The sequence below is a fragment of the Camellia sinensis genome, chromosome 15 (genome assembly GCF_055761805.1).
Source record: "Camellia sinensis isolate YWXY chromosome 15, ASM5576180v1, whole genome shotgun sequence".
NCBI classification, from domain to species: Eukaryota; Viridiplantae; Streptophyta; class Magnoliopsida; order Ericales; family Theaceae; genus Camellia; species Camellia sinensis.
In genome coordinates, this window is record NC_138975.1 from 88,680,006 (window position 1) to 88,752,094 (window position 72,089).

The following is a 72,089-nucleotide window of genomic DNA, read 5'->3' on the forward strand; positions in this document are numbered from 1 at the left end:
TTGTGCAGTGAGCAACCCGTTGCTGTTCTTCATCAGAAATCTCTCCACAAATAGTAATCAAGACTCTCCGATTGCTCGGATTGTCAGCACTTTCAATATCTTCAATGGCTTGCCAGCTTTCTGGGTCAAAAGCTCTCAGAAACGCCCTCATTCTGACTTCCAATAAGTAATTACTCCCATCAAAGGTGGGAGCATGATGTAGATTCTGACCACGAGCAAAATTCCACTAGCTTCGGAAGAGGTTGTGTGAAAGTGGACCAAAATGCCATGAAAGCACTATCATCGTCTCCACCAGATTCAGCTTCTTCGTGTTCTTGCTCCGACCCGCTTTCATCATCCCAAGTCACTGTGTAGACTTTCTTTCGATTCTTTTTCGAAGGACATTCAAGGGCAATATGGCCAAACCCTTGACACTCATAACACTTGACCCCTTGCCCCTTTACTATCTTTTTTTTAGTTTTTGGAGCAAGTTTTGGTGGAAAAGTTTTGGGTTTATCATTACTCTTATCTTTTGAAATAGGGTCTCTGAAATTAGGCTTCTTTTTCTTTAAATTTTTTTTGAACTGTTTAGTAAACATAGCTGTCATCTCAGACTCTAAATCAAACTCAGTCTCAGGAGTTTTTACAGTCTCATGAGCACTAGTGAAAGCCACACTATCTTTTTGTTTTTTCTTAGAAATCTGGTGGGCTTCACAAGTCTGTAGGTTTCCAACCAACTGATCAAGTTTGAGGGTATCAACATTCTGAGCCTCCTCAATGGCTGTCACTTTTTATTGGAACCTCTTGGGTAATGACCTCAAAATTTTACCAACAACTTTAGCTTCAGTGATTTTTTCACTGAGTGTGAAACAGGAATTCACGATGTCACTAAGTTTAGGATAGAAATCATCAAACGTCTCATCATCACACATAAAAAGGGTTTCAAAGACAGATGTGAGACGTTGAAGTTTTGACCTTTTAATAGAAGTAGTACCTTCGTGAATCATTTCAAGAATGTCCAAAGCCTCTTTTGCTACCTCACACGTGCAGATACGACAAAACTCTTCAGGTGTGACGGAGCAAAAAAAGGAATTGAGAGCCTTACCGTTCCAACTCGAGTTTTGATAATCAGTTGTGTCCCATTTATCAAGGGGTTTAGGAATATCAATACCATCAATGGTGACAATAGGTTCACTCCACCCATAGATCACACTGTGCCAAACTTTCTCATCGATGGATTTTAAAAATGTTCTCATACGAGCTTTTCAATAAGAATAGTTTGTACCATCAAGTAAAGGAGGTCTATGGGTCAAGTTACCTTCATGAATTGAATCCATATCACCAATCACACAAAATCACACTCCTATAGTTTTGATAAAAACAAAGAATGACCTGCTCTGATACCAAGTGAAAATCCTAAGTGATTCGTGATTAGATCAAGATTTAATTCCTCCAATTCCCAATTATTCAAAACACACAATCTAAATCAACAAGAACTTATGAAAGTGGTTTAGACAGTTGTTTTCGAAAAACAATAAATCGTCACAAACGATTTTTACGTAGAAAAACCACAATTGAAGCACCTCCAATTGTGATAAAAAAACAACGGGCGAAACGCCACTTAATCAATCCACTATTGAAGAAAGAAAGATTACAAAGATAACCACCAAATTACTAAACGCATCAAATTTGTCTTTTAACCTTCTGTAACTCTTTCACCACAGCCTTCGTCTCAGAATTGATCAATATGAAGTTGAATCCACAACTTCTGATGTCGAATCAACGACCACGCATAATATCAAACTCCTTTGATGCTCCATGCTTGAATCTTCGGATTCCACCGAAGAAGAACACTCTTAAATATGAAGAAACAAACTCCTTGATGTATGTAACTCAGATCATAGGTTAAAAACCTACTCAAAACTATCAAGGAAAACCAGAAAACTCCTCTCAAAGAAAACCTTAGAAAACCTTAAAGTAGATCTCCAAAAACCCAATCCTAGTTTAGGACTAAAACAAGTATTTAAAGAAAACTGGAACAGCGAAGCTCGCTCTAGCGAAGACTCTCTCGCTTGAGCGAGGAACTAATCTCGCATGTTTTTCCATAAGTGGCTTCGCTCAAGCCACACAACCTACGCTCGAGCATACATTCACCTCTCTCAAGTTTTTGCCAGACGCAGCCTTCGCTCGAGCGAGCAAGACAAAACAGCAAGGAAAATTACAACTCAATAACTCAAGTTTGTCCGCGAGATTGACAAGACTAAGGGACCTAACAAGCCGTTATCCTCATTATTATGTCTTAATTAGGGCTTTAGAATGCCTAAGATGCAATGAGGATAGCAAAATGTAACTCAAAACACTTAGCCAAATTTTTAAAAATAGGGTAGTCTGCTCGAGCGCAACATTGGTCGCTCGAGCAGTCTACAAAGTTTGCAAAAGTACTAGCTGCATGAATTTTTCACTCGACGGTCGCTCGAGCGTAACACTAAACAAAAAGGGTCTCCACTCGAACGCAGCTTTGGTCGCTCGAGCTGTCAGCAAAAGTCTGTAAAACTTCTAGAAGCTCTCATTTTACACTTGAGCACAACTTCGGTCGCTAGAGCAGAAGGTGAAAAATAAGGGTGGCCGCTCAAGCACAGATTCTGTCATTCGAGCCAACCCCCAAACTCTACAAAAGTACTAGGAGCTCGCGTTCTCCGCTCAAGCGCATACTCGATCGCTCGAGCGAATGGTGCAAATTCTGGAATTTCTAGATTGTTGATACAAGTTCAAAACGCAAATTCAAACCAACAAAACACATCCTTTTGGGCCCAAAACTTGAGAAAACATATGTAAACTTGTAAAACATTGTGAATTCAAAATCAATTTGCAAAATCAAAGCCCAAAAGCATGCCATTAGAACAAAACTAAACTTGAAATGTTGAAAACATAACATGCAAGTATTTTCTTGAGTTCAAACTCTTCAAATCTTGGTAGAATGAGATGTTTAGTACAAAGAGAAGTTAAATTCTCATAACACAACCAAAATATGAACATGCGTGTAGGAAAACTTTGAAATCAACTTCCAAAACTTGATGATATGCACATGCATGCATTATATAATCTTCCTTCCTATTTCATAAGCTCCATTCTTTCATTACACAACTTAATTCTCTAGAATTCATGCATGAATGAGTCAAATTCAAAGCTTAGACATTGAATTTCATACCTAAGGTTCCCAATTCCCTGAATTCTAGTGAGTTCTTACTCAATTTCTCCAATTTCCCTTCAAATCTCTAGCAAATCCTCTTTTCCTTCTTGAATTCAATTCCCTCACTCTAATTCCCCCCTCTCTTACATTTTTGTCTCAAGAAATGATGAACAAAACAAAGCTCTAGTGTGTATAAGCCTTATATAGGCTTGATTAGTGGACTTAATTAAACTTGGCTTAACATAAATAAATTTGCATTATTTTATTCTAATTATTTGGTTCCGAATCAAATTTCAATTGGACCTACCATAATTTCCCAAAAATTTCCAATAACACATAACCCAAGTCAATTTCGTGATCAGATGCCGATAAGGCCTTCAATTCGTAGAACAAAACAGAAACAAATATTTCTACGACAGACAAATATAAATGCAAATAACATATAACGCATGCAATTAATGCAAGATTCCATCTTAATTACTTATTAGGCATTCTTAATCATGGTTTAACTGTTAATCTCAGGTCGGGGCTGTTACAGTCTCCCTCCCTTAAAGAGTTTGGTCTTTCAAACTCGAGTTACCTTCGTTTTGGAAGAATATCGGATCCAAAGGGAACAAGTTAGGGTATCTCTTCATCATATCCTCTTTGGTTTCCTACATTGCATAAGTTTCCCCATGATTTTGCCAATCAACCTTCACCAACGGAATTTCTTTGTCTCTTAGTCTTTTGATTCAGCGGTTCATAATCTGGATTGGTCATTTCTCGTACATATAATCCTCTTTTAGAAGCACATAAGTTGGCTCAATCACTTGTAATGGATCTCTCAAATAATCCCAAAGCATTGAGACATAAAAAACATTGTGCATATTCTCCATAACCGGAGGTAAGGCCACTCAGTATGTTACTGAATTGATTTTCTCTAGAATCTCATACGGGCCAATGTATCTCGAAGCCAACTTTCCTTTCACCCCAAATCATGTTTTTCCTTTCACAGAAGTTACTTTAATAAACACATGATCCCCGACTTCATATTCTCTGTCTCGTCTTCAGACATCGACATAACTCTTTTGACGATTCTGTGCAGTTTTCAATCTCTACCGAATCAGTCTCATTTTCTCTATCATTTCTCACACAAGTTCTGGTCCCAATAATGGTTAATCGCCTACTTCAGCCCAACAAATTGGAGATCGGCATTTTCTTCCGTACAAAGCTTCATAAGGAGCCATTCCAATGCTTGAATGGTAGCTATTGTTATATACAAATTTGGCCAATGGTAAGTAGGTCTCCCAATTGCCTTGGAAATCTAAGGCACACATTCTGAGCATATCCTCCAAAGTTTGTATCGATCTTTCTGATTGGCCATCTATCTGTGGGTGGTAAGCATTACTTAATCTCAGTTCAGTCCCTAAAGCTTGTTGCAAACTCTGCCAAAATCTCGACGTAAACATGCGGTCTTTCTCAAATACAATTGATACCAGTACCCTATGCAATCTCACAATATCACTCATATAGATGTTAGCCAATTTATCCACATTATAAAAAGTTTTGACAGGTAAGAAATGTGAGGATTTAGTCAAATGATCAACAATGACCCAGATTGAGTCCATACCTCGAGAGAAGTGAGGTAATCCAACAACGAAGTCCATTGTAATGTGCTCACATTTCCACTCCGGTATTGGAAGCGGCTAAAGCAATCTAACGGGTCGTTGATGTCAGCTTTTACCTACTAGCAATGCAATCACCTAGCCACAAAATCAGTAATACTTTTCTTCACTCCAGGCCACTAGAAATTCTATTTCAAGTCATAATACATCTTTGTATTCCCCGGATGCATAGCAAATTTTGAGTTGTGAGCTTCGGTCATAATACGTTTTCTCAGTTCAGAATGGTCCGGTACACAAATTCTACCCTAAAATTTCAACACATTCTTCTCCAATACAAATCCTGGCCTTGGTTTTGAGTCAATCTCATCAACAATTTTCTTCAAGAACTCATCTTCAAGTTGTTTCTCTATAATTTCTTCAATGATTGCAGGCTGGGCAGAAATGGCGGCCAGGACTCCACCCTGGTTATGCAACACAATTTCAATCTCATTCTTCTCCAATTCACATAGCAACTCTTTCTGACCGGTAAGTAAACATGACAAATTCCCAATTGACTTCCTACTCAAAGCATCTGCAATGGTATTTGCCTTTCCCAAATGATATAGAATTTGCAAGTCGTATTCTTTTATCAACTCAAGCCACCGTCTCTATCTCACGTTCAATTCCTTTTGCGTAAAGAAATATTTGAGGCTTTTATGATCAGTGTACACTTCACAAGTCATACCATATAAATAATGTCGCCAAATTCCAAGGCAAATACCATAACTGCTAATTCAAAATCATGAGTTGGATAATTCTTTTCATGTGGACGGAATTACAAAGAAGCATAGGCAATTACCTTTCTGTTTTGCATTAGCACACATCTCAAGCCTTTGTATGAAGCGTCACTGTAAATCTAAAACCCATCAATACCATTTCGTAAAGTCAAAATTGGTGCAGTCACTAATCTAGTCTTCAGTTCTTGAAAGGCTGACTCTCATAGATCATTCCAATTAAATGGTACATTTTTCTATGCCAACTGTGTTAATGGCGAAGCAAGTTTTGAAAAATCTTTCACAAATCTGCGATAGTAACCTACAAGCCCCAGAAAGCTTCTAATTTCTGACACATTGGTTAGTCTTGGCCAGTCAACAATAGATTCAATTTTCTGTGGATCAACTGATATGCCATCCCTATTAATTACATACCCCAGAAATGTCACGCTATCTAGCCAGAATTCACATTTTGAAAATTTTGCATACAATTTTCTTTCTCGCAAAGTCTGTAACACGGTTCTCAAATGATTTTCATGATTTTCCCCCTTTTTTTGAAGTAAATCAAAATATCATTAATGAATACAACAACAAATTCATCCAGAAATTGTTTAAATACTCTATTTATTAGGCCCATGAAGGCAGCGGGTGTATTTTTTACTCCAAATGGCATTACTAAGAATTCATAATGTCTGTATCTAGTTTGAAAGGCAGTTTTCTTGACATCTTCTATCTTAACTTTCTACTGATGGTACCCGGATCTAAGATCTATCTTTGAAAACACTTGGGCTCCCTGGAGTTGGTCAAATAAATCATTTATCTAGGGTAATGGATATTTATTCTTGACATTTACTCTGATTAATTCCTGATAATCTATACATAATCTCAAGGACCCATCTTTCTTTTTGATGAACAAAACTGGGGCACCCCAAGGTGAAATACTCAAATGGATAAATTTCTTATTTAACAATTGCTGAAGTTGAGTTTTCAATTCTTTCAATTCAGAGGTTGAAATTCTATATAGGGTTTTAAAAATTGGTTGTGTTCCAGGTGTTGTATCAATAGTGAATTCAGTCTCCCTATTAATTAAGTCCCCAGGCAATTCATTCAAAAACACATCAGGAAATTCACAAACAACGGGAATAGTTCCCATATTAGGACTATCTGAAGTCTCAGTCAAAACACAACACAGATGACCCCTACATCCTTTCCTAAGCAGTTTAACAGCTTTCATGGAAGAAATCAAGAATGGGGGAGGAACTACCCTATTCCCTGCAAACACAAACTCAGATAAACCAGGTGAACGAAACACAACAGATTTATTCACACAATCAATAGTTGCACAGTACTTTGTCAACTAGTCCATACCCATTATGCAGTCAAAATGATCAATACCCAATGGTAATAAATCAATATACAACGTCACATCACTAATCACAATATCACATGTCGGATAAATATAAGCACTTACCATAGAACCCCCAAATGATGTAGATACAGACAGTAAATAATTCATGGGTTCTAAAGGTCTAGTTAATTTCCGGGAAAAGGCATGCGACACAAAAGAGTGTGTAGAACCAGAATCTATCAAGACATATGCATTTTGGGCACAAATGGAAATTATACCTGACCCCATAGACTCGGTGTTCTGCACATCCCCAGGCACTAGTGCAAACACTCTCCCTTGCCTTAACGTTTCATTCCTAGTGTTACCTCTAGCATTACTTCTTGCGTTTGACCTCGATACAAAAGCAGATCCGGTTGAACTTGGTGCGGGCGATTAGCATTCTCGAACCCAAGCGGACAATCTTTCATCATGTGGCCAACCTTGTCACACCGATAACAAGAACACGATAACATACACCCTTATGATTCCTCTCAGATTCTGCACAAATAGGTGTAGATCCACTACTTAGGCTTGAGCTATTGGAGGATCCTGTGTTTTGCTTCTTATTTGTCACAAATGAACGACCCTTTTTAAAATTGAATCTGAATCTCTTACCTCTCCATTCAGTTGTTGGGGCTTTAGTTTGTCTCTTTGTGGCTAAGTTGGCTTCAGCCATTAAAGCTCTATCAAGCACATCAACGTACTTGGGCAGTTTCAATACATCGACCCGATCAAAGACATCTAGATCCAACCCTCCTTCAAATTTTTGAGCTTTCAGTAGACACCCCATTTTTGACCGACCTTAAGACTCAGACGTCACCAATTGAGCACTCGGTGATGGTGCATATTGTGCTCGTTCTGAGGTTTCAGAGTCTCGGCTGCGAGCCTTCCCTCCGAACTTCGGGGCTCTTTTCTGCTTTGCTTCAATTTGCGAACCAGGTCCTATTTTCTCCGTTTTCTCTTCCTGAAGGGAGGGAGAGGTCTCGTAGACCATCTGTCAGTGCCCGTAGGCTATGTTTCGTGGTCGTAGGCCATTTTTTCAGTTTGGAGACCAGTTTCCGATTTACAGAGCCGTCGGCCGTGTGCCTCGGTTCGGAACCGCTTAACTACCTCTGTTTGCTCCAAGTTTTGGCACACACCTTGTTTCCTCTCTTTTGAGGGACACTGTGGCCCAACAGACCACCTTCGTGGTCGCACGCCACTTCCGGTACCTAACAGCCTATTTTCGGGGCCCCAGGCCGCGTGTTTTGGCCCCCGAACCCTCGTTTTGCATCGGTTAGGGTTCATTTTTGGCATGGACCCTATTTTCATTGTTTGGGAGGTGGTACTATGGTGGGAGACCAGCAATTCTTTTGAAAATTATTTTCTCTCTCCTCCAACCGATTTTCTTGACAGAAAGCTGGTTTTCCTCACTTTTGGGCCATAATTTCTGGTCTCCCATACCACCATTGTATTGTACTCATCTGTGAAGCCACCAATAAGGGTAGGTTGACTAGCTTTTCTTCCCGACCCTTTTGAACCTTGCTAGAAAGCTGGTTTTCCTCTCCCCTGGGCCACAATTTATAGTCTCCCACCATACAGCTGTATTCTACTCATCTGGGAGGCCACCTTTCTAGTATGGCCGACCAGCATTTCACCTTGACCCTTTTGACCCCTGGTCGGCCGACCAGGGGAAGTGGTCGGCCGACCACCTTGGCTGGTCGGCCAGCCTTCTGCTTTTAGGCCTTCTTGAGTGCAACACAACTGTGCCAGCCGTGAAGCACTTGACCCTTCCTCCAAGATTTTGAGCCTTTTGTTTGTCTTCTTAAGGAAGATTTGATCCTTTTTCTTAGCTTCAAGGAGAAGCTTGACCCTTTTGTCAAGCTTCTTGAGGAAGCTTGACCCCTTTTGGTTAAGCTTCTTTGAGAAGCTTTGACCCTTTCTTGAGGCTTCTCCAAGAAGCCTTGGCTCTCTTCCTCTATAAAACAAACCTTCCCTCTCCATTTGCAAGGGTTAGAAAATTTAGCCAAGGCATATACATACTCTCCTCCATATCTCTCTCATCCAAGCTCAAATACTCCATTGTTCTTGGCCATTACACCACACCTCCTAGCACAACACCTCCACCATCCATCCAAGCACCTTGGAGATGTTTTTTAGAGGTTGAAGGCTCACCTTCTTGGTCCAAAACTTGCTGCATTGTTGTGCTACAAGGGTAAGTCATCATTTCCCCCATTTTTGTATTATTTTGCTTCATAACTTAGCCCTATTTGCAAGCATTTATGGGTTTCATCTTAAACTGAAAAGTGTCTTATTTTGAGCTCCTCTTGAAGTTTGTTTAAGGATACTTTTCTGTTTGAGGTCATCTACCTCCTTGTCTGCTCCATCCCTCTTTGTAGGCTTATTTTGCTTCCTATCTTAGCCTCACTTGCAAGCATTTTTGAGATTTTTCATAAACTGAAAAGAGTCTTATTTTGAGCTCCTCTTGAAGTTTTATTAAGAGCATTTTTCTGTTGGGGGTCATCTACCCCCTTGTATGCTTGTTTGCATCTTGTTTTGAGCCTTGCATCTAGGCCTTTGTTACATGCTTTGTTTGGGGATTTCAGTGGCTATCACACTGTTTTGAGAGCAAAAATCAGAGGGGGGTTACCCCCTCTCTCCTTGTCTTGTTTGTTGGCCCTTTTGGCCTTCCAAAGGACCCCCATTTTGCATGCTTTGAAGTCTTATTTCAGGCCATTATTTGTGAGTTTTTAGGTCTTCCTTAACTCTTTCTGGAGCCCCTTTGGCCATATTTTGTGTCTATCATGCATGTGTGGAGCAATCCTCCTCAAGGCCTTTCAAAGGGGCTTTCATTTTCATGCTTCATTGACCCATTCCAGGGCCTTTTTGGTGGGTTTTAGGACCCTCATAACCTATTTCTAGAGTTGGTTTTGCCATTTGGTGTGTCCATCATATAGGTGTGGAACAACCCCTTGCATGGCCCTTCAAAGGAGCCCATCATTTTTGCATACATTGACTGAGTTTTAGTGGTTATTTGGGCATCTTTTAGCATACCATATTGCTATTTTTGGCTGGTTTGGTGACCTCTCTTGTGTTTCATATACATGTAATGTAAACCATGCTTACTAGCCTATGTTGCACGTTGTTTTAGCCCTTCATGTTAGCACTTTTTGGCCATGCTTAGAACTAATGTGGTACATGTTTAGGACTACCTTGGCTCTGTTTTCATGCCTCATGGTCAAATAAAGCTTGCTTTGCATACTTGTGGTTCAATGCATTTGCCTAGTTTTGAGTTTCGGGGCTTATTCCGTGCATTGGGTGACATGTTTCCATAATTTGGGACCATTGAGCATCTTATTTCAGAGCTGGAAATTGCATGTTTGTATGCCATCTTTCATCCCTTGCCATGCTTTGGTAGAGTGGCATTTGATGCCTTAGGATCGGTCCCTTGCATCGTGCATGTTTGCATGTGTTTCGGTTGTCTCATTTCCATCATATGGCCACTGATGTGAGTGTGGCTGAGGTCCACTCATATTGGTGTAAGTCCATCTTGCATTATGTATGCCATTTCATTCCGTAGCATTGCGTATGCTAGCTTGCATGTTAGAGCATTGTGCATGCCATGTTACATCACGCGCATTGTGTATGTCATTTTAGTCCATAACATTGCGTATGCTAGGTTGCATGTTAGTCGCATTGTGTATGCCATCTCATTTGCATTGTGTTTGGGATAGGAGTTAGCCCAAACACAGGAAACGAGGGACGTTTCGTACTCAAAGTGACGAAACGTGTCTCAATTCCCAGTCGCCGACACTCCGGATTAACCATGATGGAGTCTAAGCCTTGTTGTGTTTATACTTGCATTCATTCCATTAAGTCATGCAATTCGACTTCTCGGCCATCATGCATCGAGATGCGTGATTGGTGGCGCGAGGATCAAGATCTACACTCCCTTGAGCTTGTGCAAGGACGGGGAGAGTGGTCTTGCACACATATGTTGAAAATACCTTGCTTTCTCTCCCTCTTGCCTTTGTTGCAGAAAAACCAGGATCCAGGGGCAGAAAGTGGTCGGCCGACCAGGTTTTCTGGCAGGCCGACCACCTTTTTTGGTTTCCACCACAAAGGGTGGTTGGCAGGTGTCTCCCAAGCCAATACCTGGTCGACAGCATTCCCAATGTGGAGTTTCTAGAGCTTTGTGCAAGTTTCTAAAATCAGTTGCATACAATGGTGAGACGAGGCATCGCGATGGAATTTCCCGACGAGGTGACTCGAGCATGCATGCATCTTTCATCATTCGGAACAGAGCTGAGGCGGTCCATGAATTTGCATACTAGTTTATTGCTTTCCTAGTTAATTTGTTAATTAATTAGGATTTTGTAATATTTAATTATTCATTCGGACTGTAATTATTTATTCAGACCCTCCGAGCGAGGGCAATGTTGTAATAAGTGTGCGTGTGTGTGATGCATGTCTTCCAACCCCACGTCTTTCTCCCTTTTATTTACAACTTATGATGGTTAGATTAGGGCATGTTTCAATTAGCATACTTATGCTTGCATGTTTGCATCATTCATCTGTCTTGCATGCATCGGGCTCGGCGCATCATACTAACTGTATCGTATTTCAATTCCAAGTTGAATATGTGTTAGCTGTAGCATCTCATATGCCATTCTTAGAATAGCTGAGCCTATTGTAGTTGCATCTTTGCATGTGTTGCATTAGGCATTTCTGTATAGTTAGGATCATGCATGGATTTCTAACATAGCTTTTGTTTTGGCTTGGAGTACTCGGTAAGTTTTATGCTTTAGCATCCTTGCATGCGTGTGAGTGACTGCCATGATAGCATGCTTACCATGAGGTTATTTGCTTATGTGATATACCTGCCTGAATACCTGTGGGTGAAGGTTGGATTATCTGAATTGGAATAATGCATTGACTGTGAGTTTTAAGCCCACTAGATAGTGGAAAAACCATGTTTCCTAAGCCCACTCGAGGGTGGCAAAATTTGCATTTTTAGCCTACTTGCGAGTGGCAAACTGTTTTCAAAAACCAAACATGAAATGTTTTGTTCCAATTCAGGCGATCCAGTCTACACTTATATGCTGTGCGCATCACATAGTAAATCTAGGCTAATAACCAGAATAAGAACGCATAATGTTTTCAAAACGAGATATCATGGCTAGTAGAGGCCGATCTTTGATCGGGCGAGCGAGGGTGTTCACGAAGTGACCTTCCCCAATCGTACCCAAGTTCCCGAGCCGAGGCAACTTTGGTGATGACGGACACGTGGCCTTAGGCAAACGAGTCAGGGTTTCCTAAATTTCCCAAAATAAAATATTTAGGTGGCGACTCTATATCTAGCAAAGCAGTCCATGTTTGGCACTTCTTTCAAAAAAAATATGTTTTCAAAAATGATTTGTCAGATTTGGACTCTTTGATGATCTATCGGTCTTGCATTGCACTCTGCGAGATTAGATACAAGACCGTGACATTGAGTCCAAACTGTAGTAAGCCCCAAATGAACAGAACGGGATTTCCCTCCCGGGACTTTCGGGGACGTCTACAATTTCTGGCGACTCTACTGGGGACTTAGAGAACTTTACTCGAACTCATGATATCTTGTTTTGACTACACTTATGTGTTTCTTTGCATTGCATGTGCATTGGTGTGCCTAGGACACCGTGTTTGTTGTATGCTATTCCTGAACGGTTTGCCGAAGGCTCGCTTCGAGAAGCGTGCCATAAGGCTGACCAGTTGCAGGCTCTACCACGACGGGAACATAAACCCCGGTTTTACCGGGGCACCCTCTTTGACCATTCGATCTAGTGCATATCGGAATCCATAGTGAACATTCCAAACTAGGACAGGTTGCTTACCCGATCATAGGTTGTTTGAAACCGCTGAGTGGGTAGTGAAACCCTAGCTCCTGACAAAATAGGGCAGGAAAACCCTACCCCAATATAAGGGTTTTTGGCTCTCATTTGCTTGCTATGTGCTGTCAGAGTGTGTCTCTGTAGGGCTGCGTATATCAGTTTGCAAGTCTGGGTATCAGGCCTGAGGGCATCAGTATGTGGGAAATCAGTTTGACCTGAGGGTATCAGTTTACAGGCAGAATCTTGTACAGAATTCAGTAGAGAGCACAGTTATTCGACTGCTCATATCTTTTTTGGTGAAATCAAGTTGAGATGATGCATGTTTTCTCTTTTGCTAGGTAGTCTTGGAACCGTAGCTTCAGAAGGCTCCAATATCCCCCTAGGTTCATCAGACTTGTGCTGATAGACTTTGTCAGGTCAGAGATTCAGTTCAAGGGAAATCGGTGTTCCTTTGCCAGAGGTAGGGTAAAAGGGCCAGTCAGGCACAGATCATCAGTTCAACAGTCTTCGGATCAACAGTCATTATCCATCTCACCTGTGTGCAGTTGGGTTGAGATATCTATTTTTACCACAGAGACAGATATACTGATAGATCAAATAAATCAGGGCAGTATGTCAGGGGGCAATATGTCAGGGATGGAAAACATGGTGCGCCAGCTCCAAGAGAGCATGAAAGCTATGCAGGAGGACGCTGTTCGTCAAGCAGAATTTGCCAAACAGCAGGCCGTTGTCATGGCCCAACAGGTAGAGCTAATTACCCGGCTGCAGCAGCAAACCGGAGCGTCTGCTTCGCACCAAGCCCCTCCACCACCAAGGGTTCCGACACCCGGGGAAACACCAAATGTCCAGGAAGGTACGGACATTCCGACAGGGCCGGCTCCGCCCCCAATCCTACCCCAGCTATCCAAAACACCTACCAATCTATCGGACTCCCCCTTCGAATTCGAGGTGGACCCCACGGCATTAAAACTGAACAAGCTTGAAAAGCTGTTCAAGAAATCCCGAGTGAAGTCCATCCCGAACATCGAGGATGGGTATACCGACGCAGCCGTGACGCTGCCGGACAGATTTAAGATGCCGCATATTGACCGATTTGATGGATCCGGGGATCCCATGGTGCACCTGTGGCTGTTTTCAGACATATTAAGGTTGATGGGCCTCACCAGACTACAGAAGCTTTCTTTATTCGGCCGAACCTTGTCAGGTGTAGCGGCCATCTGGTATGCAAAATTGGAAAACGATGTCAAGAGGAATTGGGATGAGATGGCCGAGGTTTTCGTCATTCAATACTCCTATAATACACAGATCGAGATTACAACCCGTGATCTCGAGACGACTAGGCAGGAGCCTAAGGAGAGCTTTTCTGAGTTCGTAACCCGGTGGAGGGCCAAAGCCCCAATGATGACCCTAAGGCCCACTGATAAAGATCAAATTCGGATGATTGTGCGCAATCTCCAGCCCAAACTCATGCAGAAAATGATTGTTCTCCCCTTTCCCACCTTTCCAAATTTACATGAGGTGGGGGTACAAATTGAGGATGCTATGAAGCAGGGCCTCATTGACCAGGAGAAGGAGCAGCCCAGGAGGGCGTTTTCCCGCAATTCGAATGTGACCACCAGTGGTGATGCAGCTATAAGATCTTCTGAAGTGGGCATGGTTACCACCACCGCATCAAAAACAGCTACCCCATTCACCGGTGCGTCCGGAAGTAGCTCACAAAAAACCAAATATCCACCTCGAGTCAAGAGGGTTTTTACCCCACTTTATATGCCTTTGTCAAAGGCTCTAGAGGCCTTACTCCGGAAGGGATGTCTGAAACCATTGGAACAACGGCCTCTACCCGATCCTATCCCTCCAAAGCATGACCACACTAAATACTGTGCCAACCATCAACAAACCGGTCATGACACTGACAGTTGTTTTCGTCTGCGCCATGATGTACAGGATCTGTTTGACAACAAGGTCATTGCCGCACCAGCTCAACAAAGTCTATCGCCGCTGGATCAGTGAACTTGGGGGATAGTGCGAATATGTGATCAGGGGATGAACCACCTGCGGGCGGCACTCAGTTTACTCCAGATATGGCGTGTGGCACGCACTGTTTTAAGCATTTGTGAATGCTGGTTTTTGTAGCTTCTAACTTGGGTGATTGAGTCAGTTCTGTGGTTTTGTTTTGAGTTTGTCTCTTTGTTTTGAGTCAGTCTTTTTGATTAAGGGTCTGTCTTGTTGTATTGAGTCAGTCATGTTGTACAGAAGTCGGGTGATTCCGGGGGTGTTACTTCAGATATCACTATTTTGTTTTGTATGTCCTTGTTAACGTGAGTACTGAGAAGGATCCTGGCTTGATCCAGGTTGGTTTCGCATTGTCTTCAGCGCGAGCAACTAGTCGCTTTCTTAAAAAATTTTAAAAAATGTTTTGCGCCATCCTGCGAAGACCTGTGCGGAATCGCTCTTGAAATTGTGCAGCTTAGGATCGCTCTCGGCCTCGAGACTCGACCCCTCTTGATTTCAAACCTTGAACTTGGATTCAGAATGTTCCAAGGCCAATCATGATGTGAGGCCTGTGTGGCCAGATTTGAAGCAGCTCGCGAATTAGGGGCAAGAAAAGTCAGATCAAGAAGCTTGTGAAGCTAGATCAGGAACACCCCTCAAACTAGGGGCAAAAATGCCAGATGTGCTCGAAGAGTCAAAGACGAAGATCGGCAAGAATGCCAAATCCCAGAAGGGAGGAAAGAAGAAAGTATTGCTAAAGGATAACCGAGTTCCTATCCACAACACTAAGAGCAAATTCAGCCCCCCATTGGATGGACTCCTGCATCGTCAGCGAACAACAGCCATTCTCCTGGATTCAGATGACTTCAGGATCTCAAAACCATTTGACATGGACAAAACTACACTTTTACCCTTTAGAGGTTCGCTGGGCCAAAAACCTGGAAGGGCAACCCAAGCAAAAGTTAGAGCAAGAAAAAGAACAAAAAAAAGAAAAAAAGAAAAAATGCAAAGAATGAAGAAAATGAAAAGAAAAGATGAAAAAAAAGAAGAAAAGAAATGAAAATAAAAAAAGAACAGAGCTCGCAAGGTTGAAAATCCGGAAGGGCGGCCTTAGCAAAAGTTAGAGCACAAAAGGAGAGGTTAAATACACGAGTGTACCTTAACCCCGAACTACGTAAGGCTTGATTCTCATCTTTGGGATACGTAGGCAACTTCATTCTGAAGTCCAGCCGTAAAACACTTCAAATTCGACTGTGTCCATGTGATGGTTCTGGTCATCTTTGTCTTCTCTGTATCTGAGAATTTGGTTGTAATTGTCATTGTGAGGACTAGTTGCCACGTGCTGCGGCGCTATTCAGACTAGGGGCAACTTTCCGTTGCCGTCCAGTGTGTTGCGGTACTATTCAAACAAGGGGTAACTTTCCGTTGCCGTTCAGAGTGCTGCGGTGCTATCCAACAAGGGGCAACTTTCCGTTGCCGTGCAGTGTCCTTCAGACAAGGGGCAATTTTCCATTTGTTTTGGATCTGAGATTGTGCATCTCAAAAGTAGGTTCCGTGCTCGTTGAGTAGTGGTCGTTTGCAAAAATAGTTTTAGGGAATTTTTACTGAGGTTGACTAATTCTCTCGAAAATTATTTCATTTTTCTAAAACTGGACCATTTCTTGGACCCAAAAAAGGAAAATTTCCAGTGCTCACAGCCTGACTCGCATGATTTTCAAAATCAAAAAGTTGAACAAGCATGTTAATCTAACTTTCATATTGGTCAAAATTGTTTTAAAACCAAAACAAAAAAATGGTGAAAATTATGAACTAGGGGCACAGTTGAGTCAGGTGTTCTGTCTTTCCCCCATTGTCAACATACTTGGTAGAAAGGGCACCTTATTCGCCAAGAAGGGCACAACGGAAGCTAACAGCGAAAGGACCAAAAAGCTCTCTCATCCTCCAAGCAACAAGGTATCAAGCCAAGTGCGAAGCACGAATTGGAATGGACTAAGATATTCCACTTCCTTGTTTGGGCAGATCTGATTGCGTCTAAATTCCCCAGCAGAGCATCGTCAACCGATGTCAGCTGCAGATTTACTACACACACAGTTGTAGCGCAGCCCTTCTGTGGGAGAAACTCACTGTTGTGAACAAGAAGAGAATCTAGCAAAATGCTAGGTGCAAGAGCCCGCAACTTTATGCTTACCCATCAACCACCCAGGGGAGGGATAAAAAATGAGAGATTGAAGAATAGAGAGATGTGCGCTGAGAGAAAAAGTGAGGAAAAGTGCTTTTTCAGAACAGCCCAAGCAACACACTGCTCAAACTGCAATACATGAGATATGTAAATGTAACACTTTTTAAACAAAAAGTTTGTTCATTTCATTATCTTTTTCAAGTACATAGCTTTGAAAACAAAAATCTGCCTGCGGCAGTACAAGGTAATCTAACTACCAGCAAAGAGAAGGAAGAAAAAGAAAAAAAAAAGAAGTAAAAAGAAGAAAAGCAGCAATCTGGATCATCATCAGTAGTCTCGGGCCCGGGGATCTGTCCTCACTGTCTTGTGCACTCGCGTTGTCTAATGCATCGCGCTATTTTGCGCATCTCATTGCATTTTGCATGCATTCCATCGCGCTATCTTGCGCATCGCACTGTCTTGTGCACTCGCGTTGTCTAACGCATCGCGCTATCTTGCGCATCTTATTGCATTTTGCATGCATTCAATCGCGCTATTTTACGCATCTCATTGCATTTTGCATGCATTCAATCGTGCTATTTTGCGCATCACACCGTCCTTTACATACGACAGTCTAGGAGACCCTAAATCCTCTGAAGGTGCAAGTCCTTCGGTGTTTGTCGTGCCCGAACGAATTTTGATAAGTTGCATTATACATGTATTTCAAGCGACTCGCGTCATCGCATATTCAAGTTCACGTGCATCTTAAAAGCCACGCATTGTCGCGCACTTCGAAATCATGCATCATCATGCATTTGCATTTCAAAAACAAAAACAAAACAAAAAATATAATTGCATTGTCATGCATCATCGTAAATAGTTGCATTGTCATGCACCATCGTAAATAGTTGCATTGTCATGCATCATTGTAATATAGTGTATATTGCATTGTAGCTTGCATGCATTCACTGCATCACTTCCATCTATGGCTCGCGCCTTTCCATGATTGAGCTTGGTCCGGTATGTGCCCATACTTCTCGTGTCGACGCATAGTTCAGTGGACCGTTCTATGTTAGACGCGACTTGTACGTGTACATGCCCTTCCTAGGCAAGATTTGGTTTGGCCTGCATGCCTTATCCATCGTATCTTTTCCATCCCAGTGCACATTGCATTGTAATTCGCATGCATTAATTGCATCACCTTCCATTTATGGCTTGCGCCTTTTCATGTTGAGCTTGGTCCGGTATGTGCCCATACTTCTCGTGTCGAAGCATAGTTCAGTGGACCGTTCTATGTTAGACGTGGCTTGTATGCGTACATGCTTTGCCTAGGCAAGATTTGGTTTGGCCCGCGTGCCATATCCATTGCCATTTCCCCAGCATTTTCATTATATATTACATTGTAGTGTAATTGTTGCATCCAGCATTAGGATCGTAGTCCTTTCCCCAGCAGGTCGTTTCCCCACCTTTGTCATTCCCCCCAATACTTGTTCTTGTGTCTGTCTACATTACCCATAGTTCTGTTGATCGTTCTATGGTAGACGGACTTGTTACCTCCATCAATCTATTTGACATAGGTGTGGTTTCGAACCGCTCATGATTGGATCATGATTCAATTGCATTGTTCATATATAGTTTTGTATATATTGCATATCATTTTGCATTTATTTTTGCATTGTCATGCATGTTGCTAATTACATTGTACCTGTTAAGTTTGCTTTCTTTGCAGGCACGATATTGTATGTACGGTTCGTTTGAAGCTGGTGCAACCAGACGAGCCGCACAGGTACTGTATCCTCCGAGTGAGACGTATCGAGAATTACATAATTCTCTTGCATCCTTTCTGCGTTTGTAATGTAGTTGCATTGGTGTATGCTAGCTTAAAACTGTCGCATGTGTACTTCATTACAGCTTTCTTTGCCTGATCATATGTTATGTCCGGCTCTGTGCATTGTCTTGCATCTTGCCCCCGCCTTCGGGCGCATATCCTGCTTGTCTTGCATGTCTGTCTAAGTCTTCGGCCTTGTCAAAAATGGGTCATCTCTGGGCTTTGACATTCACTCCTGTCATTGTTATGACTTTCGAGTTCTGTCAAAGAAGGGCAACTGTAGACACCCCATTTTTGACCGTCCTCAAGACTTGGACGTCACCATTGGAACACTTGGTGATTACCCTTGTTTGTGTTCGTCTTGATTTCCCGGAGGTCTCGGTTGTGCGTCTTGCCTCAGGATCTCTCGACTCGACCATGTTGTGTCTGGTTTTGCACCAAACACTTGTGTTTTGCCTTGGAGGGGCAGAGAATGCCTTGTGAGGCATCCCCACACATCACCGGCCATGGCTTGAGGCCACCGGCCATGGCTTGAGGCCACCAGCCAGTGATTTTATGCCATTGACAATGTATATTGCCGGTCGGCACTCTTTGTTGCCGGTCGGCCATTTATTTTGCCAAAATGGCAATTTTGAATGGCCGATCACTATTCATCTACTTTTAGTAGATATTTTGTGCCAGCTGTGATAGCTGGCACCCACTCTGTTCCCCTCCATACACGTGTATGGAGGGATTTCCCTCTTGGATGGCTTGTTTTGGAAGCCTTACAAGAGGGAGTTGCCTATAAGAAGAGGCTTCCTCTCTTGGCATTAGGGTTACAAAATTTTCAGAGGGAGCTCTGGATTAGGGTTAGGGTTGATACATATTTCCTATCTCTATATCTCTCTCTTGTGTGTGTCTAGTGTGTGTTTTGTAATGACCCCAAAATGCGTATAGAAAGTCATCCTTATTTAATTAGGGGTTAATGTGTTTTAATTCAACTATATCTATCGGAATTAAAGAATTATCTGCTGAGTTATGGCGACCTTTATTGTATCGGTTTGAAATTTTTTTTACCCTCCGCTCGAGCATGGGCTCATTTTTGACATTCTTAATAGTGTATTTGGAATGTTCTTACCTTATTTTGGGGTATTGTTTGAGGTGGTGGTATGATGGTAAAGTAAGATTGGACCAACGAATTTAATTCGAATAGTTAACCTACGATCAACCGTCATTCATTTGTCTTTTTCTTTTTCCACACTTTGAATTTAAATGTGAAGTTAGAACCATTGGAAAGCTTATTTCCGGGGCTTCGATTTGGACACAAGAACGACCTAGAACGGAGTCCCGATGAGAGAGTTATACCCGTTTGAAGTTTTCACACCTGTGCTGGAAGCAGAGCCGCACGTGCGGGGAATAGTGCCGCACGTGCGGTCTGTGCGGGACAGCAGCTCTAAAAACGGGATTTTTGGGCCATTTCTTGCAATTTCTTTTCCTCTCTTCTTCTCCCCTCTTCCATGTCCGAAACCCTAGCTTCCAAAACCTTGAGTTCCTCCACTTTTATCAACAAATCCTCCATAGATCTTGTATCAAGGACGGAGAACAAGAAAGGGTCAACATTTCCAACCGATTGAATTTCGAAATTGAGGTGGAATCTCATCCAAGCTCGCTCCTTTGTTTGTTCTTCGAGGTAGGGGTTCTAGATCTCCTCAATACTTACATCTATGGATAGATTTATGGTAACTTCATTATATTAATGCAAAAATCTTCATTTTTATAATCTAGGGCATATTATGAGATTTGGGGATTTAGAGTTTGAGATGTTGGAAGTTAAATTGGTGGGTTAAAATGATGAATTGTGAATCCTAGGTGTAGAATCATTGGGAAAATTGGAATTAAAAGTGGTGATTTAAGAAGTGTGAATTTTTGTTAAAAATCTTCATTTTTTTTCTTGAAACCCTAGGTTGATTAATGATGATACCCAATGATTTGGCCCAAATTGAAAGTAGAATAGTGAAATTGAGGTATTGAATTATATGTGTTCAAGTTTAATTGGAATTTGGTTATGTTTGAAAATTATGTTTAAAATTTGCGAATGAATTTTGTTATGAGCAATGTAAATCATGTTATAATGAGAAGGAAATTTGAGGAAATGATTTATTAATGATATAGATGACATAAACTCGGTTATGGAATGTTGAAATGGAATTTAAGAATTCCTCTTGAATTATGTTGAATTATATTTAATGATGTTGAGTTGAATCATGTTGCTTATGTTGAATTGTAGTGATTATGTGAGATGGTATTGACTATGTTGACTTTGATTTTTGTGACCTAGAATGTGGAGTTTTCCAAAACGGGTTAATCCCAAATTATTTTGCTAAATACTTGTGGGCTTGCTTAGTTATTAAAATCAAGAGAGTGATTTATTTTTGGAAAAACGTGGAAGATGTCCATACAATTCCTTCCTATCTTGAAATCGAAGTGATTGGTTATAAATTCCATATTGTGTTTGCAAGAATGGTAATCTTCTATTTCTATATATAGATATATTGAGATGGAGGAAATTGTGGTATAATGGATGGGTAATGGTAGGCTTGTGAAGAATAATGAAGGAAGGAAAAAGAACTAATGACTAAGTTATATATGTGTACAGGGCACACTTCAGGAGGGCCAAGCACTCCGTTGTAGCACTGTGAGTAGTAGTACTTCGATGTATCTTTAACCGTTAATGATTATTGTTATTGACGTTATGATCTTCGTCGTAAGAATTATGTTGACATGTATGTTATGTATGCTACGTAAATATTGTGAAATTATGGTAACATCAAAGGTGTATGCTATATGAGGAACATTGTGAAATTATGGAAACACGAAAAAGGATTTGTGAAATATGCATATCGAATTTGTGAAGTATGGATCACCAACTTGTGAAATATGAAACGATGTGGCCGAGGGCCATTTGTGAAGTATGAATTTCTGAATTGTGAATTGTGAAACTATGAAGCCAAGAGCCGAATTGTGAACCTATGAAACCCAAAAGCTAATTTATGTATATGTGAATTTATGAGGCCAGGGGCCGACTTGTGAATTTATGAGGCTGAGGGCCGACTTGTGAACCTATGTGGCCAGGGGCCATTTGTGAAATTATGAAGCTATGAGGCCAAGGGCCAAACTTGTGAACTTGTGAATCCAAAGGGCCGAAGGCCGATGTAATAAGTTGTGAATCTATGAAACCTAAAGGCTATCGTGAATGTGTGAACCCCTCAGGCCAAGGGCCGAACTGTGGAATTGTGAAACCGATAAAGTCATCTGTAATCTAATGAAAATGTGCTTACTTTGTCCTATTAACTTTATGTTAATTATATCAACTCGTGGGAATGATGTAACGGTTACCATTAGGACTCTATTAATTACAAGGCAAGGCAACTATGTTAACATATAAGAACGATTAAACAACGGTATATACTATTGATTAATAGAGCACGTGAATTAAGTCATTTACCCAAAAGAATTTATGTTCACTCTTGAAGAATAGATTCTGAGTAAATATAAGAGTAACTATGTGTATCCATATGAATTTGAAGTTATTTTGATATGTTGCTTATGAATTGGAAGTTATTCAGAATCTACGATATAAGTGCAAAGTTTAGCATTATTATGTGACTCTCATGAGAATGTGAATTAGTCTCCTATTGTTAAGCGTACGATAATGACATGATACAACAAGAAACGCTCTAGTTATAATATGTTCCGTTTGAATTAATGAATGATGTTCAAGCATGTTTCCAGTATGTTACAAGTTCAAGTATGCTCAGGTATGTTTCAAGTATATGTTACAAGTTTGAATATACTACAAGGTCAAACAAGTTTCAAGGGCTTTATGCCAATGTTTCAAGGGCCTCGTGCCACCACATTTCAAGGGCTTATAGCCATCAAGTTTATGTTGCAAGATTGGGCCTAAGGCCGTTATGTACTTAGCACAGAATCAGACTATTACATTGACATGTATTGTGTTTCAAGGTAAGCATCATTTTATTTATGTATTACTATTCACTGAGCCCGGCTCACTCTCTATTATGTCTGTTTCTGTAGGTCACCAATCAGCTGGTCAGTCCTAGCCAAGACGCCCGCTTTCTTTTGTCAACCTTCGTATGTCCAGGCACTGTATAAGCCATTTATTTTGTCAAGTTGTTAAGATGTTGACTTGCTTATGGGTGTCCCTCTAAGGTTGTTGTATATACTTTCATGTTCGTTTTTTTTGTATACGCCCAATCATGGGGCTGGCATTGTAAATGTGTATGTATATGCTCCGGGTTATAATTAGAACTTTATCTATCCACTATAATGCATGTGATGAATGAGATCCTGGCAAGTAGAAGTAGCTCAATGGAGTTTATTTGTTTCATTATTTTCATTTTTTTTCGTGCCTCTGATAAGGCCCCGTATGTTATGTTACCAGGTTACGTGCCCGTTTCTGAATAGGGTCATGCCCAAACTTTTAGGGGCGAGTTTGGGGCGCGACATGTTTGTCCATACTATTGCACACAAACACATAATTTTACACCTTCTCTTGGTTGTTGAGGGACCAGAGGGTTGTTCTTGGTGTTCTTGACTAGATTTGAGCTCAAGGAGGTAACAAGATCATCATTTGTGAAGGAGGACTTCAAGGGTAAGAAACTAGTCCCTTTTTACCCCATTTTTGCACACTACTTTTACCTATCTTGCAACTGTTTTTTGGCTTTGCATATAATACATAAAAGTTCTGTTTTTAAGGCCTCTAAATAGTTTGTTAAGAGTGTTTTAAGCTTTGGGGTTGTTTGACCCCTCTTAAGCCTTGTTTGGCCCTTGTTTTGTGCTATTTTGTGTGAGCTCTGGGACTTTGGTGTTTGGGCCTCCTCACCACTGAAATCTTAAGGGATTTTAGTGGTAAGGATGGTGCCTTGAGGTCCCAAGAAGGAGAGGGCCACCCCATCTCCTTGTTGTCCTTGAAAAGGACCATTTTTGCCTCTTGAAGAGCACCTAGCTTAGGCTCTTGTTGACCATGCCTTAGCAGTTATTTATGCTTATTTTGCCATGAAATAGCATTGTTTTAAGTTGGTTTTGGTACACCATGCTTGCTTAGCATACATGCCTTGTAATGCCATTTTGTTGCCTTAACATGCCTTAGGTTGTAAACCATTGTTCTAGCATGTTTTAGGCTTGGCTTTGTGAAGCTTTCATGTTTATTTTGCCATGATTAAGGTCTGTCCTTAGTTGTTTGGGTCGACTTTGGCATGCATTGTATAGCCCCTTTGCATTTTTGGCTTGTTGGCCTTAAGGGTGTGAGTGTATAGCATGCATTACTTGCTTTGATTTAGTGGGTTGGGACCATTTTCCATGTCATCTCAGTCCACTTAGTATGCTTGTATGCTTGCATTTCATGGTCCCTTTGATGTGTCAAGGGCTTGTGTTGCATGCTCCATGTTTTGATCATTGTACATGCTTTTGAATTCAAGTCATTTAGATGCCATCTAAGTAATCTTTTGGGCTTTGTTTGATGTGCTAAAACTCTGTTTTGGGTCATTGAATTCATGCCATGTTTGGTCTTGTTAAGTGTGGTTCAATACCCCTTTAGCTTGCTTTGAATCTTGGACTTTGCTTGCACACCTTGATTGCATTGTTTGGGTTGGTTTGGCACCATGTTCTTGCATGATTTTCAAAGCTTAATTTACATGCTAATTGTCCATGTTATGCCTCTTTCAGGTGTGCTTGAGAGTTGCCTTTTTGTGCTTAAGTATTAGCCCTTTAACATGTGCATGTGTGTGCGTGTGTTGGCCTCCATGTTTGAGCACTTTGGCCACTGATTTAGGCTTGTTTGAGAATTGCCTAATCATGTTTAAGTCCATCTCTTTGCTTGTTTGCATGCTCACCTCGCATGGTTGCTTGCATACTTGCATGTACACATTGCATTGCCATGTTGCATCCTTAGCTCGCATGCCTAGGTTGCATTGCATTGTGCATGCATTGCCTCACCTCTTGAAGTGAGTCATGATAGAGGTAGAAGCCCCTTGGTTTGACTATGTGCATTGCATTACATTTGAAATGAAAAATGCACAACTTGGTCTCTTGGGCTATCATGCATTGAAATGCGCGCTTGATGGTCCGAGAACCAAGGACCATGTCCCTTTGAGTCATAAACATGATAAGGGATATGGTCGGTGCATACATTGCTTGAAATGCATTGCCATGCTGTGCCTTGCCCTCTGCTGCTGTCAATTGCAGGTTCTGCAGACATTCTCGGCCGACCGGCAGTGTTCAGTGCCGATCGACCATAAATCCGTGGCCGATAGCTTCATCAATAGCCGATGATCACATCTTACTGCCGGTGGCCATTCTCCTCAGTCGGTGGTGTCTCCTAATGTCCAGGGAAGCAATTCTGAGACTTTGGCAGTTTTCAGAGGGGAAGAGAAGGGAAAACAGAGGCAGCCTACGCATGGCAGTGGACTTCCGAGCAAGACCCGAGCACGCGTGCATTTAGCCCTCTTCCCGAGCCCCTTTTTCTTGCTTTCTTAAATTAATTAATTTGTTTAACTAATTTAGTTGGTCTGTAATAATTAATTAGCTAGGATAGTTAATTCATTATTTGAACTGTATTATTCTTTTGGTCTCTCCGAGCGAGGGCGAATCTGTAATAAGTGTGGGTGAGTGTGTGCATGTTTTCCAATCCCCACTTCTTTCTCCCTTTTACTTACCTGCTTTTGATGGTTAGTATTAGGACATGTTTAATTTAGCATACCTTATGCTATGCATGCGTGCATCCACACATTTGTCTTGCATGCACCGGGCTCGGCGCATCATGCTAACTGCATTAGTATTTCAAATCTAACTTGAATACATGCTACTTGTGCATTTTCACATGTCATTCATAGACTAGCCGAGCCTACTCTGGTGACATTCCGTATGCGTTGCATTAGACATTTAAACATGGACTTGGATCATGCATTGATTGCTAACGAGTTCTTTATTTTGGCACGGAGTACGATGTAAGTATTTATGCTTTAGCATCCTTGCATGCGTGTGAGTGTTGCCATGATAGCATGATTACCATGAGGCTAGCTGCTTATGTGATATAACTGCTTGAATGCCTGTGGGTGAAGGTTGGATTGTCTGAGTTGGAATAGCTCATTGAAATCTGTGTTTTAGCCTACTTGCGAGTAGCAAATTCCAAAACATTTTTCCAAAACAAACGGATATGCAATGCTTATTCCCAAATTAGGCAATCTAGTCTGTACTTTTGTGCTGTGCACATAATATAGTAATTCTAGGCTAATAATCGAGATAAGAACACAACGTTTTCAAAATTGGATATCATGGTTAGTAGAGGCCGATCTTCGGATCGGGCGAGAGGGGGTGCTCATAGCTGACCTTCCTCAATCGTACCCAAGTTCCCGAGCCAAGGCAACTTTGGTGATGACAGACACATGGCCTTTGGCACCGAGTCAGGGTTTCCTAAATTTTCTCAAAATAAAATATTTAGGTGGCGACTCTGTATCTGGCAAAGCAGTCCATGTTTGGCACTTCTTTCAAAAATTTGTTTTCTCAAAACAATTTTCCAGATTTGGACTCTTTGGTTCAGATTAAGAACCGTGACACAAATTGAGTCCGAACTGTAGCACGAGGGCCTCACGCGGGCGCATCTACAGTTTCTGGTGACTCTGCTGGGGATTTTAGAGAGCTTGACTTGAACTCATGATATCCTGTTTTGATTTCATTTATGTGTTTCTTTGCATTGCATGTGCATCGGTGCGCCTAGGACACCATGTTTGCCATCTGCCATTCCTGAACGGTTTGCCGGAGGCTTGTCTTGTCAAGACATGACCATAAGGCTGACCGGTTGTGGGCTCTGACAGTATGGGAACACAAACCCCGGTTTTAACAGGGCACCCTTTTTTTTGACCATTCAGCCTAGTGCAAATCGAAATCCATAGTGACCATTCCAAATTAGGACAGGTTGCTTACCCGATGTTAGGTTGTTTGAAAATCGCTGTGTGCATAGTGAAACCCTAGCTCCTGACAAAATAGGACAGGGAAACCCTACCCCTCTATAGGGTTGTTTTGGCTTTCTTTATTTGTTATGTGCTTTTAGAGTGCATCTCTACAGGAACGTACATATCAGTTTGCAAGTTTGAGTATCAGGCCCGAGGGCACCAGTATCAGTGTTGTTGAGAAATCAGTTATCTGCGGGTATCAAGTTCAGCTTTGGGAACAGTGATTCTGGGGAACAGTGATCAGTAGTAGAGTGCAGTTGTTCGGCTACACCTGTGATTGATCTGTTTAGGCAGAAATGTTGTTTGTTTTTCCTTTCAGTTCAGAGTGTCCAGAGAATTGATACAGAATAGCTAGTGTTCCCCCTTGCTGAGGCAGGACTTATGACGACGCAGAATTCAGAAGAGATTGTGGTTATGACAGCTACGCTAGATCAAGGGATCACCCTGTGGGATGAAACCAATGTTGATGTATCGCATCCGCCTAGGTCGCCTGTCGCGCACCCGGTCTGGACCCCCCAGTTGTATCAGGCTCGCGAGCCCACTACATTCGAGCTGATGGGAATGATTGGTGACCTCCAGAGATCCGTGGCCGATCTGCCCTATAGAATGTCGGCTTCGCCGCCAGCGGTACCGTATGCCGGGAATTTCATACCATAGGAGCCCCCGCTACTGGGGCGGATTGTGATAGAGCTCAGCTAACCAGAGGTTGCTTCCAGCTACAGCAACGACGTGTCAGCAACAACCGGGCTTTGCTCTGATGTAGCAACCCAAACCCTTGATCAGGCCGAGGCCCGAGGCAAGAACAAAATGAAGGCAGATGCCGATCCCATTGAACAACTGCTGCGAGCAGCCGAGGCTTTGAAAGCTAGAGGGATGAACAAGCAACAGATATCCGCAGTTGTGGCAAAAACTGTGGAGGATGCTTTCCCCACTCCACCTGAGGGTAGTTCAAGTCAGTCAGAAAATCGGGATAGGCCCTGTCATGCCAGAACAGTTCCTCCTATTCCCAACCCTGCACCTGGGAAAGATCAGAAAACCAAGGTAGTGCCTGCCGACCCTTTTGCTAGTGCGTCTAGTAAGAATACTCAGACTTCAAAGTACTTGCCCCAAGGGCGCAGGATCTTTCATGCTCTCTACATGCCTCTGTCTAAGGCACTTCAGATTCTTGCCGAAAGGGGGCACCTCAAACCCCTTGAACCTCGGCCTCTCCCGAAGAATCTCCCTCTCACACATGATGTTGCTTTGTACTGCGCGTACCACCAACAGACCGGTCACGCCACCGACAACTGTTTCCGCCTTCGCCATGAAGTACAGGATCTGATCGATAATGAGGTCATTCTTCCACCTACCTTAGCGAAGTCTGTTACCACCGAGCTGTTGGACTTTGAGGATGCTGCGAGTATGTGATCAGGGGTTGGACCACCTGCGGGCGGCGCTCGGTGTATTTCAGATGTGGCGTCTGGCACACACTTTTTGAGCATTTGTAAATGCAGTTTTGTAGCTTCTGGCTTGGGTTTTGAGTCAGTTCTCTGTTTTGTTTTTGAGTCTGCCTCTTTGCTTTGAGTCAGTCTTTTTGTTTTTGGGTCTGTCTTGTGGTACCGAGTCAGTCCCGTTGTATAGAATGTCAGGTGATTCTAGGGTTGTTGCCTTGAACAGCGTTTTGGTTTTGTAAATACCCTTTTGTTTTGAGTCTGTCTCTGTTGTGGAGCCAGTTACAATCAGGGAATTTGAATGGAGCAGCTGCGGCTACCATGTTTCCATGCTTATTGCTAATTTTGAGCTAGTTGTGCCAAAGGATTTGAATCAAACCGCCGTGCATTCCACCTGTTCTCTTGTGCCCTGAAAATCGTTGCATTGACCTATGTTTTTTTAAAAAACCTCTTTAACACTGCGGTGAAAACAAAAAGGAAGGGATTCCTCGAGATTTGCAAAACTTTGATCAATTTGAGAAAAGGAGAGGCATGCTAAGCCTTTAATGAATGAAACCATGCTTGTTAGCGTGAGTACTGAGAAGAACCCTGGCTTGATCTAGATTGGTTCCACACTATCTTCGGTGCGAGCGATTTGTCGCTTTCTTAAAAACTTTCAAAAACAAATGTTTGGCGCGGCCCTGTGAAGACCTGTGTGGAATCGCTCTTGAGATTGTGCAGCCTAGGATCACTCTCAGCCTCAAGATTAGATCTGTTTGTTTTGAACCTCGAACTCATTCGGCACATTCAACGGTCAACTGTCAGAGGAGGCCTGTGTGGCCAGTTTTGAAGCAGCCCTCGAATAAGAGGCATCAAAGTCGAATAAAAAAGATTAGATCTCACCAGAAGAAGCTCGTGGAGTAGCCATGATGGATTCTTCTGCAAATCATTGCAACAGCCGTTCTCCTAGATATAGAGAGGCTTCAACTTCAAAAACCATTTGGCATGGACTTGTTACACTTTTACCCTTTGAGAGGCTCGCTGGGCCGAAAACCCGGAAGGGCGACCCATGCAAAAGTTAGAGCAAGAGAAAAATACAAAAAATGCAAAAAAAAAAAAAAGAGAAGAAATAAAATCAAAAAAAAGAAAGAAAAAAAAGAGAATGAAAAGATACAAAAAATCAAGAAAAAAAAGAAGAAAAAAAAAGAAAATGAAAAGAAGCTCGCAAGGTCGAAAACCCGCATCGGGCACCTTGGCAAAAGTTAGAGCCTGAAAAGTGAAGGTTAAAATACCCGAGTGTACTTTAACCGGAACTACGTAAGGCTTGATTCCCATGTTTGGGATACGTAGGCAACTTCATTCTGGAGTCCAGCCCTCAACCCTTTCATAGCGCCTCAGTCCATGTAATGGTTTTGATTATTCTTGCCCTCCCCGAATCCGATAGTTCGGTTGTGACAACCGGATACATAGGCAACTTCGTCCTGAAGTCCAGCCCTCAACACCTTCAAAGTGACTGTGTCCATATATTGGTTTTGACCATCTCCGTCTTCTCAGCATCCGAAAGTTCGTTTGCAATCATCACTGACGAAGACTGTCTACCAAATGCTACGGCGTCATCTAGACAAGGGACAACTTTCCGTTGCCATGATGTCGCCGTTCAAACCAGGGGCAATTTTCCGTTGCCATCCACCCCTTCCAAGCCAGGGGCAATTTTCTATTGCCTCCGATCCGAGGTTGTGCATCTCGAGAATGAGTTCCGCGCTCGTTGGGCGGCGGCCATTTACAAAAATAGTTTTTGAGAATTTTTACTGAGGTTGACCATTTTCTCGAAAATTATTTCATTTTCCAAAACTGGACCATTTTCTTGGACCCAAAAAGGAAAATTTTCAGTGCTTATAGTTTGACTTGCATGGTTTTCAAATCAAAAATCGAACAAGTGTGTTAATCCGACTCTCATTCTGGTCAAAATTGTTTTAGTAGAAAACCAAAACAAAAAAATGGTCAAAATGATGAACTATGGGCACGGTTGAGTCAGGCTTCCTGTCTTTCCCCCATCGCTAGCATACTTGCCAGGAGGGCACTCTACCCACCAGAAGAAATAGCTGTGAGCTAATGGCGTTAGGCATGAACCCGCAACTTCCTATTCATTCATCAATCACCTTGGAGAGGGACGAAAAATGAGAGAATAAAGAATAGAGAGGTGTAAGTTGAGAGAAAAGTAAGCAAAAGGGTTTTGAGAGGAAAAAACCGAGTCTGAGGGCTGAGTGATGTGAGAATCACAAATCAGAAAGGGTGGGAAATATACCCGGAGGAACTAGCTCCTCGAGATTTGAGGTCTTTCGTTGAACATGTTCGCATGTCGTGTCTTTCGTTTTGTTCACCTCAACTTTTGGTTTGGGTCTTTTCCGAGCGTGTCTCGTTGTGTTTAGGTCGTGTACCCTTTTGTTTGAGTCCTTCCCGCTGTGTTCAGTTGTAGGCTCGATACCCCGGTTGAAAATCCTTTTCTATTTCGAAAATCATTTATGCTCAGAGTGCTGTGCCATTCTCTACAACTGCGCGAAGCAAAAGAAGAAGAAAAAAATTCAGGGCATCTGAGCGTGCTTCAACTTCAACTGGTTCCATCTTTGTGTTCCGTCTTGTCAGATTGGGCCGTTTGTTCAGGATTTGCTGTGTGCAGAATGAACCGAGTGTGGTGTTAGGGGCTGTATGCAAAGTCCAAGATTCAAAGCAAGCTAAAGGGGTATTGAACCACACTTAACAAGACCAAACATGGCATGAATTCAATGACCCAAAACAGAGTTTTAGCACATCAAACAAAGCCCAAAAGATTACTTAGATGGCATCTAAATGACTTGAATTCAAAAGCATGCACAATGACCAAAACATGGAGCATGCAACACAAGCCCTTGACACATCAAAGGGACCATGAAATGCAAGCATACAAGCATACTAAGTGGACTGAGATGACATGGAAAATGGTCCCAACCCACTAAATCAAAGCATGTAATGCATGCTATACACTCACACCCTTAAGGCCAACAAGCCAAAAATGCAAAGGGGCTATACAATGCATGCCAAAGTCGACCCAAACAACTAAGGACAGACCTTAATCATGGCAAAATAAACATGAAAGCTTCACAAAGTCAAGCCTAAAACATGCTAGAACAATGGTTTACAACCTAAGGCATGTTACGGCAACAAAATGGCATTACAAGGCATGTATGCTAAGCAAGCATGGTGTACCAAAACCAACTTAAAACAATGCTATTTCATGGCAAAATAAGCATAAATAACAGCTAAGGCATGGTCAACAAGAGCCTAAGCTAGGTGCTCCTCAAGAGGCAAAAATGGTCCTTTTCAAGGACAACAAGGAGATGGGGTGGCCCTCTCCTTCTTGGGACCTCAAGGCACCATCCTTACCACTGAAATCCCTCAAGATTTCAGTGGTGAGGAGGCCCAAACACCAAAGTCCCAGAGCTCACACAAAATAGCACAAAACAAGGGCCAAACAAGGCTTAAGAGGGGTCAAACAACCCCAAAGCTTAAAACACTCTTAACAAACTATTTAGAGGCCTATATGCAAAGCCAAAAAATAGTTGTAAGATAGGTAAAAGTAGTGTGCAAAAATGGGGTAAAAATGGACTAGTTTCTTACCCTTGAAGTCCTCCTTCACAAATGATGATCTTGTTGCCTCCTTGAGCTCAAATCCCATCAAGAACACCAAGAACAACCCTCTAGTCCCTCAACAACCAAGAGAAGGTGTAACACTATGTGTTTGTGTGCAATAGTATGGACAAACACACACTAGACACACACAAGAGAGAGATATAGAGATAGGAAATATGTATCAACCCTAACCCGAATCCAGAGCTCCCTCTGAAAATTTTGTAACCCTAATGCCAAGAGAGGAAGCCTCTTCTTATAGGCAACTCCCTCTTGTAAGGCTTCCAAAACAAGTCATCCAAGAGGGAAATCCCACCATACGTGTATGGAGGGGAACAGAGTGGGTGCCAGCTATCACAGTTGGCACAAAATATCTACTAAATGTAGATGAACAGTGATCGGCCATTCAAAATTGCCATTTTGGCAAAATAAATGGCCGACCGGCAACAAAGAGTGCCGACCGACAATATACATTGCCGATGGCATAAAATCACTGGCCGGTGGCCTCAAGCCATGGCCGGTGATGTGTGGGGATGCCTCACAAGGCATTCCCTGCCCCTTCAAGGCAAAACACAAGTGTTTGGTGCAAAACCAGACACAACACGGTCGAGTCGAGAGATCTTGAGGCAAGACGCGCAACCGAGACCTCCGGGAACTCAAGACAAACACAAACAAGGGTAATCACCAAGTGTTCTAATGGTGATGTCTAAGTCTTGAGGACGGTCAAAAATGGGGTGTCTACAGTCACCCCATTGGAGAATAGGAAAGTTGTGAATATGATCAGGAAGAAAGGCAGCATCCAAAGTGTTCTACGCGAAGAACCCTTGTCAGTATTTGAGAGCCTTTGTACTGTGAGTTGAAGGTAAGTGTTCGAAGAGCACGAAGGGAGATCCCCATCAGAGTAGAGCGGTTCATCGCCACTCACCCCATGAGGTGCTTTCTAAAGCGCCGCTACGCTTGTTTATTGTGTTCCTTAAACATCATGCATTGTATTGAATTGTACCTATCAAGTTTCTTTCTCATTCATGCACAATATTGTATGTACAGTTCATTCAAAGAAGTTCCGTTTGAGATCGTTTATTTAGTGTATCAATCACACTTCATTCAGTTAGTGTATCAATCACACTTTATTTATTTAGTGTATCAATCACACCTCATTCACCCTTAGTGTATCAATCACACTCTCTTCACTTAGTGTATCAATCATACTTCTTTCATTTTCTGTATCTATCACACACATTCTCATTTTCTGTACCTATCACACACGTTCTCATTTTCTGTATCTATCACACACATTCTCATTTTCTGTATCTATCACACACATCCTCATTTTGTGTATCTATCATGCACATATTCACTTCATTTACTTTAGTGTATCCATCACACTTCATTTACCTTTAGTATATCTATCATACTCTGTTCACAAAGTGCATCTATCACACTTTGTGTTCATTTTTAGTGTATCTATCATACTCTGCTCACATAGTGCATCTATCACACTTTGTGTTCACCTTTAGTGTATCCATCACACTTGTTCACTAAGTGCATCTATCACACTTTGTGTTCACCCTTTTGTGTATCCATCACACCTGCTCACATAATGCATCTATCACACTTTGTGTTCACCTTTAGTATATCTATCATACTCTGTTCACATAGTGCATCTATCACACTTTGTGTTCATTTTTAGTATATCTATCATACTCTGTTCACTTAGTGCCTCTATCACACTTTGTGTTCACCTTTTGTGTATCCATCACACTTGTTCACTTAGTGCATCTATCATACTTCGTGTTCACCTTTTGTGTATCCATCACACTTGTTCACTTAGTGCATCTATCACACTTCGTGTTCACCTTTTATGTATCCATCACACTTTGTTCACTAAGTGCATCTATCACACTTTGTGTTCACCCTTTGTGTATCTATCACACATTTACTTTGTGTATCCATCACACGTTTACTTTGGGTATCCATCACACGCACGCTTTGTGTATCCATCACATCTTCACTTTAGTATATTCACCTTTTGTGTATCCATCACACTTGTTCACTTAGTGCATCTATCACACTTCGTGTTCACCTTTTGTGTATCCATCACACTTTGTTCACTAAGTGCATCTATTACACTTTGTGTTCACCCTTTGTGTATCTATCACACGTTTACTTTGTGTATCCATCATACGTTCGCTTTGTGTATCCATCACACGCACACTTTGTGTATCCATCACATCTTCACTTTAGTGTATTCACCTTTTGTGTATCCATCACACTTGTTCACTTAGTGCATCTATCACACTTCGTGTTCACCTTTTGTGTATCCATCACACTTTGTTCACTAAGTGCATCTATCACACTTTGTGTTCACCCTTTGTGTATCTAGCACACGTTTACTTTGTGTATCCATCACATGTTCGCTTTGTGTATCCATCACACGCACGCTTTGTGTATCCATCACATTTTCACTTTAGTGTATCTATCACTACACTCGCTTTGTGTGTCTATCGCACATGCTTACTCACTCTGTGTATCTATCACACCTCATCCACTTTTGTGTATCTATCGCACATGCTCGCTAAGATTGCATAATCTTTTTATATCCTTTCTGCATGTAATGTAGTATGGTTTTTATTCGCTCGCTTAAATTGTTGCACTTATTGTGTATATGTGCTTCATTACAACTTCCTTTGCATGATCATGAGTTGCGTTCGGCTTTGTGCATATCATTTTTCATTTTGCCCCCTGCCTGCGGGCACATCTTTGTTTATCTCGCCTGTTTGTCTAAGTCTTCGGCCTTGTCAAAAATGGGTCGTCTCTGGGCTTTGACATTCACTCCCGTCACTTATGACTTCTGAGTTCTGTCAAAGAGGGACAACTATGGACACCCCATTTTTGACCGACCTTAAGACTCAGACGTCACCAATTGAGCGCTCGGTGATGATGCATATTGTGCTTGTTCTGAGGTTTCAGAGTCTCGGCTGCGAGCCTTGCCTCCGAACTTCAGGACTCTTTTCTACTTTGCCTCAGTTTGCGAACCAGGTCCTGTTTTCTCTATTTTCTCTTCCTGAAGGGAGGGAGAGGTCTCGTAGACCATCTTTCAGTGCCCGTAGGCTATGTTTCGTGGTCGTAGGCTATTTTTTCCATTTGGAGACCAGTTTCCAATTTTCGGAGCCGTCGGCCGTGTGCCTCGATTCAGGACCGCTTAACTACCTCCGTTTGATCCGGGTTTTGGCACACACCTTGTTTCCTCTCTTTTGAGGGACACTGTGGCCCGACAGACCACCTTCGTGGTCGTACGCCACTTTCGGTACCCAACAACCTGTTTTCGGGGCCCCAGGCTGCGTGTTTTGGCCCTCGAACCCTCGTTTTGCATCGGTTAGGGTTCATTTTTGGTATGGATCCTATTTTCATTGTTTGGGAGGTGGTACTATGGTGGGAGACCAGCAATTCTTTTGAAAATTATTTTCTCTCTCCTCCAGCCGATTTTCATGACAAAAAGCTAGTTTTCCTCACTTTTGGGCCATAATTTCTGGTCTCCCATACCACCATTGTGTTGTACTCATCTGGGAGGCCACCAATAAGGGTAGGCTGACCAGCTTTTCTCCCCGACCCTTTTGAACCTTGCTAGAAAGCTGGTTTTTCTCTTCCCTGGGCCATAATTTCTGGTCTCCTACCATACTGCTGTATTCTACTCATCTGGGAGGCCACCTTTCTAGTATGGCCGACCAGCATTTCACCTTGACCTTTTTGACCCCTGGTCGGCCGACCAAGGGAAGTGGTCGGCCAACCACCTTGGCTGGTCGGCCAGCCTTCTACTTTTTGGCCTTCCTAAGTGCAACACAGTTGTGCCAGCTGTGAAGCACTTGACCCTTCTTCCGGGATTTTGAGCCGTTTGTTTGTCTTCTTAAGGAAGATTTGATCCTTTTGCTTAGCTTCAAGGAGAAGCTTGACCCTTTTGGTTAAGCTTCTTTGAGAAGCTTTGACCCTTTCTTGAGGCTTCTCCAAGAAGCCTTGGCTCTCTTCCTCTATAAAACAAACCTTCCCTCTCCATTTGCAAGGGTTAGAAAATTTAGCCAAGGCATATACATACTCTCCTCCATATCTCTCTCATCCAAGCTCAAATACTCCATTGTTCTTGGCCATTACACCACACCTCCTAGCACAACACCTCCACCATCCATCCAAACACCTTGGAGCTATTTTTCAGAGGTTGAAGGCTCACCTTCTTGGTCCAGAACTTGCTGCATTGCTGTGCTACAAGGGTAAGTCATCATTTCTCCCATTTTTGCATTATTTTGCTTCATAACTTAGCCCTATTCACAAGCATTTTTGGGTTTTGTCTTAAACTTAAAAGTGCCTTTTTTTGAGCTCCTCTTGAAGTTTGTTTAAGGATACTTTTCTGTTTGAGGTCATCTACCTCCTTGTATGCTCCATCCCTCTTTGTAGGCTTATTTTGCTTCCTATCTTAGCCTTACTTGAAAGCATTTTTGAGATTTTTCATAAACTGAAAAGAGTCTTATTTTGATCCCCTCTTGAAGTTTTATTAAGGGCATTTTTCTATTAGGGGTCATCTACCCCCTTGTATGCTTGTTTGCATCTTGTTTTGAGCCTTGCATCTAGGCCTTTGTTGCATGCTTTGTTTGGCATTCTAGCCACTGAAATCTAGTGGATTTTCAGTGCCTATCACGCTATTTTGAGAGCAAAAATTAGAGGGGGGTGACCCCTTCTCTCCTTGTCTTGTTTGTTGGCCCTTTTGGCCTTCCAAAGGACCCCCATTTTGCATGCTTTGAAGTCTTGTTTCAGGCTATTATTTGTGAGTTTTTAGGTCTTCCTTAACTCTGTCCAGAGCCCCTTTGGCCATATTTTGTGTCTATCATGCATGTGTGGAGCAATCCTCCTCAAGGCCTTTCAAAGGGGCTTTCATTTGCATGCTTCATTGACCCATTCCAGGGCCTTTTTGGTGGGTTTTAGGACCCTCATAACCTATTTTCAGAGTTGGTTTTTCCATTTGGTGTGTCCGTTATATAGGTGTGGAACAACCCCTTGCATGGCCCTCCAAAAGAGCCCATCATTTTTGCATGCATTGACTGAGTTTCAGCGGTTATTTGGGCATATTTTAGCATACCATATTGTTATTTTTGGCTGGTTTGGTGACCTCTCTTGTGCTTCATATACATGTAATGTAAACCATGCTTACTAGCCTATGTTGCATGTTGTTTTAGCCCTTCATGTTAGCACCTTTTGGCCATGCTTAGAACTGATTTGGTGCATGTTTAGGACTACCTTGGCTTTTTTTTCATGCCTCATGGTCAAATAATGCTTGCTTTGCATACTTGTGGTTCAATGCATTTGCCTAGTTTTGAGTTTCGGGGCTTATTCCGTGCATTGGGTGGCATGTTTCCATAATTTGGGACCATTGAGCATCTTATTTCAGAGCTGGAAATTGCATGTTTGTATGCCATCTTTCATCCCTTGCCATGCTTTGGTAGAGTGGCATTTGATGCCTTAGGATCGGTCCCTTGCATCGTGCATGTTTGCATGTGTTTCGGTTGTCTCATTTCCATCATATGGCCACTAATGTGAGTGTGGCTGAGGTCCACTCATATTGGTGTAAGTCCATCTTGCATTATGTATGCCATTTCATTCCGTAGCATTGCGTATGCTAGGTTGCATGTTATAGCATTGTGCATGCCATGTTACATCACGCGCATTGTGTATGCCATTTTAGTCCATAGCATTGCGTATGCTAGGTTGCATGTTAGTCGCATTGTGTATGCCATCTCATTTGCATTGTGTTTGGGATAGGAGTTAGCCCAAACACGGGAAACGAGGGACGTTTCGTACTCAAAGTGACGAAACGTGTCTCAATTCCCGGTCGCCGACACTCCGGATTAACCATGATGGAGTCTAAGCCTTGTTGTGTTTATACTTGCATTCATTCCATTGAGTCATGCAATTCGACTTCTCGGCCATCATGCATCGAGATGCGTGATTGGTGGCACGAGGATCGAGATCTACACTCCCTTGAGCTTGTGCAAGGACGGAGAGAGTGGTCTTGCACACATATGTTGAAAATACCTTGCTTTCTCTCCATCTTGCCTTTATTGTAGAAAAACCAGGATCCAAGGGCAGAAAGTGGTCGGCCGACCCGGTTTTCTGGCAGGCCGACCACCTTTTTTGGTTTCCACTACAAAGGGTGGTCGGCAGGTGTCTCCCAAGCCAATACCTGGTCGGCAGCATTCCCAATGTGGAGTTTCTAGAGCTTTGTGCAAGTTTCTAAAATCAGTTGCAAACAATGGTGAGACGAGGCATCGCGATGGAATTTCCCGACGAGGCGACTCGAGCATGCATGCATCTTTCATCATTCGGAACAGAGCTGAGGCGGTCCATGAATTTGCATACTAGTTTATTGCTTTCCTAGTTAATTTGTTAATTAATTAGGATTTTGTAATATTTAATTATTCATTCGGACTGTAATTATTTATTCGGACCCTCCGAGCGAGGGCAATGTTGTAATAAGTGTGCGTGTGTGTGATGCATGTCTTCCAACCCCACGTCTTTCTCCTTTTTATTTACCAGCTTATGATGGTTAGATTAGGGCATGTTTCAATTAGCATACTTATGCTTGCATGTTTGCATCATTCATCTGTCTTGCATGCATCGGGCTCGGCGCATCATACTAACTGCATCGTATTTCAATTCCAAGTTGAAGATGTGTTAGCTGTAGCATCTTTGCATGTGTTGCATTAGGCATTTCTGTATAGTTAGGATCATGCATGGATTTCTAACATAGCTTTTGTTTTGGCTTGGAGTACTCGATAAGTTTTATGCTTTAGCATCCTTGCATGCGTGTGAGTGACTGCCATGATAGCATGCTTACCATGAGGTTATTTGCTTATGTGATATACCTGCCTGAATGCCTGTGGGTGAAGGTTGGATTATCTGAATTGGAATAATGCATTGATTACGAGTTTAAACCCACTAAATAATGGCAAAACCATGTTTCCTAAGCCCACCCGAGGGTGGCAAAATCTGCATTTTTAGCCTACTTGCGAGTAGCAAACCGCTTTCAAAAACCAAACATGAAATGTTTTGTTTCAATTCAGGCGATCCAGTCTATACTTATATGATGTGCGCATCACATAGTAAATCTAGACTAATAACCGGAATAAGAACACATAATGTTTTCAAAACTAGACATCATGGTTAGTAGAGGCCGATCTTTGATCGGGCGAGCAGGGGTGCTCACGAAGTGACCTTCCCCAATCGTGTTCAAGTTCCCGAGCTGAGGCAACTTTGGTGATGACGGACACGTGGCCTTAGGCAAACGAGTCAGGGTTTCCTAAATTTTTCAAAATAAAATATTTAGGTGGCGACTCTGTATCTGGCAAAGCAGTCCATGTTTGGCACTTCTTTCAAAAAAAATCTGTTTTCAAAAACGATTTGCCGGATTTGGATTCTTTGATGATCCATCGGTCTTGCATTGCACTCCGCGAGATTAGATACAGGACCGTGACATTGAGTTCGAACTGTAGTGAGCCCCAAATGAACAGAACGGGATTTCCCTCCTAGGACTTTCGGGGACGTCTACACTTTCTTAAAGTCCGCATCCACCATGTGAGGTGCAAATCGAGGCTAACTCGGTGAATTTAGCTTCATACTCGATTACAGACATGTTGTCTTGCTTGAGTTCTTGGAATTCAGCCATCTTTCTATCTTAGAAACACTGAGGGAAGTATTTTTTGTAGAAAATCTCCTTGAATTGATCCCAATTCATGGCCTCATTAGTGTTTCGGATAAGCATCCACCAACATTGGGCTTCATCTTTCAAAGTATATGTTGCCAGCAATACCTTTTGAGTTTCGGAGCATGAAAACACCTTAAATAATTTCTCAGTTTCTAAATGGTTCAATACCACCTAGAAAAGTTGGTGGTTTCATCTTGTTAAATTTGTGAGTCAAGCTGATGATGTCATTGTTTACCAGTTCTACTTGGACCGGAAGAGGCAGAGGGGGTAAAGGTTGTTGTCTTTGTTGTTGCATTATTGCTTCTGTCAAAGCTTCAAGCATTCTTTCCATTCAGTTCATCTGAGTTTCAGAAGATTCAACTGTACCATCACTTCTTGTATTTTCCATTTGCTATAGGTAAATAGAGCACCAATAAAAATAGGCAAATAATTCTTTTCACAGTGCTCAATTTCAGTTCATTCTTTTCAATTTCATAGGTTCATGTTCAGATTCAGTTTTCACATTTACAGAAATTAACACACACACTCACACGTGTACATGTAATGTCCCTAATTCTTACTAGGGCATCCTCTAGCTCATATGGACTCGTGTGTGCAGTATAACTCATGCTCTGATACCACTCTGTCACGACTCAAACCCGTCCCTATAGGTTTAGTATCGTAACCGGCCAGTAATCTTGGGATTACCAAAGGCCTCTGAACAGAATATCACGTAATATAAGGAGCTACAGAAGAAATTCTACAAAATACAATGTCCATAGAGCTATGCAGACATACATGGGACTGTAAATTTAAAACTTATATACATATACCCACATGTGTCATCATGAACATATCCATCTTACATCATCATTAAACATATACCACAAAAGAACTGGTCTGAAAATAAACAAAAGTCTCAAACTATAATTTGATTCATAAAACTCGACCAGAGACATTGCGAGAACCTCCTCAGGAGGCACTGTGGTTGGCTGGACAAAATTGACCTCCAGGCAACAGCTTAGGCCTGATCATACGCATGATCACCTACATATATAAATAATATGGTGAGCTGGAGCCCAGTGAATAATAACAGAGTAAAGATTTTAATGAATGATGTGTATAACAGATTCAGAAATGAAATTTCAATCTCTTATCAAGTCAGAATCATAATCATGTTCATATTCGTATTAGAAACAAAGTCATGCTCATGTTCATATTCATATTCAAATCATGCGTGGTATATTCATTGGCGTTAACAAATCACATTGTTCATTCATATCAAGTTCCATAATGGAACCTCCGATATTGGGTATCATATGAGATATGTACGCCACGGTATTGTTTCCCCTGGGCGAAGGCCGTATGCTACAGTATTGTTTTCCCTGGGCAAGGGCCTCATGCCACGATATTGTTTCCCCTGGGTGAGGGCCTCATGACCACAAGCCACAATATTATTTCCCCTGGGCGAGGGCCTTTGCTAAGGATACCACTAATACATTTCAAAGAATTGGGCCATCATTCATGTAATTTCAAAATAGCATTTTGTACCATTCTCTTCAGAAACTGGTCATATCATATCATAGTGTTCAGAAAGTATTTCATATTGAACATAGCTTTACAGAGTTATTACTCATAGATAGCTTTGATAACAGAACAAATGGATTAACAACTCACAGCGCATGACCTACACAAACATAGTATAGATACACATATTGAAACACACACTCGGATAGTACTTAACATATTTTGTTTTCTTCTTAGTGTGTTTCTAGCATTTATCCTCATTATTATGTCTTAATTAGGGCTTAGGAATGCCTAAGACGCAATGAGGATGGCAAAATGTAACTCAGAACACTTAGTCAAATTTTCAAAAGTAGGGCAGTCCACTCGAGCGCAACATTGGTCGCTCAAGCGGTCTGCAAAGTCTGCAAAAGTACTAGTTGCATGAATTTTCCATTCGATAGTCACTCGAGCGTAAGACTGAACAAAAAGGGTCTCCGCTCAAGCGCAGCTTCAGTCGCTCGAGCAGTCAGCAAAAGTCTGTAAAACTTTTGGGAGCTCACATTTTACGCTCAAGCGCAACTCCTGTTGCTCGAGCAGAAGGTCAAAAATAAGGGTAGCCGCTCGAGCGCAGACTCTACCGCTCGAGCGGAGGGTGCAAATTCTAGAATTTCCAGATTGCTGATACAAGTTCCAAACACAAATTCAAACTAGCAAAACACATCTTTTTGGGCCCAAAACTTGAGGAAACATATGTAAACTTGTAAAACATTGTGAATTCAAAATCAATTCGCAAAATCAAAGCCCAAAAGCATGCCATTGGAACAAAACTAAACTTGAAATGTTGAAAACATAACATGCATGTATTTTCTTGAGTTCAAACTCTCCAAATCTTGGTAGAATGAGATGTTTAGTACAAAAAGAAGTTGAATTCTCATAACACAACCAAAATATGAACATGCATGTAGGAAAACTTTGAAATCAACTTCCAAAACTTGATGATGTACACATGCATGCATTGCATAATCTTCCTTCCTATTTCATAAGCTCCACTCTTGCATTACACAATTTAATGCTCTAGAATTCATGCATGAATGAATTAATTACAAAGCTTAGACATTGAATTTCATACCTTAAGTTTCTCAATTCCTTGAATTCTAGTGAGTTCTTGCGCAATTTCTCCAAATGATTTTCAATTCTCTAGCAAATCCTCATTTCCTTCTCGAATTCAATTCTCTCACTCTAATTTCCCCCTCTCTCACGTTTTGGTCTCAAGAAATGATGAACGAAACAAAGCTCTAGTGTGTATAAGCCATATATAGGCTTGATTAGTGGACTTAATTAAGCTTGGCTTAACTTAAATAAATTTGCATTATTTTATTCTAATTATTTGGTTCCAAATTGAATTCTAATTGGACCTACCATAATTTCTCAAAATTTTCCAATAACACATATCCCAAGCCAATTTTGTGATCAGATGCTGATAAGGCCTTTAATTCGTAGAACAAAATAGAAACACAAATAAATATAAATGCAAATTACTTATAACGCATGCAATTAAAGCAAGATTCGCTCTTAATTGTTTATTAGGCATTCTTAATCCTGGTTTAATAGTTAATCATAGGTCGAGGCTTTTACAAGTTGGGACTACGGTGGTGACGAGAAATAACTCCGATTGTAGGACATGTCTCTCAGATTTCTTGTATTTTCTTGATTTTAGGGTTAATATTAGTTTAGTTATTTTTTTTTTATCTTAGTATTTTTGAAAATTTGGCATTGTGGGTTATTTAATAACTTTACATTATTTAAGTTGTTTTGACTATTTGTTGCTACTTCAATGTTGGAGGTATTTGATAGCCATGAATTTATGATGGATGGTTTGGTTGGTGTTTGTTATTTTTTTTTTTTATTCCTTGTATTTTTTTGAGCATTGAAATTTACTTAAACCTTATGGAGATGAGAACGTTTAGATTTTTGTTTCCCCCAGGATTTTGGCTGATGGAATATTGATTGGGGTTTAGTCCTAATTTAATATTTAATTGCCTAAATTTTGGGGCGTGACAACGCGTGTTAGATTGGACTGAGTTAGAGGCGAACGAGGATGCCTCATGTGAGGAGAGACTGGTTAGAGTTCTAGATACTCGGGACCAAGTCTTGTGAGCCAAGACAACTCCTTTGGTAAAGGTGTTGTGGCAACACAACGGGGTTGAGGAGGCCACTAGGGAACATGAGGCAGAGGTCCATGAGAATTATCCAACCCTATTTATTGGGGTTTGAACATGTATTGAGAACTTTGTTATGTTCATGTAATATAAACATTGTATATGTTTTGCAAATATGAATTGTATATTTAGTAATAAGCATATGTTTATCTTGTTAATGAGAATGGATGATCGGTGGATGGGTCATAGTGATGAAATTAAATTACAATCATTGTTTTAATTGGTTTAAACATGGTTTTAATGTTGGATTTAAAATTTCGGAAATGAAATTCCTTAAGGGAGGAGGTTATAGCATTTCTAGTTTAAACCTGACCCATTTGATGTTTTGGATCCGGGTTTCATTATCTTATATAGTTGTTCATGTCTTGTTTCCCTTTACTTCCCTTTGAGTTTGGCTATTGGGATGTGTTGGTGGTGTTTGGAACAGGTTGGTAGCTTGCTTTTCAAACTGTTGATGTCAAGAATTCTGTTTCTTCACTCGAGTGGCACTTCTTGCTCTCAAGCGGTCTTTGTGAACTTCCAGTACTTTTGCAGGTCTGCAGAGATACTAGGAGTTTGCATTTTCCGCTCGAGTGGTCTTTTTTTGCACTGGAGCAATGTTGGCTCAAGCTGTCTTCATTGAGTTCGAGCGGTGGTCTTCTGTCTACAAAACTTCTGGGAGTTTGTATTCTTCGCTCGAGTAGAAATTCCTACGCTCAAGCGGTCCCATGTTTTTGTGTCTGGACGCTCAACCGACACTTCTTGCGCTCAAGCGATCTATGTATATATCAGTTCACAAGGTCACTTTTCTAAGTCACTTTTTCATCTCTCTCTCTTTAAACTTTCTAGTTCCCTAGATCTACACCCTCTCTTTCTAAAACTCTACTTCTCTCTACAAATACACCTAGGTCTGTCGAGTTCTTCACCTGTGTCCTTTTGTTAAAATGGTAAAGCACACCATGGGCTTCCTTTTTATTCAAACAAAGTTGGGTTTTGGGCATTGTTGAAGTTCCATCACTCTTTCTCTCGTCTTCTAAACTTGAGGTATGGAATTTTCGCATCTTCTATGAGTTTTAACTTAGTTATTTGCGATTTCTAAACAATATTGCAATTTTGGGGATTTTTTAAACAAATCTAGGGTTTTGGGTTAAAGATCAAAAGAGGGGTTTTTACAATGGATTCTTGGAAATGTTTGTAGTGGTTGAAATAAAGTTGAGTTGTGATGAAATTGTTGACTTTGATACTAGGGATTGATTTTGGAAGAAAAATGGGATTTTGCCCTAAATGTCTCAAATGTGAATTTTATGTAAATAATGAATTGATATCGGAAATATGAAATTGGATTGGTTTTGATGTGGATAGTGGAGTTAGATATGTATTATCACTCACATCTCGAAAATTTAAAGAGTGTATCTTTAATAAGATTTAAGTTCTATTTAGAAATATCTATTTTGGGCTATCAGTAGAGGATAGCTATGATTGTTGTAGAAATTGCATGAGAATTAAGGGAATTGAAACTATTTTCTCATTCATTTGCATTGAGCATTATCTCTCATTTATACATTGGAAATGTTTATCGTTTTGAGAAAAATGGTTGAATCTGGGAAATATGTATTGTCTCGTTGAAATAAGTTGGCCTGAGTGTCCGTGGTAAAAGTCCTAAAAACCGCACATATACATGGGTGCCGATCTTGCAGACGAAATATCTATAAAATGGCAATAGTAATGCTTATATAGCCTACGTTTACATGGGTGTCGGTTCACAGTTTCCCGCGGACAAAATTTCTGTGAAAGGTTGTATTTGTTTGAGATTCCCAGAGTATGATTCACCGCCCTGTTTTCTATTGTAAAAGAAATGAATCATGATATTAACTTGGCATTGTATAGTTTTGAAAAGAGATATAAAATGTTTTGGCACACGCATTGTATATGCATTCACCTTATAGCTTTGTTAAAATTCATTTACTGTGTTTGATTATTTCTACTAGGCTTTGGCTCACCCTATGTAGGAAAAACATTTCAGGCACAGATGATATGCCTCTACCAAGGCAATAGCTAGCAGTGTAAAAATGGCCCGCGACCCGTGGGCGGCCCAAAGCTCGCCCGCAGCCTGGGGTGGGCCTAGGCCCGAGCCCGGCCTGAGACCCTGGACCTGGGCCTAGGCCATCATTTTGAAGCCCGCAGTGTTTTTTTAGTGAAAAATAATAAAATTTTGATAGGAAAAATTAAAAAAAAAACAAACAAAAAAAAATTGTTCAGGCCTGCCTAGCCCGCCCCAAGCCCGAGGCCCACAAGCCTGGCCAATCGGCCCGCCCAAGGCCCGAATACCCCTGTGCTTGGGCCTAATTTTCTAGCTCATGGACCGGCCCAGCCAGGCCCAAATTTTGGCTAGAGCCCGCGAGGCCCGACATGGATCGGCCTGGGCCCAGGCCAGACCAAATTTACACCCCTAGCAATAGCTTGGAAGGACTTGGAGCAAAGGTTTCATTTTGTTGGTTTTGTATATGTTTTGTACATGCCAAGGGCCTTTAACTGTATCAGACTTAATCCACTAACCAAGCACTGTCTTCAAAAGTTGTAACCCTTTACGCCATTTATTATCTATTTTACTTTTATATCTTATCTCTTATTGTAACACATGCTATAGATTCAAAATTAGACTTGTGAATATATATATATGCATATGTTACTCTTTTGTACAAGTAATTGGAATTAATAGAAGATAACTATTTCATCACAGGTTATTATGCAATTAATATTGGGGATAGTTTATAGTAATTATTTCGGGGCATTACATGACAATACCTATAACAATATAAAATTATATACAGGGAGAAAGTGAGAGGGGGGAAAGAGAAAGAGAAAGAGCAACATAATAGGCTAACAACGGAAGACCAAGACCATTGGTTTAAGCTAAAAAAGTAACGAACAATTAATAATTTAATATTCATGTTGTTGGCCAAATCTCTAGATTTGAATACAAATGACCCTGTTTGATTTCATTAATAGTTTTATATGTGTTTATAATCAATTGAAATATAACTGTTTATATAGGAGGAGAGAGATATGAAATTGGATAAATAGTATAAATTATCTTTATTAGATATTCAAATTCAAATTTAAATTATCTTTATTTTGAATTTTGTTGATAGATAAATTGTCTTTATATAGATTTTTCAATTCAAATATTTTTTAATTTTTTGATAACTTTCGCTTTTATTTTTTTTTTGTTTTTTTTTATAAGTTTGTATTTGGATAACTATTATTCTAAGAGCATATTATTGTTATCTATATATTATATAAGTAAAATGAGATTTTTAATTTTGAGAGCTCTAGGAGCTTCAAAACTCCAATCCAATTATGTTGATTTTTTTTTATTTTTTAAAAAGAGAAAAATATCATTCGCTATTAAAAACTGAAATTTAAAGTTTAAAATTTAAAATTATAGTCCGCAAAGAATTTATTGAATTCACCTATGATTTAGGAATTTAAATTTCAAAATGTTATACCTAACAACAATATACACATACTTGAATTGCTTTCCATAATAAAAATATACTATATATTTTACCTAACTAATTAATCTTTCTTTCAGTAAGAATTACTAAATCCTTTCTTAAAAAACATAAAAATAAATAAAAACTTATATTTCATTACTTTCACGTAAAATATTAATGTCCAGAAGAATAAATATTCTTTACATCTTTTTTTTTCTCTCTCTCTCAAATGGTGATTATTTAGATTTTATTGAGTGTTTAAAACTTTTTTTTTTCTTTCTTTCAAGCTTAATCTCTATGTCCATCTGGCCTCTGTTAATAATAGAACAACAATAGATTAGGCCCATATGTGAAGATAACCATGGATGCCTCCTTTAAATTCTATGGTAACTACAAATAGTTTTTGGCATTGGTGCTAAGATTATGTGTGAGATTTTTTGCATGTTTGGTATTTCTAAAACATATAATACGTCAATGTGCTATATATTATTAAAAGGTTAGAGTTTGTGATTGATTATAGGTCTATCAAATAGATTATAAACAAAATTTAAAAAAAAAAAAAAGAATTGTATCATTTATTGATTTTATATATGTAGTTTGTAAAAATCAATAATTATACTTTTCATAATTTTCATTTTCAATTCTCTTTAGTAATTGTTTAATTTATCAATTAGTGTGTTTCTTAGGTATAGAGTATACGAGTGACATAAAATTAGTGTGTTTTCGAGCCCAAAAAAAAAAAAAAAAAAAAAAAAAAAAAAAAAAAACTTTTGATCTAAGAGGCTTTAGGAATTTCAAAGCATTAATATGAAATCTTTAATTTTAATAGTTAAGAAACACAAGTGACATAAATTTATTAGCAGATTGTATCTATAATTTTAAATTTTTAAAAAAATATTTATATATATATATATATATATATAAATTCAAATAAATGAATTTCACCATATTTAAGCCACATCTAATTTGAAATTTGAAAATCCTTATAAGGAAATTCTGAATTTAATTTTAGTATTATATAATTTAAAATTATAAAAATATATTTTTCCAAAATGTTATTCATTTTTTTAAAATATTTGAAACTAAAAAATAAATATAATTTAAGACTATTGACTTATCTAACCATATCTAATTTTTAAATTCAAATATATATATATATATATATATACATAAAATGTCAAAATTTGGTTAGACGGTAATTTTTTGTAGCTATGTCTAAGTTATATTTAATTTTAAATTTAAAAATAAAGTCCAAAGAAAATTTGAATCAAATATAATTTTAAATTATTTTTTAGCTATAAATCATAATTTTTCAAATGGTAAACAATTTCAAGTACACATGTTAGAATCTTATTGAAAAAAAATTTTAAAAAAAAATTAAAATTTTTAAGTACAAACCTCAAATTAATAATTACAAATATTTTTAAAATTTGACATAAAATTTTCACTTGAATAAGTTCTATAGTAAAACAGGCAAATCCATAAAATCTACCAAACAAATTATTCAAAAAATAAAAAACAATGGTTTACATCTATTGTAAATGTGGCTCACATCACACTAACTTTAAACCTATATTATATACCGACTTTCGAGATAAATTTTTATGGTCCATTGTATTTATATAATAGATATTAGTCGTGTGATGCTCCGAAATAATAACAATAGCTCATCTCATAATATTCCTTACAATTGATCAATAACATCATATCTTATATTTCATTTATAAATGTAACGACCCAGAACCGTATACGATGATTACCAGTAATTAATTATGTGTTAGTATGATTTAATTGAAGATTATCTGTTGAACTTAGAAAATACCTGTTGAGATTACGACTTCGGGATTGAAATTGACGACCGTAATGGGTTCAGAAAACGAAATTGAGCACGCCTATGTGATACCGGGAATTTTTAGAGCCATTTGGGAAAATAAATTGAGAACTGAATTTCGTCTGATTCGTTAAGCCATGTTTGGCTCAAAGTTTGGCACAATTGTTTATAAATGATATATAGATAAGTATAAGGGCCTTTATTGACTCTTTGACTCAAAAACAAAAGAGAAGAAAAAAATCTGGAAATGAGAGAGAAAGAGAATTCGTGAGAAAGGGGAAGAAGAGGAGGAAAGAGAGAGTCAAGCTAAATCTTCTACAATTAAGTGATTAAGGTAAGGATTCCCCTCTAATTTCCTGAAATAAGGTTGTTACATCAATGATCTCGTGTTAAATAAGAGGATTGAAAGGGGAAATATGTTTAATTTGAGCATGCATGGCATGAATAGATGATTTATGGTTATATTTGTCATATTTTGAGGAAGAACCTCCATGGATTTAAGAATGAAGCTTTTATGCTCAAGTTTATGATTTTCTATTTTACTTCAAGATTTGAACTTCTATTGTTCCATATGGGTTTTGATTTGAAGTTTTGATGTTGATTTAAGATGGGTTTTAAGTGTTTTGGGTCTTGGATTTCATAAATGTGGAAAGTGATTTTGTAAAGAGGAGAATGAAGCTTGGAAGAAGAACCAGAAATTCGGATTTTTGCTCTGTACGCTCGAGCGGAGGGAAGCCCGCTCGAGCGGTGAAAACAGCCTCCCAGCAGTTTTGGGACTTTTTACAGTACGCTCGAGCGGCCAAAGTGGCGCTCGAGCGGGAAAGCCTTTTTCAAGAAAACTTTGGGGAAGTTGCAGACTTGATTTTAACATGTTAATTGCATCATTTATCATCTTATGAACATGAAATGAGTATGAATCAAAGTAAAGAAAGATTAGAATGAACATAAAATGAAGTAAAGGAAAGAATGAAGTGCATGAATTACAGGATTTAATGATAATGTGTATTGAGAAATGTGTGATATGTTGATATTTGCAGGTCAAGATTTGAAGACCGTGCATTCGGTTTCGGAAACCCTCTATGAGTAACATTTCTGTAAAGATATGTTATTATGAACTATGTTTTAAATGTATTACGTTATGCTATGCTTTGAAATGAGAATGTTTTCCGTGAATGAATGTCCTGATTTGCGAATCTAGTATGGCATCCATAGATAGTTGGGTCATGGGGGCGGGAACATGCAGGCCCATGCGTCATGAGTCATGGGGAACGGCATGGAAGGACAAGCCCATGACTAGTTACGAGATCTCGTAGACTGTTGACTGATAGACTGTTATGAAAGGTTCTGTGGAGTATGTCATTACGTATGTTCTTATGATGACTGATGACTGATATATGTTTATGATTGATTTATTGCGGATTTATGAAAATGTCGGACTTCGTTCACTAACCTCTTTACTGTTATGTTACTTGCTGAGCTCTAGCTCATTGTTTGTAATTATGTATTATAGGTGAGCATTCTGGAAGTCAAGCCTAGGCGGAGTCCGAGCCGAGCCGCCATTTTGAAGCCTACCCGGTGTTTTGGTGCCTCCGAGTTGGGGCTAGGCCTAGGAGGGCCGTTAGGAAGCTTAGTTTTGGTTGTGCATATGGCGTGAGCCTATGTTTTGTACATGAATTTTGATTATATGTGATGTAATGTAGTGGGTAAATTAACATTTTTGGCATGTAATGTATGTTCATATAAATGCACAGCTCTTTGGACTATCAGTGGTTATTGTTTTCGCTTCCGCGAGCCCCTTTTATTTATGTTTTGTATAGCAAGGCCTGTGGTAATCTAGGATTACTGGCCGGTCTCGTTGCCAAACTTCTAGGGGCGAGTTTGGGGCACGACAATAAATTGATGATACAAAAAATGACATATGTGTATATACATTCATAAATCCTAGATCCTGAATCTATAGCATATGACATGGATACAAGAATTTTAAATAAATGAGAGATCAAGTAATTATATGCCCTAATAGATATATCTTTCCAAGTCAATACTTGGATACATCAAAATGAGTTCAACTCAATACAATTAAAGCCCAAAGCTTATACAAAAAATAATTACATCAAATAAACAAATGAAGCTCTTGGCTCCAAGTCCTCCCAAGCTATATCCTTGGTAGAGGCATATCATCAACACCTGGAAGTTGTTTTCACATAGGGTGGGCCAAAACCCAGTATAGATACTTTAACACAATATATGAATCATAACAAAGTCATAAGGTGAATGCACATGCATACCATTTGTCAAATATTTCACATTTTCCATCTCAAAACTATGCAATGCCAAATTATATATCACTTGATGAAAATAATATTTTTATAACAGAAAACAGGGCAATGGATATAAAACACTGGGAATCTCTAGGTACGTGTCTGCCAGTAGGCTATACAAGCACTACCAAAGCCATTTTACCGGTACTAACCGGAATGATCAGCACCTAATTGCATGGGTTTCTAGACTTTCACCAAGGACACACAAGCCAACATAATAACCACAACCACACCCCATAACTAGATCCACCAAAGTATTTACCATTTTTTTCAAAACAATACATTTTCAATGTTTAAGTATACAACAATGCTCAATGCAAGATGTATGAGTTATTAGTTTTAATTCACCTAATTCTCATGAAATTTCTACAACAATCAAAACTATCCTCCACCGATAAATCAAAATAGATATTTCTATACAATAGATAATTTTAAACAAAAGATATAATCTCTTCATTTTCAAAATGGGAGTGATATTACGTATCCAACTCCACCATCATCATCAACATATATATTGTTCCATTCTTACCAAACCCAACATCTTTTCCATTTTCTTTCACAAAGCACATATCCATAATTTTAGAACAAAAACCCCATTTACTTACAAAATCAATTTGAAGTATAGAAATCCACTATTTTAACATATCTCAATCATAAGCACATTCCCACAACCTTTCTCAAGAACCCATTTGAAAACCCCTCTTTTTTAATTCAAAACTAAACCCTAGGTTTAACCCAAAATCCCCAAATTACTAGATTCTTTCAATAGACAAATAACTATGGAAAAAATCATACTAAAGGTTAAAGAATTCCTTGCCTCAAGATTAGAAGATAAGAGAGAGCAAGAGTTGAAGTTTTGCAAAGCCAAAGACATTGAGCTGAGAAATCAATAGGTTGAAAGTACTTGGAGCTTGAATGCAAGAACTAGAAAGAAAGAGTGAAAATTATAATGATTCTGATTTGGACCCGACTCATTTCCTTCTTTTGAATCCGAGAATCGATGTCCTTAACTATTGTTCATATCATTTTCATGTTGCTAGTTGAGTTTGTCTATTTGAGAGTTATGGTTGTGTTTGAAACAGATTTAGAGTTTGTTTTTCAAAAGAATTGTCACCCAGATTTTTGCATGTTCGCTCGAGCAGTCTTTTGCAGGTCTGAACTTCTGGGAGGGGGTTATTGTGCGCTCGAGTGGTGTTTTTAGTCGCTCAAGCGATGTCACTTATTATGTCTGATGCTCGAGTGGTGTTTTGGTCACCTGAGCGATCTGCGCGTATATTAGTCCGACAAAAGGGTATTTTGAATCACTTTTTCATCTCTCTCTCTTTAAACATTTTAAAAACCAAAGATCATCTCTCTCTCTCTCTCTCTCTCTCTCTCTCTCTCTCTCTCTAGTTCTTGCATTCAATCTCCAAATACTCCCAATCTATTGATTTCCTAACCCTAGCCCTTTGTAGAAAAAGGTAGAGCACGTCGAGGGCTTCATTTTAAGCGGAGGAGTTATTTTTTTTAGCTCCGCCAAACATCAACTCTTGTTCTCCCTTGTCTTCAACTTTGAGGTAAGGATTTCTTCAACCTTTGGTATGATTTTTACCTTAGTTATTTGTCTATTGAAAAAGTCTAGTGATTTGGAAAATTTGGGGTTAAACCTAGGGTTTGGTTTTGAATTGAAAAAGAGGGGTTTTCAAATAGGTTCTTGAGAAAGGTTGTGTGAAGGTGCTTATGATTGAGATATGTTAAAATGGTGGATTTTTTTACTTAAAACTGATTTTGAAATTGCATGAGGAATAGGTGAATTGAAACTAATAATTCATTCATCTTGCATTGAACATTATTTGTGATGACCGGGTGTGTCACGAGTTTTGCTTTCCCTTGTTTAACCTTGGATTTACCCTAATAGAGTATCAGGTTAAATTGGAACCTTGTTGAGTGTTTGGGGTTTAAGTTGACCAGAGGGTTTTTCTCGATTTAATTCTTATTCTTGCCTTTATTCGGTGTTGAAGTTTCTTTCTTTTGAGAAATGGGGGGTTAGGTCTGGAGCGCCCGGGAGTGAAGTGAAAAATTTCTGGGCTGCTGGGCCAGGGTCGCACGTGCGGGGAGTGAGGCCGCACGTGCAGTGAAGGTTGAGCTTCAGCGATGTGCATTTTATCTAATATGCATGAGAGGGATGAGGTGCGAGAGAAGGACACCGCACGTGTGGAGATGAAGGCCGCACGTGCGGGGGAGGCGCGCTGCACGTGCAGCAGACGGGCAGTCTGAAACTCTATTTTTTTTTTACCCTTTTTGCCAAAGTTGTATCACATTTTGGACATCTTTCTCTCACTCTAAACCTCATTTCTCTCCTCATTCTCTCTAGAAATCCTCACCAAAACACTAAAACACTTTGATTCTTGTAATCTTGGGGTCTAGATCATCAACATTTCACACCAATCTTAAAGATCCAAGTTAGGGCTCCTCTTGGTGTTGTGGAGAACTGAAGAGTCTTCCATCAAAGTTAGGGTTTTCACTTTCTTCATCACACATTGAGGTAGGGACATTCTTGAGTTATATATACAAGTTTTGCAAGATTGAATGTTGATTTTATGTTCTCATGAACTTATTTTGAAAGTGGGGTTTTGTGGCATCAAAAGTGTAGAGATTTTCTTAGAAGGGTGTAGACACCCCATTTTTGACCGTCCTCAAGACTTGGACGTCATCGTTTGAACACTCGATGATCATCCATGTTTGTGTTCGTTTTGAGTTCTCGGAGGTCTCGGTTGCACGTCTTGCCTCAAGATCTCTCAACTTGTTTGTTTTGTGCTTGGTTGTGGACCAAACACTTGTGTTTTTGGCTTCTGAGGAAAGAGGGTGGCTTGTTTGCCATCCCTCAACCCACCGGCCAAGGCTTGAGGCTATCGGCCATGATTTCTTTCCACCAGCCAATTGTATTGGCTGATCGACACTTTATTTGGTCAGTCGGCCCTTGTGTTGGTCGATCGGCCATTTTTGCTGGCCGAACCCTGTTCATCTACTTTATGCAGATATTTTATGCCAGCTAGATTAGCTAGCATGCACATTTGCTTCCCTCCATACACGTGTATGGAGGGATTTGCCTCTTGGTTTAGCTTGCTTTGGAAACTTTGTTATTGAACTTCTATAAAGAAGGAGCTCCTCCTCCCTCCTCAAGGGTTCAAAAAAATGGCCTAGAGAGGATAGATATATTTTGTATCTATATTTCTTTGTTTAGTCATGTTTTGTGACCTAAAGTGAGTTTTTGTCTTCCTTTTGCACTTGAACACCTAGCATTACACCATCCTTGGGTTACTAAGGTATTAGAGGGTTGTTATTAGGGTTCTTGACATGTTTTTTATCAGAGAAACCTGCTGGAGCTTTGTTCTTGAAGAGGTTCTACAAGGGTGAGTTCCTTACTTTAGATACCCCTTTCTTGCTTAAGCTTTTAGCCTATCTTACTTATTATTTTAAGCTTGGTATATAACTGATAAAAGTTCTATTTTCACTTGCTTTAGAACTTTGTTTAAGGTCCTTTTGAGGTTTGGGGTTGTTTACCCCCCCCCCCCTTAAGGCCTTGTTAGGCCTTGTTTTAGGCCATCCATTTTGGCCTTTGTTATTAGCTTTGCATGGCCTCTCTAGCACTGAAATCCAGAGGATTTTTAGTGGTGAAGAGGTGGTTTTGAGGTCTTAAATAGGAGAGGGTCATCCCCTCTCCTTGTTGTCTTGAATGCATGCATAAATGGCTTGTGTTGGTGGCTTGTATGCTTAGCTTGTTTTAGCTTTATTTCAGTGTGTATTAGGCTTTATTTTTCCCTATACATCTCTGTTTCAAGTTGGTTTAGACATACCATGAACGCTTTGTATACTTGTCTTGTAATCCTATGATTTGCCTTAACATGCACCATGTTGTAACATGTCTTTTTAGCATGATTTTGGCTCAACTTCATGAAGCTTCCAGCTTTGTTTTAACATGCTAAAGCTCTAATTTTGGTTGTTTTGGTCGTCCATGACTTGCTTTGTATAGCCACAATGTAATCTAGCTTGTAGGCTTTGAGTGTTGAATCCTTTGACATGCTTTACTTGGGCCATTTCAGTGGTTTGGCATCACTTGTTATGTTATTTCAGTTCATATAGTATGCTCAAATACTTGCATTTATCACCTATTCCATGCTTTGGATAGTTTGTGTGTTATGCCTCGTGAGCGTGTCATTGTGTATGCCACCATACCTAGGCATTTGGGATCCCATCTAAATGGGTTTTTGGGCCTGTTTTAGAATGTCATATCTCTGATTTTGGTCGCTTGAATCATGCCATGTTTGGTTGTCTTAGGTGTAGTGTAACACCTCTTTGGTAGCCTTGCATGTCTCATGTTGTTGCCCCTTGTTTTAGCTTATTTTGGCTTTGGTCATTGCATGTTTTAGGCTCACTTTGGTATGCCTTAGGACTGTTTTAGGTTATGCTTGCCATATGCTCTTTGTCTTGTGTAGCTTTGGTTCAAGTCCCTTCACTAATCTTAGGCTTTAAGCCTTGTGCATGCTATGATCATGATTTGTCTATGTGATTTGGCATCACTCCTAGCATTATTTCAAAGCATGTAATGTTGTCACATTTGCATGCTTTTCATTCCTTTTAAGTGTTCTTGAAAGTTGCCTTTTATGCCTTAGTCTTTAGGCCAATTGGCATGTATGTTTGTATGTGCATTTGTTCTCATTTCCATTGCACTTTGGCCACTGATTTGGACCTATTTGAGAGCTGTCCATTTTGGTTTAAGACCATCCCCGCATGTTGTTGCATGCTTGCCTTGCATGTTGTAGCATGCTAGTTTAATTGTGCCTTGTTGTATACTTGGCCCATGACATGTTGTTGCATGCTTAAGTTGTAATGCATTTGGCATGCATTCTCTTTTTTAAGTTGCTTAACATGTTGTTACATGTTTGCCTCACATGTTGTTACATGCTTGAATGTTGTCGCATGCTTTGTCTTTGCATATTGTTGCATGCTAATTGCCTTGTATAGCATTGTTGCTTGCATGCTCATGTTGCATTAGTTTGCTTGCATACTTAGGTTGCATAGCATTATGCATGCATTCATTGCCTCTTGATCAACCATGATAGAGGTTGGGGGCCCTTTATGTGTTTTTGTTTGCATTTCATTTGATATTGAAGCTTGCACACGTGGCTTCTTTGGCCATCATGCATTGAAATGCGTGATTGATGGTCCGAGGGTCGAGAACCATACTCCTTTGAGTCTTAAACATGATAAGGAGGGTGGTTGTGCACACATTGCCTTGCAAATACTTTGCCATGCTCTGTCTGTCCTCTGCTGCAGCAAAAACAACATTCTGCAAGAAGGGATGGCCGGTTGGCCATCTTCAGTGCCAGCCGGCTAACTTAATCTGGCCGAGAGCTCCACTTTTGGTCGATGACCATTTTTCCATGGCCGGTGACTCCATCTTTTGGTCGGTGACCTCCCACAGTGCTCAGGGAGTGCTTCAGAAGCATCCTAAGGATTTTCACAATTTCCAGAGATGCAAAACAATGCAAGCAGAGGCAACATACGGCATGGCGATGGATTTCCGAGCAAAGCCGTCCGAGCATGCATGCATCCCTCTTCTCGAGCCCTCTTTACTGCTTTTGTAGCTTAATTAATTTGGTCAATTAGTTAAGTGTTTTGTAATAATTAATTAGTTAGTTAATAGTTAATTTGTATTATTCTTTCGGTCCCTCCGTCGAGAGGGCGCAATTATGTAATAAGTGTGCGTCTGTGTGATGCATGTCTTCCAACCCCACTTCTTTCTCCCTTTTATTTAACCGCTTACGATGGTTAGATTTAGGGCATATTTCCATTAGCATACATTATGCTATGCTTGTTTGCATCATTCATCTGTATTGCATGCACCGGGCTCGGCGCATCATACTAACTGCATTGTATTTCAAATTCCAATTTGAATACATGTATCAAATGTAGCATTCACATGACATCTTAGAATAGCCGAGCCTATTTCTAGTTGCATTTTGCATGTGTTGCATTAGCCATCTTAACAAGGACTTGGATCATGCATTTAATTACTAACATGTTCTTTATTCCAGCTCGGAATACACTATGAGTGTTTATGCTTTAGCATCTTGCATGTATGTGAGTGTTAACATGACAGCATGCTTGCCATGAGGCTAAGTGCTTATATGATATAACTGCCTGAATGCCTGTGGGTGAAGGTTGGAATACTTGAATCGGGACAATTCATTGAAATCCGTGTTTTAGTCTACTTGCGAGTAGCAAACTTCAAACCATTTCCAAACAAACAGATATGAAATATTTTGTTCCAACTTAGGCGATCTAGTCTATACTTGTGTGTTATGCGCATCACATAGTAAATTCTAGCTAATAACCGGAATAAGAGCACATGTGTTTTCAAAAACAAAATATCATGCTTAGTACAGGCCGATCTTTGATCGGGCGAGCGGGGGTGCTCATAGATGACCTTCCCCAATCGTACCCAAGTTCCCGAGCCGAGGCAACTTTGGTGACGACGGACACGTGGCCTTAGGCAACGAGTCAGTGTTTCTTGAATTTTCCCAAAATAAAATTTAGGTGGCAACTGTATATCTGACAAAGCAGTCCATGTTTGGCACTTCTTTCTAAAAAATCAGTTTTTCAAAACGATTTACCGGATTTGGACTCTTTAGTGATTTATCAATCTCACATCGCGCATTGTGGGATCAGATTAAGAACCGTGACAAATGAGTCCAAACTGTAGTAGCATGAAGCCCGAGGGCGCGTCTGCAAAGGGGTTTTTAAAACTTTCAAATTTTCTAAGTCAATCCTTGAGGACTTCATCTTATAAATCTAAGAAGGATGTTTTGAATAGGGCTTCACCAAGAAATCGAGAAGTGCCTTGTTTTGATAATAATAAAAAAAACCCTAGAAATTTGAGGATTTGGGGAAGTATGAAAATGTCTATAGTGTTCTTATTCTTCTTGTGTTTAGGCTTCATGATGTGATTTGCAAATGACCATCTTGTGATATGTTGAAATGGAGAATTTGTTTTAAAAACTATAGTTAAATACATGATGATATATTGTTGTGAGATAACAAATTGTTGTGCACTATGGATTGTGGGAACCATAAATATTGGAGATTTATGTTTGAAAACATCACATGTGGCTTTGAAAGGACTAAATTGATTAGAATCATGCATGATGAGAAATTGTTATTGTGTGTTGAAAGCACATGGTTATTTTGCGAGATAGCATAGAAGAGAAGAAGTGAGAAAATGAAATTAATTGATATTGTTGTAGAGATGTTGAAATGGAGAAATATTATGAAATATTAAGTAATGCATCATATTCTCATTTGACTTATCATCATTATTGCATATCTTGAAATGAGTTGGAAAGACGTTTACTTTGAGAAAGATTTATGTTGAAATGAGAACTATGGAAATGTGGTATGGGGTAAATAAGTGGTAAGTCCGGATAGGGGGTGTAGTTGAATTTAATAAGTTGGCATGAGTGTCCATGGTGAAAGACCAGAAAAACCGCACGGATAGGTGTCGAGCCTTCCGGTTAATACCGGTAAAAATGACAATTTGGTAGTGCTTGTAGAGTCTACTTGTAGACACCAGCATAGGGATTACCAGTGTCATATTTACCGCCCCTATTGATTAAAATTGGAAGTTTTGAAATGTGTTGAGATTGCAAGCTTTTACTGAAAAATAGAAATCTTCAAGAAGAGCATGAAATGAAATTTCTTTAAAGGAGCATGTTATGGCATTGACATTTGCATTTTTATTGAGAGTTTGCATAACTATATATACTTTGTAAGAATTCTCTACTGGGCTTGATGCTCACCCCTATGAGACCTTGGTGCAGGTAAAGACATGGTAATCCTGCCAAGTTGAGGGCGTGGATAATTGTAAAGAGTACATACCTCTATTTTGTGGAGATTTAATTGCTAGCCAAGGGCTACTTTTGTATGGGTCCGAGTGGCCACTTTTGTGTAACCGGGCTTAAGCCTTGGAAGTTGTAGCCCATAAGGGCATTTATTTGTTTTGATAACTATACGCTTCACATGCTATAGATTCATGTGTTTTCGTACCAATGAATATAACTTGCATGTGAAACTTTTGTACAAGCTTATGTATTAATCTGTAAAGAGGGAAGGATTATTGTCATGACTTAATGAATGTTAGTTAAGGTGGTTGGTTAATGTTGAATAATTTCGAGGTGTTACATTGCTGCATACTTAAACATTAAAAATGAATGGTTTTAAGGAAAAATAGTGAATACCTTGGTGAATCTGGTGAGCGGGTGTGGTTGTGGTTATTATGTTGGCCTGTGTATTCTTGGTGAAAGTCCAGAAACTCGTGCGGTTAGGTGCTGATCATTCTGGTTAGTACTAGTAAAATGACTTTGGTAGTGCTTGTATAGCCTACTGGCAGACATGTACTTAGAGATTCCAAGTGTTTTGTATCCACTACCCTATTTTCTGTTATAAAATGATTATTTTCATGAATTGATTTATAATCTGGCATTGCATAGTTTTGAGATGGAAATGATAAATGTTTGACAAATGGCATGCATGTGCATTCACCTTATGACTTTGTTAAGATTCATATATTGCGTTAAAGTATCTCTACTGGCCTTTGGCTCATCCTATGGAGAAAATAACTTTCAAGTGCTAATGTTATGCCTCCACCAAGGACATAGCTTGCGAGGGCTTTGAGCCAAGGCTTCCTTTTTGTTATTTGATGTAATTATTTTTGTACAAGCCTTGGACTTTAATTGTATTGAGTTGATTCATTTTGATGTAACTTAGCATTGAATTGGAAAGATGTAGCCATTAGGGCATATAATTACTTGGATTTTACCTTTCTTTTAATTCGTGTATCCATGTCATATGCTATAGATTCAGGATCTAGGATTTATGAATGTGTACCGCATATGTCATTTTTTGTATCATCAAGTTCATAAATGGAATATAAAATGTGATTTTATTGATCATTTATAAGGAATGTTATGAGATGGGCTATTATTATTATTTTGGGGCGTCACAACTTGGTATCAAAGCAATCGAGTTTAAATACTTTGGGATCGTGGGATGTGATTTTTACCAGAATGGGTTATCTTGCTAGATGATATTAGAAGTATACCTAGTATGCTATGTGATAACATACTTATGTTACTAAATGAGTATGTGATTTAATTTTTGAGATATTGATTGGGTCAACGAGTTTCTAAAAGTCCTTTTAGAAGAGCACTTGATTACTGTTATTTCTAATTGGAACTCTGGCAATGTCGCATGATGATCATTATCTAGAAAGAAAATTCGTTTGTGTTTATCTGATTAGGTGCTTATGTGAAGTGAATTAATTGTTATCCACTGTATTAGAACGTGAGTGAATTAGCTTCGGCACATTTATAAATGTAATAATTTGTTGTGTTACCTTTATTAGGATGTGTAGACGCCCCCAAACGTCCCGGGAAAGTTTCGTTTTGTTCATTGGGCTCACTATAGTTCGGACTCAATGTCACGGTTCTTAATCTGATCTTGCAAAGTGCAATGCAAGATTGATAAATCACCAAAGAGTCCAAATCCGGCAAATCGTTTTGAAAAACTAATTTTTAGAAAGAAGTGTCAAACATGGACTGCTTTGCCTGATACAGAGTCGCCACCTAAATATTTTATTTTTGGGAAATTTAGGAAACCCTGACTCGTGCCTAAGGCCACGTGTCCGTCATCACCAAAGTTGTCTCGGCTCAGGAACTTGGGTACGAGAGGGGAAGGTCATGCAATGAGCACCCCCGCTCGCCCGATCAAAGATTGGCCACTACTAAACATGATATCTTGTTTTTTAAAACACATGTGTTCTTATTCTGGTTAATTAGCTAGAATTACTATGTGATGCGCACAACACACAAGTATAGACTAGATCGCCTAATTTGGAACAAAACATCGCATATCTGTTTGTTTGGAAATGGCTTGAAGTTTGATACTCGCAAGTAGGCTAAAACACGGATTTTAATGAATCGTCCCAATTCAAGTAATCCAACCTTCACCCACAGGCATTCAGGCAGTTATATCACATAAGCAGTTAGCCTCATGGCAAGCATGCTATCATGGCAGTCACTCACACACATGCAAGGATGCTAAAGCATAAACACTTACCGAGTACTCCAAGCCAAAACAAAAGCTATGTTAGAAATCAATGCATGATCCTAGCTATGTCAAGAATGCCTAATGCAACACATACAAAATGTAACTAAGATAGGCTCGACTATTCTAAAATGTCATGTGAAATGCAATTTGATAGATGTATTCAAACAGGAATTGAAATACAATGCAGTTAGTATGATGCGTCGAGCCCGACGCATGCAAGACAGGTGAATGGATGCAAACATACGAGCATAAGGATGCTAATTAAAACATGCCCTAAAACTAACCATCGTAAGCTGGTAAATAAAAGGGAGAAAGAAGTGGGGGTTAGAAGACATGCATCACACACACGCACACTTATTACAAAATTCACCCTCTCGACAGAAGCTAACTAGCTAATCTAAGCTAATCTAACTAAACTATTTATTACACAACGAAATGAATAACGAACTACAGCTAATTATTACACAACTCTAACTAATTAACAAATTAACTAAGTTAGCAATTAAATAAGCATATAAACTATATGATGTAGGTTGCCTCAGCTCTGCTTTGGAAGACAAAGGATGCGTGCATGCTCGAGTCGCCTTGTTCAAAATCCCTCGCGATGCCCCAATTTGCCTCTGTTTGCAATTGATCTCAGAAACTTGCACTAAGCTCCAGAGAGATGAAACTCCACCTTGGGAATCTGTAAGAATGCTGCCGACCAGACATTGGCCTTGGAGACCACCTGCTGACCACTTTTTTGTGGTGAAAACCAGAAAAAGTGGTCAGCCAGCCACTTTATCTGGTCGGCTGACCAGTTTTTGCTGCTGGTTTCTGATTTTTTGCAACAGAGGGCAAGAAAGGGGCATGGCAAAGTATTTGCAACATATGTATGCGCAACCACCCCCTCTATCATTACATAAGCTCAAGGGAGTGTAGGTCTCGACCCTCGGGCCACCAATCACGCATTTTGATGCATAATGGCTGAGGAGCCGAATTGCACGACTCAATGTGAAATGAATGCACACACAAGCACCTAAAGCCAACAACTCCGTCATGGACAGTCAAGAGTGTCAGCGACAGGGGATCGAGGCACGTTTCGTCACTTTGAGTACGAGACGTCCCTCATTTCCCGTGTTTGGGCTAACCCCTATCCCAAACACAATGCAACAAACATGGCATGCACAAATGCAACTCTAGCATGCAAGCCCAATGCAATGCAACTAAGTGATGCAAACATGCAAGGGATAACATGCAAACATGCAACTAGCATACACAATGCTATGAGCTACATGGCATGCACAATGCAAATGACACTTAGCATACACAATGCACATAGAAACTGACATACACAATGAAATGAACAAGGCATGGACAATGTAATGATCAATGATGCGACAACATGGAATACTCAATGCTATGAGCTACAATGGCATACTCAAAGCAAAATGGACTTAAACCAAAATAGACGGGTGTAAACACCCCATTTTTGACCGTCCTCAAGACTTGGACGTCATCGTTTGAACACTCGATGATCACCCATGTTTGTGTTCGTCTTGAGTTCTCAGAGGTTTCGGCTACGCGCCTTGCCTCAAGACCTCTCGACTTGTTTGTTTTGTGTTTGGTTTTGCACCAAACACTTGTTGTTTTGCTTCTAAGGGTGGGAAATAGCTTGTTGGCCATCCCCACACCTCACCGGCCATGGCCTGAGGCCACCGGCCCTGTTTTCTTGCTACCGGCCAAAAGTGTTGGCCGGTCAGCAATGTTTTTGGTCGGCCAGCCATTGTTTTGATCAATCGGCCACTTTTCCTGGCCGAGACCTTTTCTTGAGGGAGCTTGACCCTTTTGAACCTTTGTTTTAGCTTCTTGAGGAAGCTTGAACCTTTTTTAGCTTCTCTAAGAAGCTTGACCCTTTTGCTCCAAGCTTCCAAGAGAAGCTTGAACCTTTCTTAGCTTCTTGAGGAAGCTTGACCCCTTTGCTCTAGCTTCCTCAAGAAGCTTGACCCTTTTTGCTTTAGCTTCTAAGAGAAGCTTGGCTCCTTTGCTCCAAGCTTCTAAGAGAAGCTTGGACCTTTGTTCCTCTATAAAAGAGGGCCTCTCCTTCCATTTCAAGGGTTGAAAAATCTGATATATAAAATATATATATCACTCTCTCTCTATATCTCCCTCTCTCTCTACATTTGTGTGGGTTAGAGTGTTCCAAAGTGAGTTTTTGTTCTTGTTCTTGCACTAGAACACCTAGGAGTACACTACTCTTTGGTTACTAAGGTGCTAAGGAGCTGTTTAAGGGGTTTTTGAGCTGGTTTGATAAAAAGAGGTTGTTGGTTTGGTGTTCTTGGAAGTGGTCTTCAAGGGTAACTCATTTTTCCTCTTTTATTTCCCGTTTTTGTACACACTTTTAGCCTATCTTGCATGCTGATTTAAGCTTAGCTATAAACTGAAAAAAAAAATTTATTTGCATCCTTTGGAATTTTATTTAAGATCACTTTTGTGTTTGGGGTTGCTTACCCCCTCTTAGGCCTTGTTTGGCCTCATTTTTGTGCCTTTTTTGTGAGCTTCGGGACCACCTTGTATTGGCCTTCTCACCACCTTGAGCTTCAGGCCTTTTTCAGTGAGTTTTAGGGCCTATATAACCCCTTTCCATAGTTGGTTTTGCCATGTTAGATGTCCTTATTGCATGTGTAGAGCAACCCCTTGCATGGCCTTCCGAAGGAGCATCTCATTTTTGCATGCATAAACCATGTTTCAGTGGGTTTTTGGACTTTATTTGGCATATCATACCTCTGTCTTATGCTGGTTTTGTGGCCTCTTGAATGCCTCATAGGCTTGTAGTGTAAATCCCCTTCACTAGCTTACATTGCATGTTGTTTTGGCCCTCCATTCTAGCATATTTTGGCCATGTTTCAAACATGTTTTGTTCATATTTTGGACTGCCTTAGCTCTATTTTTAGGCCTCTTGGTCGATTGGTGCTTGCCATGCATGGTTGTAGTGTAATAGCCTTACTTACCTTTGAGTTTTGAAGCCCCTTGCATGTATTGCTTGAGGTGTTTGCATGTTTTGGTATCATAGGAAATGCTATTTCAGAGCTTATATGTGTGCCATATTCTCATGTTTAGCATGCCTTTGATGCGTTTGAGAGTTGCATCATTATGCCTTATTTATGAGCCTTTGCATGAGCTTCATTTTGGTGCATGTCAAGCCCTCATTTTAGCTCATTTTGCTACTGTTTAGGGACTGCATGAGGTCTGTTAGGAGTTGGTTTCATCATTTGTACATTGCTTTGCATACCTCTAGTGTAATGTGTTTCACTAGTTTCGGTATTTGAGCCTTCCTACATGCATTGCATGAGTCGTTGCATCATTTCGGAGTCATTTTGTATGCTATTTCAGAGCTGGAGTGTATGCCATTGTACCTCATGTTTCATCCTTGCATTGCTCTTGGAAAGTTGCATTTTGTGCCTTAGGCTTGGAGCCCTTGCATTGTGCATGTTTGCATGAATCTTGGGCCTTGTTCTCATCTCATATGGCCACTGATTTTGGGCATGGCTGAGGCTTGTCCATATTAGTTTAAGTCCATCTTTACATGTTATTCAAGTGTTGTTACATTGCTTCATGCTTGCATGTTTAGGTTGCATTGTTGCTTGCATGCTCACATTGCATTAGTTTGCTTGCATGCTTAGGTTGCATAGCATTATGCATGCATCCTTTACCTCTTGATCAATCATGATAGAGGTTGGGGGCCCCTTTATGTGTTTGTTTGCATTTCATTTGATATTAAATGCACACTTGACTTCTTTGGCCATCATGCATGGAAATGCGTGATTGATGCTCCGAGGGTCGAGAACTATACTCCCTTGAGTTCATAACATGATAGGGAGGGTGGTGGTGCAAACATTGTCTTGTAAATGTATTGCCATGCTCTGTTTATCCTCTGCTGCAGCACAGGAGCTTTCTGCAGGAAAAAATGGCCAATCAGCTACTTTTAGTGCCGGTCGGCTAACAACATCTGGCCGAGAGCCTCATTTATGGTCGATGACCAGTTTCCAGTGGCCGGTGACATTACCTCTTGGCTGGTGACCTCCCACAATACCCAAGGAGTGGTACAAAAGTGTTCCGGAGATTTGTGAAGTCTTCAGAGGTGCAAAAGCAGTGTAAACAGAGGCAGCATGAGCATGTCGATAGATTTTCGAGCGAGGCGAATCGAGCATGCAAGCATTTGACCCTCTTCCCGAGACAACTTTACTGCTTTAGTAGTTTAATTAATTTGTTAATTAATTACAATTTTGTAATATTTAATTAGCTTGTTAGTTAGTTAATTTGTATTATTCGTTCGGACCCTCCGAGAGAGGGCAATGTTGTAATAAGTGTGCGTGTATGTGATGCATGTCTTCCAACTCCCATTTCTTTCTCCCTTTCATTTAACCGCTTACTATGGTTAGATTTAGGGCATATTTCAATTAGCATCCTTATGCTATGTATGTTTGCATCATTCATATGTCTTGCATGCACCGGGCTCGGTGCATCATACTAACTGCATTGTATTTCAATTCCAAGTTGAATACGTGTTAGTTGTAGCATCTCACATGCCATCTTAGAATAGCCGAGCCTATCTTAGTTGCATTTTACATGTGTTGCATTAGCCATCTTAACATGAACTAGGATCATGCATTGATTACTAACTAGTTTTTGTTTTGGCTCGGAGTACTCGGTAAGTGTTTATGCTTTAGCATCCTTGCATGCGTGTGAGTGATTGCCATGATAGCATGCTTACCATGAGGCTATATGCTTATGTGATGTAACTGCCTGAATGCTTGTGGGTGAAGGTTGGGTTGCTTGAGTTGGAATAATTTGTCGAAACCCGTGTTTTAGCCTACTTGTGAGTAGCAAACTTCAATCCATTTTTTGAAACAAACAGATATACGATGCTTTGTTCCATCTTAGGCAATCCAGTCTATACTTGTATTGTTGTGCGCATCACGTAGTAATTCTAGGCTAATAAACCGGAATAAGAGCACATAATGTTTTCAAAACTCGATATCATGGTTAGTAGAGGCCGATCTTTGATTGGGCGAGCGGGGGTGCTCATGAAGTGACCTTCCCAATCGTACCCAAGTTCCCGAGCCGAGGCAACTTTGGTGATGACGGACACGTGGCCTTAGGCAAACGAGTCAGGGTTTCCTAAATTTCCCAAAATAAAATATTTATGTGGCGACTCTATATCTGGCAAAGCAGTCCATGTTTGGCACTTCTTTCAAAAACTCTATTTTCAAAAACGATTTGCCAGATTTGGACTCTTTGGTGATTTATCAGTCTTGTATTGCGAAAGATCAGATTAAGAACCATGATAATTTGAGTCCGAACTGCAGTGAGCCCCAATGAACAAAACGGGATCTTTCTTAGGACGTTCGGGGATGTCTACAACGGGCCTTAGCCACACCCAAATTAGTGGCCATAGATGATGAAAACAAGGCCTCAAAACATATGAAAACATGCACAATGCAATGGACCGAGCTTAAGGCACAAAACACAATTTTCCAAATGCACTAAAAGGATGAAATATGAAGTACAATGACACATGTTTCAGCTCTGAAATGGCATACAAAATGACTCCAAATGATATAAACAACTCACACAATGCATGTTGAATGGCTCAAGCACCGAAACTAGTGAAGTGTATTACACTATAGGCATGCAAGGTGATACTCCAATGGCCAAACCAACTCCAAAAAGACCCTATGCAGGCCCAAAACAGTAGCAAAGTGAGTTGGGATGATGGCTTGAAAGGCACAAAAATAAAACTCATGCAATGGCTCACAAATAGGGTACAAAAGCACAACTCTCAAGGGCACTTAAAGATTGGAAAACGTGGAAGTATGACAGCCCTATATGCTCTAAAATATCATGCTCAATGATGCCAAAACATGAAAAGACCTCAAGTTAAGCATGCAAGGGACTTCGAAACTCAAAGCTAGTCAAGGGTATTACACTACAAGCATGCATGGCAAGCATCATTCGACCAAGAGGCCTCAAAATAGAGCTAAGGTAGCCCAAAATATGAACAAAATCAGTTTGGATCAAGGCTAAAAGATGCTAGAATAGAGGGCCAAAACATCATGCATTTCAAGCTAGTTAACATGATTTACACTACAAGCATATGAAGCACATGAGAGGCTACCAAACCAGCCAAAAATAGAATCATGGTATGCCAAATGATGGCCAAAAACCCACTGAAACATGACCAATACATGCAAGAATGAGGTGCTACTTTGATAAACCATGAAAGGGATTATTCTACACATGCAAAAGGCAAACATAAGGTGGCCAAACCAGCCATAGACAGAGTCTAGGCAGGTCCCAAAAGTCACCAAAAAGGGCCTGAATCAAGCCTTGGAAGTATGAAAGTATGTGCTCCTTTGAAGGGCCAAAAATGCAAACGAACAAGGCCAAAAAAGAGAGGGTCTTCCCTCTCTGATTTAGGCCCTCAAAACCACATGCCAACCACTGAAAATCCACTGGATTTCAGTGGCTAAAAGGCCAAGCAAAGATCAATACAAAGGTCTCATGGCATGGCACAAAACAAAGCTAAATAGAGCATGTAAGAGGGTAGATGACCCTCAACACCAAAAGAGCCTCAAACAAACATGAAAAACACTTAAATATGAAGCTTTTTTCAGTTGACAACAAAGCCTAAATATGCATGCAAGTATGGCCAAGATAATGATCAAGATAGAGCTTAAAAAGAGAGAAAATGAGTTACCCTTGAAGCTCAGCAAAACCAGCAAGTTTTGGGACTAAAAACCAACTCTTGAACTCCCTCAAGACCCTCTAACAATTTAGCTATAAGGTAAGAAAGGTTGTGTGCACAAGTGTGAAGTAAAACCACAATATAAAGAGAGAAAGAGAGAGATATATGGAGAGATATATGCTCAAGCCTTAGACCAAATTCAGAACCTGGTGAAAGGAGAGGGAGGGCCTCTCTTATAGAGGTTTGAAGCCAAAGCTTCCTCAAGAAGCTAAAAACTTGGCTGCAAATCATCCATACATGTGTATGGAGAATACAGTCTGTGCTTTCCAGCTGGCACAGCTGGCATCCACACAATCTGACAAAACAGGAGGAAACCAGCCGGCCAGAAAAGGTGATCGGCCGACCACTTTCCCTGGTCGGCTAACCAGGGCAAGTGGTCTCCCAGAAAAAAGGTGGTTAGCCAAGGGTATAGGTGGTCTCCACACTGAAAGCAAGCCAATGGTGGGGTGGGAAACCAGCAAATGTGGCCCAAATATCAAGAAAACCAGTTTCCCGATAAGAAAATCGGCTGGCGGGGAAAAATGGTCTCCAAGAAGAAAAGGTGGTCTCCCACCCTTGTACCACCTCCCAAACAAGGAAAACAAGATTCATGCCAAAAATGAACCAACACGGATGTAAAATGAGAGTTCGGGAGGCAAAGCGCGCGGCCGGGGGCCTCAAAAACTGCTGTTGAGCACAAAAAGTGGCGTACGACCACAAAAGTGGTTTTTCGGACCACAGTGTCCCTCTAGATAGAGGAAACAAGGTGTGTTCCAAAAACCGTGCCAAACGGAGAATGTTAAGCGGTCCCGAACCAAGGCGCACGGCCGACGGCTCCAAAAATCGAAAACTAGTCTCCAAACGGGAACAGTGGCCTACGACCACTGAGAGATGGTCTACAAGACCTCTCCCTCCCTCCGAGAAGAGAAAACAAGAGTTAGTCCGCAGACCGAGTCAAAGCACAAAGGGTCCCGAGGTACGGAGGTGAGGCTCTCGGCCAAGAACTCCGAAACCTCGAAACAAGCACAACATGCGCAATCACTGAGCGCTCAATCGATGACGTCTGAGTCTTAAGGTCGGTCAAAAATGGGGTGTCTACAGGATGTTAGGACATGGATGTGGTGGTGGTACGCGTGGTAGGCCTAGGCAACAGAAGGTGCCGTTACCGAATGATATTTCGGTGCAAGAGGAGGTAGTTGGTCAGGCCAATGTAGCCGAGCCAGCAGGTGCATGGGCTCTTTAGTCTATGAAATAACTAGTGCTTTGCAAGAATCCATGGACATTTTCAAGGCTGAGAATCAAGTCCAAGCCAATGTTGCTGAGACAGGGCCGTCTTTTCTAAAAAGGGAGTTCTTATGATCGAATCTGGATGAGTTTTTGAGAGATCCGAGAGAGCCACTGAAGGCCGATGAGTGGGTTGAACAAATGCTGAAGACGTTCGAAATGCTTGGCATCGAGAACGATGGTTTGAGGGTAACCTTAGCATCCTTCCAAGTGTAGAGAGATGCAGGTCAATGGTGGAAGTATGCGCGAGGGAGCATAGGGGTGACTTGGGAGGCCTTTGTCAGTGTCTTCCAGGACAAGTTTTTGCCTCCCACTGCTAGGGAGAAGTTAAGGGATCAATTCTTGAAGCTCAAGCAGTTGAACACACCAGGAATTGAGTTTGAGGCTGCTTTTACTAGCCTCTCTAGATTTACACCAGAACTTGTGACAACGAAGGAACGCCATTGTATCGAGTTCAAGAAGAGGTTGAGGACCAGGCTCCTTTTCAAGATTGTCTGGTCTATGATTAGGGATTATGGTCGCCTTGTGGAGGTGATGACTCATCTTGAGACCGTGATCCAGGCGGAAGAGGAGCAGATAAGGGGCCCTAGGTAGAGGAGTCAAGAGGTTTAGGGGGAGACTCGGGACAACAAAAGGTAGAGGGGTTCCACCCCACAGTAGTCCCAGAAAGCACAATTCAGATCCACTTTTCCTATATTTAGTTTTGGTTCAGGAAGAGGTAGTCAAGGTGGGATCACTTGTTTTAAGTGTGGTCAGCTAGGCCATATGTCCTCAGTTTTCCCATAGAGAAGAGGAGGGCAACAGTCTACACCGTCTTCGGCTCGTCCTTAAAGCTAGAGTCAAAGGAAAGGGCAGCCGCCTGCATGTTATCTGGGCATTTGATGAGGTTTTGCACTCAGGCAGGTAACACATCTAGTGCGTTTGGTTCGAGGAAGACACAGAGCCATCAGCTTATCCTTTTAGCACAGGCCTTAAGAGCTACTCAAAGAGTCTCTTCGGCTCAATCGATGTATCAGTCTTATGCTTCGAGGGGTGAGCAGGTAAATTAGAGACCCACAGAGCATGTGTATGTTGTTACCACCCCAAATTAGTTGCCAATACCTCTTGTTATAAAAGGTAACTTTTTGTTGTTTAATTAACTTTTTGTTGTTTAATTCTATTGTCAATGAGTTGATTGATTCTGGTGCATCTCATTCCTTTATTTTGTCTACGTTCGCATCAGTTTTGGGATTAGAAGTGGCTCAGTTAGCGTCTCTGCTCAGGGTAAAGTCACTAGTTAGGGGTATGGTTGTCTTGGACCGGGGAAGTCGCGGTTGTGAGATAGAGATTGCCGGTCACCGACTTCCTTTTACTTTCGTGTTGTTAGACATATACGGTTTGGATGTGATCTTAGGCATGGATTGGTTGTCTTCGTACCATACTGCTAAAGATTGTTACTGTAAGAGAGTTACGGTGTGCACCTCAAGTGGTGACTATTTTTATTTTTTGAGGGACCAAACTGATAGAGTTTTGTTGCCAGTATATGACTCATGTGGTTAGGGCGAGCATAATTGTCTTCTTGTAGCCTCCTTAGGTAGTGAGAGTGATGTGATCCAAGTTGATCTACCAAGAGTAGTTTGTAAATACCTAGACGTTTTTCCCGAAGATCTTACTAGTTTGTCACCCCACCAAGAGATTGAGTTCTCCATTGACTTAGTACCGGGCATGGCACCGATTTCCATGGCACCGTATAGATTTGCATCCACCGAGTTGTGTGAGTTGAAGATTCAACTTTAAGAGCTATTAGATAAGGGCTTCATTCACCCTAGTACATCACCTTGGGCAGCACCGACTCTCTTTGCTAAGAAGAAAGATAGCACATTGTGACTGTGCGTCGATTATTAAAAGTTGAACCAAGTAACTATTAAGAAGAAGTACCCATTGCCACGTATAAATGATTTGTTTGACTAGTTGAAAAGGTCTTGTTGTTTCTCTAAGATCGACTTGAGATCGGGTTATCAACAATTGAGGGTGAAGGAGGAGGATATTCAAAAAATGGCATTCTGTACTCGGTATGGCCACTATGAGTTCTTAGTGATGCCTTTTGAACTAACTAATGCATCGACTTCGTTTATGGGTTTGATGAATCGAATCTTTAGTAAGTTCCTATACAATTTTGTTGTCATCTTTGTTGACAACATCTTAATCTACTCACCCTTCGAGGAGGAACATAAGGAACACTTGCGGATTATACTCGAGTTGCTTAGAGCACACTGTCTATATGCTAAGTTCGGGAAGTGTGAGTTCTGGCTAAAGGAAGTTAAGTTCTTAGGCCATGCAGTATCTAGGGAATGGGTGACTGTACACTCTTCTAAGATAGAGGCAGTGCAAAATTGGGAACAACCTAAAAATGCCTTTGAGATATGGAGTTTCTTGGGCTTAGCCGAGTATTACTGATGTTTTATGAAAGACTTCTCTAGATTGGCCTCACCACTGACTAGACTAACAAGGAATGGAATTAAATTTGTATGGAGTGAGACTTGTGAAAAGTCGTTTCAAGAGATTAAGGTTAGACTCACCACTACTCCAGTATTGATTATTCTGGAGAGGGGATTAGGTTATTTGGTTTATTGTAATGCGTCTCGTGAAGGTTTGGGTTGTGTATTGATACAAGAGGAGAAGATAGTAGTGTACAATCCGCGACAGTTGAAAACACATGAGAAAAATTATCCTACTCACGACCTAGAGCTAACGGCAGTGATTTTTGCCTTAAAAATCTGGAGACATTATTTATATGGCGAGAGGTTTGAAGTATTTTTCGATCACAAAAGTTTGAAATATCTATTTTTACAAAAAGATTTAGATTTGAGACAAAGGATATCGATGGAGTTTATGGAGGATTATGATTTCGAGTTACACTATTATCTAGACAAGGCCAATGTAATGGCCAATGCCTTAAGTAGGAAATCCGTAAGTAGTGTAGCTATTATTTCCATTTGGGAATGAGAGATG

General features: G+C 40.4%; 1 long non-coding RNA gene across 1 annotated transcript; it reads left to right on the forward strand.

Moving 5' to 3' along the window:
- The first annotated feature begins 20,205 nt into the window (after positions 1–20,205).
- Positions 20,206–23,061, forward strand: LOC145813372 (uncharacterized). The gene is made up of 2 exons (XR_014356376.1): positions 20,206–20,411; positions 21,378–23,061. It is a non-coding gene; the product is annotated as an uncharacterized LOC145813372 (long non-coding RNA).
- The last annotated feature ends 49,028 nt before the right edge of the window (positions 23,062–72,089 follow it).